This window comes from Papaver somniferum, chromosome 1 (assembly GCF_003573695.1).
Source record: "Papaver somniferum cultivar HN1 chromosome 1, ASM357369v1, whole genome shotgun sequence".
Taxonomy (NCBI): domain Eukaryota; kingdom Viridiplantae; phylum Streptophyta; class Magnoliopsida; order Ranunculales; family Papaveraceae; genus Papaver; species Papaver somniferum.
Window position 1 is genome coordinate 59,211,450 of NC_039358.1, and position 67,452 is coordinate 59,278,901.

General features: G+C 36.6%; 4 protein-coding genes and 2 long non-coding RNA genes across 8 annotated transcripts; 3 read left to right on the top strand and 3 right to left on the bottom strand.

Moving 5' to 3' along the window:
- Positions 1 to 1,321: 1,321 nt before the first annotated feature.
- LOC113329396 lies at positions 1,322 to 3,469 on the bottom strand. 2 transcript variants are annotated; one of them, XR_003349861.1, is made up of 5 exons: positions 3,360 to 3,469; positions 3,221 to 3,244; positions 2,901 to 3,122; positions 1,798 to 2,166; positions 1,322 to 1,689 (listed from the first exon to the last, which is right to left on the bottom strand). It is a non-coding gene; the product is annotated as an uncharacterized LOC113329396 (long non-coding RNA). The 2 variants fall into 2 exon arrangements; XR_003349860.1 differs by having other exon boundaries at positions 1,322 to 2,166.
- A 416-nt stretch (positions 3,470 to 3,885) lies between these two features.
- LOC113329407 lies at positions 3,886 to 6,386 on the bottom strand. 2 transcript variants are annotated; one of them, XR_003349868.1, is made up of 4 exons: positions 6,314 to 6,386; positions 6,081 to 6,191; positions 5,473 to 5,652; positions 3,886 to 4,342 (listed from the first exon to the last, which is right to left on the bottom strand). It is a non-coding gene; the product is annotated as an uncharacterized LOC113329407 (long non-coding RNA). The 2 variants fall into 2 exon arrangements; XR_003349865.1 differs by having other exon boundaries at positions 6,081 to 6,373.
- An 863-nt stretch (positions 6,387 to 7,249) lies between these two features.
- On the top strand, positions 7,250 to 11,330 carry LOC113288271 (gamma carbonic anhydrase 1, mitochondrial-like). Its single transcript, XM_026537258.1, has 5 exons — positions 7,250 to 7,455; positions 8,638 to 8,781; positions 9,642 to 9,767; positions 9,903 to 10,054; positions 10,738 to 11,330. The coding sequence occupies exons 1-5, from the start codon at positions 7,341 to 7,343 to the stop codon at positions 10,990 to 10,992; spliced, it is 792 nt and encodes a 263-aa protein (XP_026393043.1). The 5' UTR covers positions 7,250 to 7,340; the 3' UTR covers positions 10,993 to 11,330.
- A 3,887-nt stretch (positions 11,331 to 15,217) lies between these two features.
- On the top strand, positions 15,218 to 21,965 carry LOC113288277 (auxilin-like protein 1). The gene is made up of 8 exons (XM_026537267.1): positions 15,218 to 15,821; positions 16,546 to 19,987; positions 20,091 to 20,166; positions 20,286 to 20,383; positions 20,467 to 20,532; positions 20,622 to 20,711; positions 20,780 to 20,956; positions 21,667 to 21,965. Exons 1-8 carry the CDS (start codon positions 15,415 to 15,417, stop codon positions 21,700 to 21,702), a joined length of 4,392 nt encoding a protein of 1,463 aa, XP_026393052.1. The 5' UTR covers positions 15,218 to 15,414; the 3' UTR covers positions 21,703 to 21,965.
- Positions 21,966 to 23,420: 1,455 nt separating this feature from the next.
- On the top strand, positions 23,421 to 25,908 carry LOC113288285 (pentatricopeptide repeat-containing protein At5g48910-like). The gene has a single exon (XM_026537280.1). The coding sequence runs from the start codon at positions 23,552 to 23,554 to the stop codon at positions 25,646 to 25,648; it is 2,097 nt and encodes a 698-aa protein (XP_026393065.1). The 5' UTR covers positions 23,421 to 23,551; the 3' UTR covers positions 25,649 to 25,908.
- A 335-nt stretch (positions 25,909 to 26,243) lies between these two features.
- On the bottom strand, positions 26,244 to 27,728 carry LOC113318613 (ATP-dependent DNA helicase PIF1-like). Its single transcript, XM_026566828.1, has one exon. It carries the CDS (start codon positions 27,726 to 27,728, stop codon positions 26,244 to 26,246), a length of 1,485 nt encoding a protein of 494 aa, XP_026422613.1.
- Between the last annotated feature and the right edge of the window lie 39,724 nt (positions 27,729 to 67,452).

A 67,452-nucleotide genomic window follows, 5' to 3' on the forward strand; every position in this document is an offset into this window, starting at 1 on the left:
TAGCTACTAATACGATTGAAGCCGGGAATGATCCAAGAATCCTGAGAAAATCTTTATACATCAAATCACCAACTAACACTCTTTCATTCAATGGCTTATTGTTTTATGAGAGAAGAAAACTAATAAAATCCTTGAAAACGAATATGTACCAGATGAGCAAGTTATGAAGAACATCCAAGGTCCGCAATTGTAGAGTGGTTTTCAAAACTATTATTTCAAGTCCACTTAGATACCAATTTTGAGTCTTTTCCCCCACATGCAGAGGCACTATCCAACTCCAATACATATTACCAATTGCATACTCGGTTTATGTGGATATTTCTCCTGATGCTAAGTAAACCATTGTGGATGAATAACTTGATCAGTTTGTCTGAGAGAGTGCATTACTTGTATCTATGAATCATAATCATATTTGTGCATGGGATGTCGTGAAGGTGAACTAGATTTGCTTCATTTCTGAGTGTATATCAATAAAATCTTTGTGGTACAATATGAACTTCCAATGTGTATCATAGTAATTTTTCTAAGAGAGTGCATTACCTTCATCCATGAATCATGTATGTGCACATGATGACGTCAAGGTGAACTATAGATTTGCTTTGTTTCTGGGTGTACGCCAATAATTTTTTTGTCGTATAGTCTGAATGCATATTGGAAGCTTTTTAGTGCAAGGTTACTGCAAATTGATCACATTTTTATTATTGTTTCTGTAATGAAATGATGTAACATGTACTGTCAAGAACCAAACTAAACAACATATTCAACAAAACTACATCAGATAAAATATTCACCTCTATGATAAGATTTTCTAAGGACAAAACAATATAGAAAAAAGAAATAAAAAAAATCTGATTCACAGAACATACACGCCCTTTTATCATTCTTCATCCACCAATCGACTAGAACCTATCCTTTCACAAAGGCTTTAACGTAAACTCCCATCTTTGAAACAAAATATTCCTTGACTTACAATTTGCTTGCGAGCCATCATGTGGCTCATATTATCAATACTAGGTGGTGCGCCCATGCTTTGCACGGGCTCAAGTTCCCAAATAAAAATTAAATTTCCCTGGTTGAGCTGAGTTTTCAATGCCCCTGTGTCAATTATATATTTCTTTGAGCTTGTAACAATTCTCAGCTTTCAACTGTTTAAGTCATGCCCTTGCAAGGGGTTTGACTTTTAAGAACATAGGTATCCTCCAACTCCCAATGTTCACGTTGCAAACTTATTGGTATGATATGTTGCGATGGCTCAACAATACATAATGTTCATACGTTGACATGAACATGCAAGTAGTAAAACATGGCAAGTAAATTTCAAAAGACAGAAAAATATAAATTAGCCAGTAAGAAAAAGTATACAACAGTTTCCCAATTTGTAAAGTATAAACCAGGGATAGCCTAGTTCTACTCTTAGGTATCAACTTAATGCACCATGGAATCCTAAGGGTCAGCAACTTGAACTACTACATGAGACCACTAATTAAACTCCTCTTTAAACTGGGTCGAAACATTCCCTTGAAGTAATTATATCTTGAAGATCAGTAATGCTCAACATATTTTCTATATTCGCAATCTAAAAGGCGTTAATATTCAAATTTTTATGATCTACAACTAACCTTTTCTTCATTGTCTTCTTTGTCTTCCCCGTCTTCTTAGCAAACATTCTGCTTTTATTTCAAACTATCACTACAAAAATATCAACAGTCTAATGTAAACATAATAATTATAGTCTTCCAAAATATTGAAATTACTTAGGAGTTCCTTACTTAACCTCAGTTTCAGTAACAAATATACCTTCTCTTGAGTAAATTTTTGATGGGGGCAAATACTGATCATGGGGGACGAATAGGAATTCGACACTTGTACACGGTAATTTATATATTAAGTATCAATATCACCATTGCTACTAATTTCACTTCATATACCTGCTGGACCTCTGACTCTTTCCGTTTTCCATGAATATCATCTTAACATGCAGCCACCCTATAGGGCGGTGCCATGATCATTAGCCATAAACCGTTTACCTTGTTTTTCTTTAACCTCCTCATCATCAAAGCTTATATATGTCCATAATAAGTGTCACTCTACCCTTTGCCACCAATTTAACCTTCGTCAGCAATTATTGACACCCTTCTCTGCATACACAACAAACTTGACGCTAGCCTGCACAAACATCACCAATAAATTTTTAGATAATGGTTTATATACTTCTTCATGTTTTAGTCTTCTAGATAGATGCTATATAACAAAAATTTAACTAAAAACTTCGTGCTATGAAAAATAAGAGAATAACATTTGAGAAATATAGTGTTACTAACAAAATCAAAACCACAATACTGAACATCAAAGAAAAGAGGTACAACCATGTACAAAATAAACTGTGTTACGAATAGCGTGAATCCAATGTATGCAAGGTGGTACAACTATGTAAGAAACAAAAATTGTGTCACAAATAGTGTGAACTCAATATATGAAACTGATGAGCATGTCAGTATCCCAGCAAGCATTAATATCTATCTATAACATAAAACAATTATTTAAAAAAACGCAAAATACAGAGATACTAAGTTAGTAATGAAAATACTCCCAAGCGAAAGTGCCTCGCAAACCAGCAAGGATATGAAAATTATGAACATGGGGTAACTAAGTAACAAATCAAGACCAACAGTTGTTTATAGCTAACTAATCATAAATCAAGCATTCAATATGTTTTAGTCTAACTTGTCTAAACAATGGCAAGATTGTTGTGACCGCTAACTCAGTAATATTTAGATTAATTAAGAGTCGCACCCTTATGCTCTTTAGATTAATTAAGAGTCGCACCCTTATGCTCTTCTTGAATAACTGGAGAGATAATGCAAGAGTATGTAAACTTAGAAACCTCAAACCAATTATACCTGGTATTGTTAAAAGACCTCCCCGTTTCAAACTGGTAGACCTTTATCTGGAAAATAAAACAACTAAAGAACATGATCTAAAGACCATGATTATTGCGAACAAAAAGAAACGCCATGGAATCGGTATCTATTTTAGATATTCCCTTCTATTAATTATGTTTTGCTCTCCTGGTGATTTCCTCCATCATTGCTGATACATGTCATCACCTGCAAAATCAAATCCTACTTGGAAAAAAAAAGAAGGAAATAAAGAATAATTAGGGTTTTAGGAAAAAGTTTAATATATCTGTCATGAGTATTACCAAAACACATCCACGTACCTATGTGGACAAAAATCACACAACCTGCAACAACAAAAAAATCAAATCAGTCAAAATACAACATAGAAAAGAAAAAAAGACTTGCATAGGATAAAATACCCGTGATATGTTGTACAACAAAAATCCAAATTGTACTAACCTACCATAAACTAATATCCTCTAAAAACAAATAAGAAAAATAACTTTTGATTGAACGGGGAAGAGAAAGAGAACGGGGAGAAGCGCCGGGTAAAACAAAGAGCGATGAGAGGTAAGTGAAAGAGAAAACGGAAATTAGGGCGTAGAAATAAAATACGATGGAGAAGTGGGGTCGAAATACTCAAAATTGGTGGTGGGAAAAAACGAATGATTTTTATTGGTCTAAATACAGTAGGTGGAGCCAGAAGCTCCAAGAAGAGAGTTTGATTTAGCTTTTAACCACAACGGAGGAAAATCACCCGAAATTATATTATTAAAGTTGTTACACCCGTGTTTTGCACGGGCTTAGATATCTTATATAGAAAAAAAATATGAAATAAGGAAATTAGGTAACTATGATTGATTGAACCATTTAGTATTAAGAATGTATCTTCCAGGTGGTTGTTTTATTTAAATACCCGGTTAAAGTGTAGTACGATAGTTGAACCATTTACAAAGTTCAGTTGAACACTCGAAAAAAAAAGTAATTTACATAGTTCATTGCTATATCAGTATTGCCTCCATTTCAGTGAGTGAAAGTGAGCTTTTCACCAGCTGATACTTGTACGAACAACTTCAAGCTACAAATTCATTATACCCGTTGACTGGGATACTAACATGTAGCGTTTGTTCTCATACGCTGAACAGATTACCAAAGAGAGTCTTAACATTAGTTGAACACCCCAATCTTTTTTATGTATCTTGTATTACAAACTGGCCTTCAACGAATACTATGAATGGTTTTGTACAGATCTTGCTTTGCTTCAGCCACAAACCCTTTATAACCAGATTAATGAGAGCTCCCATGCATCACCTAATCCAGTTCTGTAGGTTATGGAAGCACACGCTTGCTGGAGCACAGTCCTTATAGACTCAATCTATCTGCAGGAGTGGAAGTTGTCTGCATCTGGATCACTCACGCTGACTGCAACTGGAACATTCACACTGAAAACAACAGAGATGGGAAATCAATGATATTAGTTTGGTACATGCCAGACATATCTTGGTCTTTTTGTATCTTGCATCACAACCTGACTACTACCAAAAAAATTGGTGAATGATTTAATACAAATGTAATATTCCTAAGTGAAGTGCAATAACCTTCATACCATTACCTATGAAACTAAGAAGAAGAAAAAAAAATTGTAATCGCACTATCGTGGTTCTAAAATTTATTGGTCTCTTACATATTTGAGAGCAAACCTTTCGGATAGTGCAACTGATTATTAGCTCAGTTCACTACTTAAGTCAGTATTTAGCATCAAAAACTTCTCCATCATGATTCACCGAATCCACTGCGAACATCGTTTTTATTCTGTCTGTTAGACAATTTTCCTAATTCAAAATTAGCCAAGTTCTTTGTCTTAATCATATCCATGGCCCTAACCAATATTCAAATTTGGAAAACGTAGATCTAAACATGGGATATATAAAAGAAAAAAAAAAACTACCTACAAAAGAATAATTTAAAGAAAATAACTATAAAACATAAATTATCTTTTCGATCTTCAAGCCACTGCCTGACATGCATAACTTTATCGCTCTCATCCTTCGACTCATTAGCAACCACAACTATAACATGATTATCCATGACTTCAGCTCTAGTTAGTTCTTCCTATAAATCTCCCCCTCATTCTAAATTGGGTTAGCATTAGTACATCTAACAGGTTTTGCTTCAAACGCAGTGAATATTACATGTACAAATGCTAACCAAGTGCAACTTGGGGCAGCATTCTCTGCCTATGTAGCATCGAGAGTTGAGTTCAGCTAGGACACCAAGCCATTTTAATAATGATAAAGTCATCTCAAGTTAAATCCTTTTACTGGTAACTCAATTATCTTCACTGACATAACTCCTTAGTCTTAAAAGAATTGAACCTCACAATCGTCTATACTCTGAAGATCCTAAAATCTAATTTCTTAAGCTGCTCCTACTTGCAGAAAAATAGTGGTAATGTACGAATCAATTAAAAGAAAACGAAACCAAATGAACAAAAGCTTATAAAGTACAAAGGAAAACTAAAAGTTTTTATAAAACCATCGAACCACTCTTGATCAGGAGGTGAGTTTATTACCATGTTTAATGAAATCACATGTTTCAGGCATTGAAGTTGCACTCATTTGTAGTGGGCCTAGTGGCTGAAGCATCAAAGTTCTTTTCTAGAAAAGCTAAACTTATTAGAAGATAATGGGTGCGGAATCAACTCCACATATCCAAGTACACATATACTTGATATAAAACTGCATCTCGTACCCTGCCAAATATCCCATGCATCAAAATTTAATCTCACAAAAAGAATAAATCAAGACATACGACTTTAGAAGAATAAATCAGAACGAAACTAAAAGAAAAAAAGAAAAACGATATTAAGAACAACATGGGGCAAGATGAAGAGCATCAATTTACAATAAAAATGGATTGCTGGCTCGCTGCTATATATCAAAGAACTAATCAATGACGATACAAAAATTGGCTGATACAGTTCAATCAGCCACACAATCAAATGATGTTGATACCAAATCAGCCTGATATATTATCTTGCTATATAGTATAAAATTGCAAGCTAGCATAAGTAAACAGAACATAAACACTTTCATAGAATACACATAGTTCAATCAGCTTCCTACTAAATCAAAAACCAATATAACAAAACCAAAATTGAGAAGAGCAAAAAACATTCACCTTTTAGGTTAGCAAAACATTCACTTTTTAGGCATAAATCACCTGTTGGTGGAGGTAATTGAGGTGGCTTAGCAACGGTTTAGAACTTGATCCAAGAAGACTAAACCTCGCCTGCAAAATCAAAGCGGAAAGACTGAAATCGAGTGAATAACTATTAGAAACCGGATATTAACCTCACGTGTAAAATCTGCTTGGAAACGATGTAAAAAAAAGGAAGGTTTTTCAAAAATCACCGAAAATATTAGAATAGAGTTGGGGTTTAGTTGCAGAGCGAAACGCTATTTTTATTTTTATTTTTCGATTGAGACGCAAGCTATTTTTTTTTAGGATTGATATTTGTGGTGTTCCCGTAAGAAATATTAGTGGTGTGAAAACCTCTTAGATTTCTATTGGTCAATGTTTTTTTATGCGGCAAAAAGCTCTAAGAAGAGAGCTTGATTCAACTTTTAACCACAGCAGAGGAAAATCACCTGAAATCATATTATTAATGGGGAAGTATACTCTTTACTTTCGTGTTTTAAATTTTGAAGACACCACTAATACGTCTTACGAGCAAGTGATTATAAAGTACGAGGACTTGTTTCAAGCCTGCATGAGCTTCTAGGTTTTAGTCTTTCTTTTTCTTACAATTTTTTTCTTTATTTCATACAATCTTTTCCTTTTGCATATTCCACTTTGGGTTTGAACATTTTCTCGTTTGTGGTGGCAAACATGGACCAAAACTCCACCGGTCATTAGTAACTCTCTAGTCTCTAGTAGTGAAACAATCTAATGTAACGGTATGTGTAATCTGACCACCAAATATTACAGTATCTTGTAACTTTGGCTTTACCGCTACGTCTATTATCGAAGAACGTCCAGTGCCAAAATAACTGAATGGGTAAGTCATCAATCCCTAAAACGGACTATGTAATGTATTTCTGAATTCTTTCATTCAAAATGAATAAAATCTCCCCAAATAGAATTCGAACCTACGACCAATCAGTTAACAGCCGACCGCTCTACCACTGAACTACTGAGCAACAACGGGAAATTCGAGCTCATAGAGTTCAATTCCCAACTACTGTTCGAATGAAATTTTGTTTCGGAAATGCAGAACTAATTTCTTTCGGACACCTAAAAAAAACGTTAACTCGGATATCTGAAGCAGTTTTAGGTCTATATCGGGTTAACTCGGCAAAGTCTTTACTCATAACACTGAAGAAGAAGAATAAGCGAAAGGAACAAATCCGAAATACATTCAGGTGGAAGAAGAAGAAGATGGGAACCTTGGGGAAAGCCGTTTACACCGTTGGATTTTGGATCCGTGAAACTGGTCAAGCCATTGATCGTCTTGGTTCTCGCCTGCAAGGAAAATATCATTTCCATGAACAATGTATGCTTTATTCAATCCTTCACTTCTAACTCTTTCTCCTTTTGTTTATTTTCAATGTCCTAATTAACCCTAGTTTCCCTTCACAGTTCTGATTCTAATTAAAAGATTTAGTTGATGTTAGATGAATTATTATTTGATTGTTTTGAATGTGATTTAAGCAAGCTCATTTTTTTGACATTTCCCCCTTCATTGGATGTCAATTTGGTTGTGAGGGTCGAACTAAAGTTAGGGTTTCAATGATTTTGTTCCTTTTAGATTTTGCCATTTGAATTGAGACTTGGGACTTGCATTTGTGCTTGAGGGATTGTTTGTTGTTCGTTTTCTTCGATAGGAACATGGTAGCGATTTGTTTGTTAAAAGGACCTTTGACCTTGTTTCAATAATTTATCTGAAGACACATAGTTGTTAATATTGAACTAAGTCAAAATATTCAGTATTCAGAACTAGGATCAAAATAGCAGTTTCAGCCATTGCAGTAGTATTTGGTTAGTCAGTTGCAAAATTGGTAGTCTGATAACTGATTGTATCACTAATAAGTCTTCGCGGTTACATTTCAGCTCAGCTGTTTCTTTTTCTTTTTACCTTTTGATATAGAGGTTGTGGTTTAGTTACTTTTCGAGGTGTATGTCAAGCTTTTGTGCATCATAGTTTGAAGAACATTCTTAAACCAATAATCCGAGTGCCTCGTGCTTATCATATTGGGTCAGTAGGTCATTGAGCAGCGAGTGTTATTTTAGGAGCACCTGCACACGGACTTCAGGAGGTTCTACGGAATTTGTCAATGTCCGGAATTGGCAATCAAATGAAAATTCATGTTATTTTTCCCCAACATGATCGAAGAGCAAGGTCCGAAATGGCGTAACCTACTGATTAAGGAAGGACATTTATTTTGAAATTTTGATTCCATGTTTCTGTTGATACCACGGTCATTTACTTTCTTGACTTTCAACTATTTAGCATGTATATTTGCAATTTCATTTTCATTTTTGTTTTTATGTTGTAACTTTTCCCTTTTGAGTTCTCTAATCTTTACTTCATCAGTAGATTGAAAACTGTTGGTTGTTTGTCATGGCATTCTGTGTGTGCAATGTAAACACGCGAGATTCATTTTTCTTTCCATCTAATGCTTTTGATATAATTCATTTTTCTTTCATCTAACTTCTTTATTATCATGTCATCCAGTATCGAGGCATAGAACACTCATGAACATATTTGACAAAGCTCCAAGCGTTCATAGAGATGCATTTGTCGCCCCCAGTGCATCTATCACTGGAGATGTCCATGTGGGCCGAGGATCCTCTATCTGGTATGGATGTGTTCTACGAGGTAAGTTTGTTGTGAGTGGAAGTTGAGGATTTTTTCTTTATATCGTTTATATCCACATTTCCATCTTTAAATTTAACATTTTACTCTTTTTCCAAAGAGACTGTTTTACATTCTTCTCGACCCATAGTCAGGTGTCACATTGCAGTTAACAGTTAAGATGCTTAAAGTTTCTCTGTCTTAATTAAATGAATCACCATTAGGTATTCATAAGAACATAGTTATGGAATAAACATCATCTAGAACATTATCTGGTGTGTCTAATGTGAGGTTATTAGTGGATACTTGGATTTATTGAACTAGTGAAGTGGGGATATCCTCTGAATGCAGATTAGTGGATACCGCGCCATTCCAAACCTATATATAGTTTTGCCTAGATGGTTGACTATCCTCATGTATGGCCTCATCCCACAGACAATGTTGTGTCCTGTAGCTGTCCTAGTCCAACTTCTACAGGGCCATGTTCAGGCTGATATTGGTTAACACGGATAGGCATTCTGGTTATGGCTGCATCTCTGTCAGTACCAAATACTTGGAGCATGAAACTCATTTACGTCAAGCATAAAGAAGACTCTAAACCACTTAAACCACTTGAATATTTCTTTGCTAGCCTTAGCTTTAGCTAATCATGTTTATATTTTTTAGGCGAAACGATCCTCCCTTGTTTCTTATAGAGTTTCAACTTAACTCTAAACCACTTGAACAATTTCTTCGCTAGCCTTAGCTTTAGCTTATCATGCTTATTTTTTTTAGGCAAAACGATCTTCCTTGTTTCTCATAGAGTTTCAGCTCAACTCGACATATTTTTGTATTTGACAATGCTTATAAGGTGTTTATAAAAAAAAATGTTTTACTATGTGCAGGTGACGCGAACAGCATCAGTATCGGTTCAGGAACTAATATACAGGACAACTCCATTGTGCATGTAGCAAAATCTAATCTACAAGGGAAAGTCTTACCAACTACCATTGGAGACAATGTTACTGTAGGTAAGAGTATGCTACCACTTCTGTTCATGTTAGCGTTTCTGTATCCACCTCTCATTTTGAAGAGCTAGTTTGGTTAAGCATGTAGGATAGTTACGAATAAACTCATGTTATAATTTAGAACTTTATACTGAGCAGGTCACAGTGCCATCTTACATGGTTGCACTGTGGAGGATGAGGCTGTTGTTGGTACTGGGGCAACTCTGCTTGACGGGGTAGTTGTCGAGAAACACGCAATGGTTGCTGCTGGATCTCTAGTGAGACAGGATACTAGGATCCCATATGGAGAGGTTTGTCTGCAAACACAACAGCTTTTAATATTTTTTTGTGTTTAAAACAACCAAAATGTCACTGTGTCTATACTTTTTTTTCTTTCAATCCTCATTGACAAAATCTTCCAACTGCCCATCGCATGTATGATAGTTGAACAGCATTCCCCTCAGGTCTCCGAGATTAGTATGTTGCTCACTGAGTCTCTCACCTAATCTGTATTCCCTTTACTGTATACCGTATTCCATCCTATATTCCATCCTATGCCTATCCCAAAACAAAATCTTAATCTCTTATGTCATAAAGCACTCATTGATCGAGCCGTTGTAGTCAAAGTGTCAACCACAGGCATGCTCGAAACTTGGGTAACCTTGTAAGCAATTTTCAGATTATTCTTCTCCGATCAACAGTTTCCAGACATTGTCTTTTGTTTTCCTTAGCAAACCGGGTTTACCAAGTCAACTAATGTATGTGCCTAAAGAGAGAAATAAAGTAGCTGATATACTATCTAAATTGGCTAGAGTGGATAAAGTCAGTGAAACTTGGGTTGATAATGTTCCTCCTGTGATTATACCACGGTTACAGGAAGATGCACGTCATGTAGCAGTTTCTTAACTTAAATAAAAAATCTTCTTCTGCTCCAAAAAAAAAAAAAAAAAGAAAAGAAAAAAGTAATGTATCCCAATGCTCACTTACGTGACAGGTTTGGGGAGGTAATCCAGCGAAGTTCCTGAGGAAACTTACAGAAGAGGAAATATCTTTTAACTCTCAGTCAGCTATCAACTACACCAGCTTAGCACAGGCCCATGCAGCTGAGAATGCAAAATCTTTTGAAGAGACCGAATTTTTAAAGTCTCTGAAACTGAAGTTTGCTCAGCAAGATGAGGAGCATGATTCAACATCGGTTGCTCTTCCTGACAATGCTATACCTGACCAATCACCAAAGGTTGCTGCTTAAGTTAAATGTTCTCTAAGATGAGTAAATTTTAAAGGTTTGTTATCAACACAACTTATATAGTGTGAGGGGGTGTTATGGTGAATTGGGTTCCACTTCAAATAATTTTTGGTACTAAGCCGTGCTGCGGCAATACCAGGCCTTCCCAGGTCTATCAGGAACACTGTTTTCAGGTTTCTTAGACAGAATTTATGCCACAGATTAGCAGATTTCGATGTTTTCCACCACTGTAAGATGTGATCTTGGTTTAAATTTACTAGGAATGTACTTAGAGGTTCCAGATTGGACAGAATAAGTAATCTTTATGAATTTGTTATTATTCCTTCCTGTTTGAACTTTTACAAGTTTTGCTTGCATCCTCACAGTTCCTATTTCTTCTTGGTATCTCATCACTATCAAGCATCATTATTATTATGGTTTTAATGATGTTTTAAGACTGGTGGTGGACGTGGTTCCCCCGATTAGAGTTGTAATTTGTAAAGTCAAGCATGGAAACAAGAGACTTAGAATTGGTTGACTAAGTGTAATACTATAATATGGTTCAGGCTTTTCAGGTCTTTGGAATTTTGCTACAGAAGTTAGTGATAGATATTGCTTGATACTAAAATAGTAATACTTCTACACAGTACTTTTACTTTGCAGTTTTTAACTTTATCTTGACCTAATCCATCTACAATTTCTGTTGGTAACTATTAGACAGTGATGATTTCACTTGCAAACAAAGCTTTCTTCTTACTTTCTCCTTCTTTAATGGCTGCAATGATTTAGGACTTGAGAAGACATTATTATTGTCTGTAACATGCCCATGTGATGGCTTTGTAGTTTTAATCCAAGTGTAGTTTTGTGCACCTATATTGGAGAATGCTGCTTATTTTGAACATTTTGGACCTTCAGCAAGTCAGCAGTGACTAGTATGATCAAAGATTATCGTTTCTCTTTTGGTCAGTCCCCTTTGAAAGAACTAACCAAAGTTAAAGGGAATGTCTTTAGTTTTAGTACATTAATTTATGTTTAGTTCAGAACCTACATCTTCCAAAGAAAGCCGAAGGAAAACATGCGTCTAATGATCAAAGTAAAGAAAAAGAAGTTAAAACTTAGTGTTATCATAAACATCATTATATTTCGTGGGTCCAAAACTAATATTTCCTAGAGCAAAATTCATAAACGAAATGAAAGACACTTGATTTGACTGAAAGTAAACGAAGTGACTTTAATGGCCATTGGTTTTGGAAGATTTTATCTAGAATGCATCTTTTGCTAGATCTTGATGCCCACATGCATAATGTACATTTACTTTCGGCACAACCATGGTAGAGTTGACTACATCATTAAGGAAACTAATTGGGAAGGATTAGGCTTTTAATCAGAGAGGGGCAACAGGGTGAGAATTAAAGAGACATTTCACTTTTGTACTTGTCATTCAAACTTCACAGGCCAAACATATAAAAAACAGCTACTACTACATGATGTACAGTACTACAGTGCATGCAGCAGCAGCAACAAGGAGTACTGTTTTCCCACGATGAGCACATGTTGAGCAAAAACTTCTATTCTCTTGTTGCCCAGGCCGGTAAAATGCTGCATCCATCTAAACCCCATAACCTTTTGAGACCCATAGTAATAAGTTTCGTCGGAACAATTACCGACCAGTATCTTTGCCGCACTTTGGAGGAAAAAAATGGGGATAACCAGATAACCGCGTTTTTGCACGGTGGGATGCAATTGTGGTGCAAAGTTGGCACATAGAGTTACCAAATTTTCCGGGTAATCGGTACCTAATCAAAAACATCCGGTCAACCATACGACGTTTCCGGAAACACTGTAGCAGCCTTGGTGGGGTTGTGGTCTTATGAGAAACAAAAACCAAAGAAAGGGAAAAGGAGTATCAGGCTAGAAACTGGTAGGACCAGCATATGAAAGCGCGCCGGTTTTGATCTTTTAAAACTCGGTGCTAAATTATTGCAGAGGAACCCAAGGAATATAAATTAACTTTTGTCTCTTTTCTCTCCGATTAATCGCCGCGTTTATTATTCTATTATATCCCCAAACTCAACCATAATCTTCGCTGAACTGCGGTTTGACCGTGCCGAATATGACCACGCGTCAAAATTTGTTTGAGATCCGAGATCAGCCATTAGATGGGAATATATTTACAGAAATGCCATTAACGGCTATAAACTCGAGGCGGTACATTGAGTTTTGATGGTAATGATTAGCACTTTATATTAGCACTTTATATTAGTCTCCTTTGATGGGGTTCATACGAAAACCGGTTCTGTCCGAGTATGGTTTTTGGAGTATTAAAAGATATTTTTTTTGCAAAAAAAAAATATTTCAAGAAATGATGTATGCCATTGGCAAAAGTGTGTTAACGACGTTTTCATAATAAACCAAAAAAACATGATGATCATATTTCTATGATTAGCAATGGTGGGATCTTATCCGGATAAATTTTACACATATATAGTATTGGATTCATGCAGAACATTAGTTCAAACTTATCAGTCTAATCCAAAATATATTTATGTAGCACCACAAACTGGTCCAGCCCAGAGACTGCCTTCCATGATCAGCTACACGCTCGCTGTTCATAACTCATGATTATATCTTGGAACTGATTCAAGCAATTTATAAAAGAAAGGTCTCGCTTTTTGGGTATAAAGAATTTCATGGGAGACACTTAGAGGTATGAAAGAGACAACTGAGTAAAACAATAAAAAGATAGGACAATCTGACGTGGACAGGTCTAAAACAAAAACCGAAAGTACTTATCCATCTATCAAATAATTGAGCCATCCTATATGATATATGACTATTGCTAAACCAAGAACAGCCACAATTTGGCATTTCTATGATGGCTACTGCTCATATCAACAATTTCCTGATTGAGAGCACTAATATTCAGGATTAAGGAGGTAACCTCCCTTTTTGTGTTTAGTCAACATAATCACATAGATTTTCATAACCATTTTTGTAATAATATTAGGTACGTAGCTAACACTAACTAGAGTGGTCCTCATATATCATCATCATTAACATCCCTTTTTGTGTTTAATCAACCAAACAGAGATTCAAAAGGTATCATTTGGTGCCCCAAATTAATCTTTATTTAGAAGTGTGCACTTTTTCACTCAAACAAAGCAAAATAGAAAAAATCCACAATTATAGAAACTCAAAAATTTAGGGAATAATTCCCATTTCACCTCTAAATCTAACTTAATACTTTTTCAAGTTCGAGTCCTATTTTTCTTGAGCAAATCCAGCTAGACTTTTTTTTTTTCCTTTTTTTTGTTATTAGAAAAGAAGATACATTACATTAAGTACTTGAACTAAATTTACATAAGAAAGGAGTATTTAATGAAATCGCCAGACTCGTGAGCGGAGATTCAATCCGTTGGCCAACTGGACTAACCCTCCATGGTTAGCTAGCCAGAACAATTCTCATTTCTAGGACTGTCAATGGATAAAAATCCGTCGGATATTGACAATACCGATAAGGTTAAGGTTAAGGGTTATCGGATATCCGGTATCCGATAATATCCGTTGGAATTCAAAAATTCAATATTGATAAGGTTAAGGATAAGCTATCGGAAATTATTCCGTTAATTTCCGTTATCTACTCATGATACAAAAAACTTTCAATAATTTCCGATAATTCCCGGTAATATTCACTAATTTCCGTTAATATTCGATAATTTCTGATATTTACTTAGGAGAGACGTAATCAAATGGCTAAAGAGTAAACCTAAAGGGTATTAGGTATCGAAAATTTCCGAAAATTTTATGATATAGTTATACACTAACGATATCAGATATTAACCTAACGGAAACTCCCTTTACCGATACCGTTATGTTAATAAACAGATATCCGTTACGTTAAGGTTATCGGATAACTGTTATGTCGGATATTAACCTAACGGAATCCGGATGTTCGGAAACGGATACGGATATCGAATACCCACTGACAGCCCTACCCATTTCTCATAAACAAATCCGGCTAGCCAGGTCTCACTTCCCATCCAACATCCATCCCAAATTATGCACAATTTTTTAAAATAGATTTTTACAGGAATTTGAAAAAATGACAGTGAATTCCCACTTTCTACATTATTACCGGAATAACCGGTTAAATTGTATAAATCGGCGATTTAGTTAAATAAAGAAAAGAAAATGGTACAGCACTACAGCCAGTAATGTTCTCTACAGTAAAGTACAGATAGTCAATAGTCATAGAGAGAGTCACCTCCTCCTTCCTCTCTCCTTCTAAACTAAAACCATTTCCGTTTTCACATCGTTTGCCTTTTTCCTCCTTTCCCTTTCATCTTCTTCTTGATTCTGATTCTCCACTCAGATTTTCTCTGAGTTGAGAGAAGAAAGAAATTTCAGAAACCCTAGAAAAAAGTGTGATTGGTCTCTGTCTGTCTCATGGCGGATTTTGCAGTGAAGAAAAGTTCAGCAAAGAAAGTATCTAATAAAGGGAATGGAAATGGATATACTGGCGGCGGTGGTGGTGGTGGTAGTAAGACTGTGTATGATGATGTATTTGGAGGTCCGCCGAAATTTGGAGTTCCGAGTATTGGTTCTTCTGGGATGATTGATGATTATAGTGAGATTTTTGGTGGTTTTAACTCAACTCGTGTTTCTTCTATACCTATTTTGGATCTTCCGGTTGTTGATGAAAAAGATGTTTCGATTGATGTGAGGAGTTCGAAATTTGATTATTCTGAAGTTTTTGGTGGTTTTAATGGGTTGGATTTTGCTGTCTCGTATGAAGAATTGTTAGCTGCGGAATCTAAAGGAGGTGGCGGCGAAAGTTCTTCTGATGATGCCTGGTAAACACTTGTTTGCTTCGATTTCATTTCTCTTATTTTATTGTTTTTTTGTTTGTTGTTTGCTCTTATTTTTTGCTTGTTTTGTTTTTTGGTACTATTTTTTGTTGAACAAAATGTTAGTGTTGAACTGGGGAAATCAGCTAAAACACTAGTTTTTAGTCGTAATGGAGATGATGGGAGGAGGGTTTTGATTGAGATGAGCTGAATTTGGAGAAAGGGAAGTTTCACAATTGATCACAAAGAAAGTGAATAAGATTCCTAGGTTTTCATGGGGTTGCTAGGAAAGATTCATTTTGCAAGGCATTTGAGTCCATAGTTAGCGGAGTATTTCGGTTTCTTGGTTCTTTAATGGGGTTAAGCCCTAGTGGTAAGATGCTTTTAAATGGAGAAATGGAGAGACAAGAATTTTGTGAGATAGGATATTTGGGATTATTTGGCTAGAAAGAGTTTTTCGAAGATTTTGTTCTTGCCCTTTTTGGTTGAGTGCTGGAAGTGTCCCGTTGTTGAATTGGGTAACGAAGCAGGGAAATTAGATACCAATGAAGGATAGAATCATTTGGTTCTTATAGTTGTAAGAACTTATTGTATACAATTTGTTGTAATTTCTTACTTGTCTGATCCCTGATGTTATCCGGAAGAAACAAACATCTCTGAAATTGATAGGCTGAACATAGTTAAGGACCTTACATGTTTGTTCTCTAAACATGTTTTGGTGAATGTGCAGGACCTCGGCAGAAACAGGTTCTCCCTCAGAGGGGTCAAACGAAGATCCTGCTTGTTCAGAAACCAATCAAACTTTCTCAAATGAAGAGTCTTACGAGTCCGATGGTGTAAAGCAGTTCAATGTGTCGTATCAAAAGTCTAATCAGATAAGCAGAGATGGCGAGATTACTGCAACCACACACATAGCTCAACTTAATTCTGTTCCAGCATTTACGTTTTTAGTTGATGAAAGCATTCCTTCTCAAAATGCAGAGGACAACACATTGGACCAGGTAACCAAATTCCATAGTCTTGATTTGGATTTTGGTGATCACGTAAATGAAGAAAATGATCTCGAGGAAACCATATCAGACCAGTCCGTCTATCATGGCATTGCACAAATATCTAAACATCAAACAAACCATCTCAAGGAGACCATTTCCTACGAACCTTTCTTTCCGGCTGTCAGAGAGCTTTCTGAAAGTGATTCGGTACATCAAAGAAACCATCACAAGGAAACTACCTCATTCCAACCTATCTCTCATGCTGTGAGGCAGATTTCTGAAGGTGATTCAATACATCCGAAAAACCATCTCAAGGATACTAGTTTAGGCCAGTCTGTTACTGTAACTCGTATTCCCGAGAGAGCTCTGGAACCTCATGGAAAGCCTGGCGGAAACGGAACTCATCCCAGTAAGGGGTATCTAACAGTTTCAGAAATTAATCTTAAGACAAATCCCTGTCATGTAACTCATATTCCAGAGAGAGCTCTGGAACCTCCAGCAAAGCCTGGTGGAAATGGAACTCATCCTAGTAAGGGGTTTGTAACAGTCTCAGAAATTAATCTCAGGACAAATCCCTGTCATGTACCGCCTCCATCAAGACCACCACCAAAAGTATCTATTTGGCGAGGAGATTCCAAGATATATACAGCTTCACACCCAAGGGCTTCTTACAATTCTGTCCTTCAAAGGGCTGTTAGTGATAGTTCAGCACAATTCTTTGACGTGGAAGTAGATGCAAGTTCATCCGCAGAAGCCTCTGCAGCTGCAATGAAAGAAGCAATGGACTTTGCCCAAGCAAGACTTAAAAGTGCAAAAGAATTAATGGAAAGAAAGAAGGATGGCCTTCAAAATCGTAAGAAGTTGGGTTTCAAGGACGAGTCTAAATCTATGAAAAAAAGGGAGTTGGAAGCTGCACCTCAAGCTCAATTTTCGAATGAGAAGCCTAATGACATACCTGAGCATGCTGACAAGGAAATAAAAGGTATCAATGTGGAGGATAGGGCCTCGAGGGTAGTAGAGGTTGATGAAGATTCGGGGGTGACTGGAAAGAAAATTGTCAATGCATCTGAAGAGATGGCTGAACAAAATTATAGGCAGGACACTGGATCAATGCAAGCATCCCATGGGGAAGAAGAAGATGGAGAATGGAAGGTAGAGGAACAATATTATGAGTTAGTGCAAACAGTTATTCACAGAGCAGTTATGGAGACCTCCAAACATGAAAGTGTAGAAGACATGAAATCCACTCGAAGAGAATCAGAAGTAGCTCATGATGAAAACACAAAAGCAGCTCTCGAGCTTAATATGCGAGGAGAGTACGAAAAGGAATTGGATGTTGCTCAAGAGGTCTGCAATCATGAAAGAAATGACAATCATTGTAATGTGGAACTTGAGAAGGAAGACGATGAAAAGAAGCTAAAGGAACCTAGCAATGAATCTGTGTCTAAACTTGAACAGACCCATGTACAGGAGGAAATTGAGCAATTTCAGGAAGAGGAACGCAAACGTGAGGAATTCGAGGAGAGAGAAAAAATGGCACGTGAAAGGCAGGAACATGAGAAGAGACTTGAAGAGGCTCGCAAACAAGAAGAAAATGAGAGGAGGCAAATAGAAGAAAATGAACGTGAAGAAAGCAAGAAGAGGTTGAAAGAGTCTCGAGAGAGAGAAGAAGAAGATGCAAAGCTTTTAAAGGAAGCCCAGGAGCTAGAAGAGAAGCGACGAGAGGAAGCTCATGAACATGAGAGAAGACTTAAAGAGGAACTTGAAAGGGAAGAAAATGAGAAGAAACTAAAAGAAGCTCATGAAAGGGAGGTAAACGAGAAGAGACTAAAAGAAACTCGTGAAAAGGAAGATAATGAAAGGAGAGTAAGAGAAGCTCTTGAGAAGGAGGAAAATGAAAGGAGACTAAGAGAAGCTCTCGAGAGGGAGGAAAATGAAAGGAGACTAAGAGAGAGTCTCGAGAGGGAGGAAAATGAAAGGAGACTAAGAGAGAGTATCGAGAGGGAGGAAAATGAAAGGAGACTAAGAGAAGCTCTCGAGAGGGAGGAAACTGAAAGGAGACTACGAGAAGAGGAGGAGGAATTTGAAAAGAGGCAAACAGAGACTCGTGAGAGGGAAGAACAAGAGCGAAAAGTAAAAGAGGCTCGTGAGCAGGAAGAAAACTTGAGGAGACAACAAGAGCTCAAGAGGGAGGAGAATGAGAAGAATGCGAAAGCAGCTCAAGAGGCTCTTGTGCATAGTAAGGGTGAGGAGAATCTGAAAGCGTCAGCTGGATGCCTAGAGAATGCTGATAGTGGGAATACAAAGAAGGCAGCCGAAGAAGCATGTAGGCAGGATGAAGATAAAGTTTTAGCTCAAATGTCGAGCGAACCTGATCTCGAGAAAATTAGGGAAGCTGATCGTGGGACTAAGTTACAGGACGGTGAAAAGAATTTTGCAGAAGTTCAAACCGTCGTTTCGCAAGAAAAAATTGGGAGGAGTAAGAAAATGTCCCAAGGTGCTCTTGAACAGGAAGAGAACAATTGTGCAGCCCAGAGAAAGAAGCAGTTGGTTGAAAATGGGAGGAAACTGGAAGCAGCTCATCCCACTAATGTTATGGATGCGAATGGTCTTAATGCAAGTAAAAATATCGAGAAAAAAAATAAGGCTGAATCACTTTCGCTGGAAGAGAGGGAGAAGGAAAAAAGGATGCAAAGAGAAAGGGACCGTGAGGTAGAGCGCTTGAGAAAGGTCGAAGAGGATAGAGAAAGGGAAAGGGAAAGAGAAAAAGATAGGATGGCTGTTGAAAGAGCAACAAGGGAAGCACGTGAAAGGGCACTTGCTGATGCCCGTGAACGAGCGGAAAGGGCAGCAGTTGAGAGAGCAACTGCTGAAGCTAGGCAAAGAGCTGTTGCTGAGGCCCGAGAAAGATTAGATAGGGCTTCTGCCGTGGCACGGGAGAAATCAGTAGCTGAGAAGTCTTTTACTGAAGGCAAGATAAGGGCAGAGCGTGATGCCAGACTTAGGTTAGAGCGTGCTGCTGTGGAGAGAGCAACTGCAGAGGCTAGGGAGCGTGCTGCAGAAAAACTGAAGTCTGATAAGGCTGCTTTTGGTGCAAGAGATCGGACAGAAAGAACTTACTCCGAGAAGTATTCATCTACTTCCAGGGATAGTGGAATAAGGCACAGTTCATCTTTCTCTGTGAGTACAATCATTTTAAACTGTATGGTATTGCATCTACTATTCCTTTATGAATATGCTTTGATGTCATTCATTCTTATGGTAACTAACTAATTAATTACAGGATTTACGGGATACTCAACACCAAAGCTCAGGCGCTTCCAATAGTTTCCAGAGAAACTCTAACTCTTCCAACCATGGTGTGTGGTTATATTAAGCTGCCTCAGAAATGGTTACATGATTCAGCATCTATTTTTACCAGGTTTCATTTATGTTTCCGCTACCGTTCCCAATATTTTTCTTCAATATCATTTTGCAGCGTCCAACGTTAGCGAGCGATATCAAGGAGCCGAAATTGAATCAGCTCAGAGGTGTAAAGCTAGGTTAGAGAGGCATCAACGGACAGTTGAGCGTGCGGTAAGTCTAATCTTTTCCTTTCAAGGTGGATGGATTGGTTTCCCTAAACCAAAATGTTCTCATGCTCTCTGTTCTCTTTCCAGGCAAAGGCTTTAGCAGAAAAGAACATGCGGGATCTTCTTGCTCAGCGAGAGCAAGCAGAGAGAAATGTATATAGTCTTTTCACGCTCTTAAGAATCTCTATAGACCATTGACTTTGAATAAATATTCTAGATCTAATTTTGAATTTTGATTGCAGAGATTCTCAGATACTCTGGATGCAGAGGTCAGAAGGTGGTCGAATGGAAAAGAAGGAAACTTGCGAGCATTGCTGTCGACGTTGCAATATGTATGTGCTGTGGTTTTATAATGGTATTTAGTATCCTTGTTCTGCTTACTTATTGCTCTTTTTGGCAGATCCTTGGTCCGGACAGTGGTTGGCATCCAGTCCCATTGACAGAAGTGATAACAGCTGTTGCCGTAAAGAAAGCCTACAGGAAAGCCACTCTTTGTGTCCATCCCGATAAATTGCAGCAACGAGGTGCTACCATTCAGCAGAAGTACATATGCGAGAAGGTTTTCGATCTTTTAAAGGTGCATTTTTTGGCCCTTTCATAAACATCAACTGGAGAATGCATTTCTCTTCATACAAGTCTCATCTGGTTCCTGTCAATGGTTTGCTCAACTTTAAAGACTTATGCCCCTAGTACTTACCTTACTGCCCTAGTTGGTATTCTTTTCATCCGTCTTGTTGCTTAGGGACCTCAACAGGTACTTCTTGTTATGGCTGCGACAATCCCCTCTTTAAACATGAACAGACAATTATAAGTGTTCAAAACAAATGCCGTGTAAGCCTTACGGTAATATATTAATTCTCGGCATGTCTTCACTACTACTCACCTGTCACACTTAATTAGGTACGCAGACCTCCTTAATTTAGGAAGAAAGTTCTCAAGGCTAGAGGGTCGAGCAGAAATTTTAGGGATCTACTGATGAATTCTGAAGTATGCTACTCAGGCGTGACAGTGTCATTTGCCAGTAAAGTCATCAGAATTTCATAAAAAGAAAAGAAATACCCCACCTTGTTAGCTAAATGGAAATAAAGCGCCAAAAAGAAGAAAGAAGTTCCTCTTATTTGTTTTCTGGCTGTGTTACATCTTATCTTGTGTGGATCTTGTTATCCTGCAGTACAAATCGTTTTTTATCATCTTTACTTGTACTTTTTTCCCCACCTTGTCAAAGTTTGTTTCGAAATTCGAAATGTTCTTCAAATCCTCATTTGTTTTATTTTTTTAATGCCACAGGAGGCTTGGAACAAATTCAACTCAGAGGAGCGCTAATAGTGAAGGCCTCGTAGGAAGCGCAAATAGTGGAGGCTTCTGCATTTCTTTTTTGCTGGTGCATGCCGATAGTTTTGGGTTTGGGGGGGTCACATTCTTGTAATTTTAAAATCTTAATTAGTAGTGAAGTAAATATTTATTTTGTTTAGAGCTTTTTGCAGGCATTCTTTCTTGTATATGGCCACAGCTCTAGTATAGTCAGTCACGTGTAGTTCCAGAAAACTTTGTCAAATCAGTTTGGAAATCTAATTATAATTTATTCACTCGGTGTTCCTTCCAAATGGCAAATCTATGATCTCAAAAATTACTCTTTAAACTGTGCAGTAATTTTTGTTTGAACAGGGTTCCAGTCCATAAATCCGAATCATTGCGTCGGTCCATTAATGAACAATCATGTTATAGGGGCGGCATGTTCCATTAGAGGGACGGCAAGTGAATAGGACAAAAAGGGTCATTACATGGTAATTCCAAGTGCCCCTTATAAAATAAAAACTGAAAAATTGACCCTTACATGGTTTAGTGTTGATAATCTAGTTTAGTTTTGATAATCAAATTTCACTTATATTTACTCCAAAACAAATCAAAATCAGCTTTTTCGGAGAAGAAAAAAAAAGCTTTTGTGATATTTGTGAAACCCTACATTTTGATTCACTCAACCAAAATGAGTGATTCCAGTGACAAATTTGAGATGGGTGAATATCTATATGTCGCTCAAAATTATCTAAAGTACGTAAAAAAATAAAAACTTTTACATTTTCAGAAGAACTTACGGTTGGAATTGTGCTCTTGACCAACCGTAACTCTGTGTTACGGTTCGTAAATTATCGAATACCAACCGTAACTGGTTCAATTTGGGAAAATTCAATCGGAATACCAATTACGGTTGGAAAAAAAAAATTCGGTACGAACCGTAACCTAATTACGGTTTGAAACATGACAGCATATAGAAACCGTAACAAATAACGGTTGGTAACTAATGAATAGAGACCAACCATAACCGACTTACGGTTGGTATTTCAACTAATTTTTGAGCCGGATAAATCGCTAAGACACAGTATGTTTTACGGTTGGTAAGGTTAATTGAGTTACAAGTCGTAACTCAATTACGGTTGATAACAGTGATGCAAATACAAACCGTCAAAAAAAATGAAACATCCAGAAAGAATTACCGTTCGTAACTTAAGTATCGAGACCAACCGTAAATCAATTACGGTTGCAAAAAAGAATTGTAACTGAACATTCTTTCTGAAAATCAAGAACTTAAGGTTGGTATTTGAGTTAAATGAACCGTAACATCAACCAAATCTATAGTTACGGTTCCAATTCGCGTTATTACCAACCGTAACTCACATGCCACACAGAAATTTCAATTTTGTTCCAAAGCCCTGATTTTTGATAAAAAAACTAACTTCAATCTTCGTCAACCTTCTTCTTCGGCGTCTCTATTATAGTTTTCAATCAATGATTATTAATTTTTCAAATTTCCGATTAATCGAGGACGATGAAAATTTCAGTTTTAACGGAGGAGGAGAAGAGAAGATGAAGATGAAAAAAAAAAACAGTTTGATTTTTGTGATTCATTAAGTTTAGAAATAGGGGAGGACAATTGTGTCTTTTCAACCAAAAAAGAATGGGTAAAGTAGTTAATTTACACCCTCTATAAGACATCCCTAACCAATTAAAGGGAGATTGTTATCACACATGCCGCCCCTCTAATTGAACATGCCGATCCTATAACAGGATACTTAATGAAAGAGACATAAAGAACATCCACTGTACAATTCAGTTGTTTGTTCACATCAAAATACATACTGTAATAACTTATCAGAGGTATTTTGCAATTTGAAGAATGGGTATTGCAGAAATTCTTCTGCCTCGCACATTTCTGTATAATTCGTCAGTTTTGAGTAGTTCCGGCACCAGAAAACCATTACCAACAAAAATTCTTCAAAAATGTTCAAAGATTTCTGTTCATAGTATTTCTGTGAAAAATGGAGAAACATCTAAGAACCCACTTACATGGAACTCTAATATCAGAACTCGAATTGAAAATAATCAACATGAAGAAGCTCTGAACCTGTATTTGTCTATGCTGAAAGAAAATATTCCTCCTGATGAATACACATTTCCTTTAGTTGTTAAAGCTTGTTCTCTTCTTAAGGTGATTAAAGAAGGGAAGCAAATTCATAGCCATGTTCTAAAGTATGGATTTCATGATGTATTTGTTCAGAATGCTCTCCTGTCCATGTATGCTAAATGTGGGCGTATAGGGATTGCTCGAAAGGTGTTCAACGAAATGATTGATCGAAATATTGTTTCATGGAATTCAATTATTGCTGGATACGCAAAGTGTGCTCCGGGTTTGGAGTTGGAAGCTGTTGCGCTTTATATTCTTATGCTGAATAGAGGAGTTTGGCCAGATGCGTCTTCTTTTACCGTTCTGTTTAGTGCTTGCGGGTCGGCTTTAGCTGTTAAAGAAGCTGCCCAGATTCATTCTCATGTTATTAAGCTTGAGTTTGAGTGCAATACATTGATTAACAATGGTATGGTTGATGCGTACGTGAAGTGTGGGTTAGTAGATGCTGCATTTTTGTTATACAATAGAACGAATGAACCGGAAGTGGTTTCTGGCAATGCTTTGATGACCGGTTTAATTAGGAATGGTGACCTTGATTCTGCTAAAACATTGTTTAACAAAATGGATGTCAGGAATGTGGTCTCGTGGAATGTGATGATCTCTGGTTATGTGTTGAATGGGTTGTGTAACGAAGCATTGGATGCATTTCGCAGGATGAAGCTTGAGGGGATTAGTCCAAATTCCAGAACTATTGTCAGTTTACTTTCTGCTTGTTCATTAGCTGGATCACTAACTTTGGGACAATGGGTTCATTCGTACGGTGACAGTAGAGGTTTGGTTGGTTCTAATCAACTTGTTAAGTCAGCTTTGGTTAACATGTACTCAAAATGTGGGGATATTGAAAGTGCTCGACAGGTTTTTAAGAGCATGGTGAAGAAAGATGTTGTTTCTTGGGATGTTATGATCGAGGGGCTTGCATTACACGGGCAAGGAGAGGAGGCTTTAGAACTGTTCCATGAAATGCCTAAAGAAGGGGTTAAACCAGATGAGCTCACCTTCATTGGCTTGTTGAATGCTTGCAGACATGGAGGCTTGGTAGAAGAAGGTTTGAAACAATTCCATAGAATGAGTGTTGAGTTCGGGATTGAGCCGCAATTGGAACATTATACATGTGTTGTGGATCTCCTTGGTCGGTCTGGGCAGTTGAATGATGCATTGAATATTATAAAGGAGATGCACATAGCTCCAGACGCCGTTGTGTGGAGTGCATTGCTTGCAGCATGCAGAATGTACAACGACATGCTTCTAGCAGAAACTGTGGTGGACAAAATCACGGCTTTGGATCCAAAATGCTCCTCAAATTACGTTATGATGTCAAACATTTATGCTGGTCGAAACCAATGGGAAGAAGTTACCAGAGTGAGAAGGAAGATGAAGAGTATGGATACTGAGAAAGAACCAGGTTGTAGTTTAATCGAGGTTGGGGGAATAGTGAATGAATTCTTTGCAGGTGTTTCTTCTGATCACCCTCGTTCTAAAGAGGTACTTGAGAAGTTGGAGGAGTTGATGAAACGGATCAAAGATAATGGCTATGTTCCTGATACAGATCTTGTTTTGCGTAATATCCCGCAAGAAGAGAAGGCGAGAGATCTTTATTTCCACAGCGAAAAGTTGGCTGTTGCCTTTGGGATCATGGAAACTCCTCCAAATACCCAGATAAGAATAGTGGAGAACCTGAGGATATGCAAAGATTGTCATTCAGCAATGAAGTTGATTGCCAAGGTTGAAAGAAGAGAGATTATTATAAGAGACCGTAGTCGGTTTCATCATTTCAAGGACGGTCATTGTTCATGTCGTGACTTCTGGTAATTGAATTGATCATCATGAGGTTTAGTTTATCGGCTCATTTTTTTGGTTTTAAGCTGTTGGAACAACTACAGCTCTTCCATGTATAAGTTGTGCAACAGATAAACCCAATGTTAAAATCTTATTTATTCTGTTAATGACACCGGAGACTTGGAATAAATTCAGTCCCAAGAGTTGTTAGTTCAAGAAACCAGTTTGACACTGTTTGATCTGGAAATTATGTTCTCAACTCAGATCACCTTAACACCCTGTCAGACTGCACCTCATCTGCAGATTCTGAAACTTATTCTGTGCTAATCCAGAACAACTCGAAAGCTGCTAAAACATTAATGGAAGGAATAGTTGGAATTGCTCAAGGAGAATTGAATCAGCCTGCATACAAGGTTTCCAGTATTCTTAAAAATTCTATAGCGATTTGAGAACAGTTTTAAAACGAAACACATCAAGGATATATATTTAGTACCGTAGCCAAAGTGCAGATCAGACTATAAGTAAATACAACAAAAACTTGTTATGGATCACCACTTGGAGTAAATGTTAGCAAAAGTTGTTATGAAATTGGTTTATGTCATAGCAAGGCAGCGTCTGTGTTGTTCTTTTAGCTCCCAATTTGACCCTTATAGAACTGCAACACTTTAGGGTGTGCTTTGATTTTTGACGAACTGAAACCAGACATGTAAAGACCATCCAAACTCCTAACCCTGGAAAGTGCAACATAAACCATTCCACAACCAAAAGCTCTTGACAGATCAGTTTGTAAACGGTCGAGAGTCATTCCTTGACACTTATGAATACTAACTGCCCACGCCAAAATCAACGGAATCTGTGCACGTTGCGCTTGAACTTCATTTCCTTCCGTCACTTCCCAAGTATCAGGTTCAATCACCATTTCCAAACCAGAGTCGAATCGCACCTTGGGCCGTATACGTTCTGCACACATTTTTTTAAGCACTTTACTTGCATAGTCCCTATCAAATCCAATTACAGTGCCAACTGCACCATTCACCAGACCAGCCTCAACATCTTTGTTCTTGATCAACATTACCCTTGCACCTAGGCAAATTTCCAAAACATCTGGTGCAATCCCTTGTTGAAGCTGATTCCTCCATGGATTAACCCCTCTATCCACAGCTCTGTAACTAACAATTTCCTTACCCAAATTCTTCAACCTCTCATTATTCAATCTCTTAACATCTTCATTTCTCGGAAACAAACGAGGCACGTCCGAAGGGACATTCACCAATTCATTCAAACAACATTTATCTAAAAGCTTAAGCATGTTAGCATCTCTATAACCTTTCCTAATCCATTGCAACAACTCAATAAACTGAGAATCCGATTGCCGGAATACTCTAGTAAGTTCAATCTGCAAATCAAAACTCTCATTCCAACATTCAGCTTCAAATGCAAACTCTTTAACCTCACCATTACTGTACTTAATAATCGGAGGAAGCTGAAAGAAATCGCCACTTACAATCAATTGAATTCCACCCCAAATTTCCCCCCTTCTTTTAGGTTTACACATCTGAGCAATGTACTCAATCTTATCAAAAAGTTCACCACTTATCATACTAATCTCATCAATAACTAAAGCTTTCACCTGTTTCCATCTTTGAGAAGCTAATTTATTTTTACAAACCCTACCAAGCAACTCATCTTCATCATCTTCTCCTAAACCAATACCAGCAAATGAATGAAGGGTTTGCCCATTTAAAGCACAAGCAGCAACACCAGTTGAAGCTGTAACAAAAACTTCATCAGGTTTATGGACTTCTTGTTTCAAAAGATTAACAATTTGTTTGAGCAAAAATGTCTTCCCTGTACCTCCAGATCCTGTAATGAATACTGATTTTCCTTTAGAAACTTCTTCCAGAACTTGTTTTTGTTGTTTTGTTAGCTTTGCAGTTTCCAATTGTTCTGATGAAGATTTATTACTGAAGTATCTAGGGTGAAAACTGCAATTTCTGTAATTGTGATTTTTCTTGATGATTTGAGAATGAGATGTTGAAAATTTATTGAAACCCAGAAATCTATTGAGACTGAGAAGTCTTGAAGGTAGAACTAGTCTCAGAAATCTCATCATCATTCCTTTGGCTCACTTTTTCCCCAAATCTAAAACCCTAAATACTTCTGCTTCAAAAATGTGGTTTTGGATGGGGGGTTTATGACTTTAGATGGTGCAAACGGTCCTTAAAAGAGAACCAATATGTCAGTCCTCCATCGAGATGCAAAACCAATCGTACTATTGAAAATGTGGTTTTGTCTTTTCATGCGTCAAAGGTTTCAAGACTAAACTCTGAACCCTGAAGCACCGTATTGTGTTCCAAGTTTCCTGAACTCTAAAGGACCGGATTGTGTTCCAAGTTTCCTACTCAGAAAATGCTTATACACAGCGTGTTTGACAACCAGAAGTAGCTTTCAGAATTCGGAAGTGAGAAGCAAGGTGGGGATAAAATTCGGGCAGACACCAATCCCATGTTTGTTTGCATGTGACTCGCGATTTGGATTTGAGTGAATCCCTGACTCGCCACGAGTCAGATGTCAGGCTATTTGTTTTTTATTTTGAGTCAGATATGACTCCATTTGACTCAGACCTAACCCCTGATTCAAACCCATTTGAGTCAGGTATGGAAATACCCCTGACTCATGGACCCAGCCACTCTCACATATTTTTGAGTCATATCCGACTCAAAAAACAAATATATTGAGTCAGATCCAAATGATTCAGGTGATTTTCATCAGATCCAGACGACTCAGATGGATCAGGATTAAACAAACAAGGTGTAAGTGTCGGTCTATTAATACCTAGTTCCACATTTAAAAGCATATCCACTGTCAATATGAGTTTTAGGATTATGTCGGATACCAACACTACTGAGTCGAACATTAAAAATCCGAAATAATCAGGGGATAACCATAGTGGTCGCTTGTTTCTTTCGCATCCCTTTTTTGACGTGATAGGTAGACTTACCAAGCTATCTAGGGTTACACATGGTACGGTTCGACTTGGTTTTTGACTGAACCATACCAGAACCTGATGAACTCGGTTTTATTGGTTTCAAAATCGATTTTATTACTATGAAAATTCGTTTTGGCTTAGAAGCAAGTTGATCCGGATTGGTTCAAAACGTGTCGGTTAGGGTAAACCGACAATGTCACTAAAGATCTTGTTAAAAAAAAGATACTTGGTGTATATATATATTTTAGTCTAGATATTTCTTTTTCCATGTTCTCAATCATTGAAAGTGCTTGAATTAGATCATCTCTTGATTCATTAAGGTTTGTCTTCAAGAGCTTTTCTATTTCATTACATTCCTCAAGTCTTTTCTCAAGTAAACATTGCTTCGCTCTTTTGATCCAAGTAGTTCTTCAAGAAGGTTAACTCTGTCGTGAAGGAAGGATTGAGAGCACGTTTCTTTGTCAGAATCCTTGACCGTAAGAGCACAAACAATTTTCTTTACAGGTTTACCATGACAGTTAATAAACCTGTTGCATAATTGTTTTCTAAGAAAGTTTGGTGAAATATTCGGTTCTACACCCAAGAGAGATGAATTTCCGAATAAAGAAATCTTCTTTACCATGTTGGTTTTTATTCTGGGAAGTACGTACAATGAGTCTTTTCTTAGTAAATTGAAAACCATACTTTGACTTATTGATTACAGGTTTAATCGCTTTCAAACACAAACTTATTAGGTTCTCCGTGTTTGCCTGATATGATACCGATTGAAAATGCGGGGGGTACCAAAATACACCTCTAATTTTTTATTAGGAAACGTGTATGGACCAAACTCAAATACAGTTCCGAGAGTCCCAACTTAATGAATCTGAATCAGGAATTATATATAGAGTTTATATCTATTTCTCTCACAATCAATATGTAAACGGAAACAAGTCTGTGAACATGATTATACCGTGAGAGTTCTTGGACGATTCCAAAGATCAATATCTAATATTAATCAAGTCGTATCCAAAAATTAAGATGGATATCTACTTTGATTGATTTTACGTACAACCTGTGATATTTCAATTATATGAATAAATTCTGTTAACGAGGAAACTGCAAATGCAGAAAAACCACGGGATCTAGTCCATATTTGAACACCAAACTGTATTAAGCCGCTACAAACTTTAGCCTACTATCAATACTTCGAACTGGAATGTAGTTGAGACCGAAGCCACTGTCACAATAATTCAGTACCAGTCGCGCTCCTTACGCCTCTTGAATCTCGCAAGATTCTGCGCAATTGATTCCCTTAGCCGACGTCCTTCACATCCTAAGAGTTGCTTCAACCCAATTGAAGACTTTAAACCAATCTTCCTCCCACAAAAAAGCCTATATGTGATTTCCGTTCTGATAGTTAGATCAAGATGACATAGGAAATTGTTTGCAGTAGACTAGGTCTCACGACTCCCGAAGAGCATCCTATATTATCGCCTCACAAGTAAAACCTACTCTGATTTCAACAAAGAATCGTTATAGAGGAATATACTTGTGGAATCACAAAGTACGAGACGAAGAACTTTGTGATTTATATCTATCTTGCCTGATCGGAGTGAGACCCAACAATTAGTATCAAGATCAGGATATACGAACTATCAAGATAAACATAGTCGGGCCTGGCTTCACGAATTCCTAAGCGAAGTATTTTTAGTCGCTAAACCTAAAAAGGTTTAAAGGAGAGGACGACTCTAGTTTACAACTATGACATACAAGAAAAGTGTCAGGGATTCAAAGATCCCAGTTGCTTGAGGTTCTCCTTTTATACACTTTCAAGATCAAAGGTTGCTTTAGATTTAAGCTAAGGTAGCTTTGGAATCAAGCAATCAATATCCACCGTTAGATGAATCTTTGACTTGAAATAAACACAATAAAATATACACTCTGGTTATGACGAACCATAACCGAATTGTGTATAATGACTTGTTCATGAAAGGTTAGCCGAAACTAGCCAGACGAACCATTTTCATATAACACTTTTAGACTTTAATCTTGAGTTACAACTGATGTAGTTTTCAATGATAAGAAAAGGTTCGTTAAGACTTGTGAAGATTTGGTTTCCAAATTTAATTTTTAATGCTGAAACAAAGAAAACTCAATTAAAAGTTGATTTCAGGACTTGTAGAGAAACTGAGACAAAGGATTCCACCATTAACCAATTTTATTGATTCAATTTAATCAATAATCATGTAACTCAAAACATTCAATTTGATTCTAATATATTGCCTAGACAAGTAGATTTTCAAAAGAGTAGTTGTTAATCGCAAGTATGGAACATCAAAAACCCTAGGCTAAGCATGTACCATCAAGAGAGAACACAACTATTTAATCAAAATCATATAGTCGATTTTTTGTTCAATGCAAAAATCTTAAAAGAATTGCAATAATTAAATTAAATAGAAATTACCACATAATAATTGGAAAAATGGCTTCCTCCATCGCCTTAGCTAAGGGGTTTAGCTCCTCATATTAATCACGTGCTCAAAATACATGTTTATGGCTCAAAAGTTGATTAAAAGAGGTAAAAAGTGCAGAACATGGAATTTCAAACGTTGTTTTGGCGTAGCAAATTTCCTGTTACAAAGGGCGTTTTGTAGCAGTGTTACAAATTCGAGACGTTGTTCTTATTAGCAACAGTTTTTCTTCAGCAGGAGCAGAAATAAATTTCTGCAACTCTAATTCCCCGCTCCATGGCTCCCTAAACTTCTTTCAAACTGTATGTACCTTCCCTGGGACTTGAACACCCTTTATATATACCATAAAAACCTTATAAATCCCGAGTTAATCTCTTCTTTTCTTCGGCAAAAAGTCTCGGACTTTTCCACTGGTTCCACCTATTTGCCACCCCATTTTTCCTATTTGCCACTCTCATTAATTACCACCCCCACTTATCCTATTTGCCACCCATATGTTTTCTCATATTTCTAAATACTACACTTTTGACTTTCTTGTTACACCCAACAATTATACCACCCCAATAGCTAAACTTTAAAAACCCTAAGTTGGTGTGAATTAATTTTTACCGGCCACTTTCTTGTGCTCAATCTCTCCACCGTTCTTTTGTTCCATCTCTCTGGCCGATCACTGTCTTCACTTATATCTTGTTTAATTTTTTTATCATGCCTCAAAAGAAAGTAGGAATGTTCAAAAACAAAAACAAAAAACGCCAAAGGGAAAAAACTAAATCTCATCTTATCAGGCCTCTCTTCCTGACAGTGTTGGTTAAAGTCCAATTTAGAATTGTCAATTAGTATGTTTTAATCCAATCAATTTAGAGTGTTATGGGAGTGACAATGTTATGGTGATATTATTCTTGGTGGCTAAGCCCTGTTTATTCTTTCATGCCTTCATGGTCAGTACCGACATAGTATTGAACTCCCTGAATTAATAATGGTTTTGAGATGAGAAGTGAACGTCAATTTTCGTATAGTTTGTAGCATTACCCAGATGATACGTCATTAATATTATGGTTTCTTATTAAATTCTAAATCAAATCTTCAACATTGTGTTGTGTGCACGTACCTAATCCAGATGCAACCATCTATTTTTTTACAAAGTCAGTTCGTATCTGGACCATAGTTAGTAATTTTTCGAATCATTTCCAAATGATTCACGAACGTATCCGAACTGACCGAATTCGAATGATATTTCTGAACTATTTGAACTCCGAACCTAGTTTCTGGATTATATGGACCTCACTAATGATTCGCAAACGTATACGAACTGATCGAATCCGAATGATACTTCCGAACTAGATTCGAACGTCCAACCTCGCTCTCCTTAGGTAACTCTCTGACCAGAGTTCTTGTGATTGGTTTTTGTTTGATTTTCTATATACTTTATATTTAAATACAATAGTTCAGTTAAAATTTTCTAGTAGTAGTTGTTTAACCAGTGTTTTATTTGTTGATTTTTGTTTAAAAATCTATAAACTCGTTTTGTAATACATTTATGCGATTAAGTTGTTTACTTCTTGTTAAATAATCACGCTAAAATGTTTTTTTTCCATCTTATAAATAAATCATATACAAATAAAATTAGTCTCGTAATAAGGTCATAATACTTATCAATTTATCATATATGTAAGCCAAATTTTAAGTGTCGAACTCACATGTATAAACCGAATATACACGTACGTATGCCGTTCCGAACTACTGTCCGAACAACGAACCGTTGACTGGATTTTTGACCGAATCCCACCTATCTGAATCCGTATAATTCTCGTACGTATGCCGTCCCGAACTATTACCCGTACCCCGAATTGCTAACTAGGATCTGGACGACTAAAATACTTTGTAGTCGTCCGGAAACCGTTGAACGGAAATAAATAAAAAGATCCTAATTAAACAACCTAAGTTGATTACTAACTTATCTCCAAACCTTCTTCGATGAATATCTTTTCAGTTTAATAAATATAATCATGTTGGATGTTCAATTTAACTAATCTAACTATTTGATATCTTGCCCTGGATTCCAATCGTGAAATCTTCCATGATAATGGTTTACGGATTATTTATCGATTAAATCGTTGATTGCTCTACGATTTTAATGATAAAAGATAGGAGATAAGAAATAATAATAAACATAATGGTGTTCTAACTAAACAAAATTCAAATCTAGGATTAATATTTTTAAATGAATTTTTAATGAAAACAGAGATTAAGGGAGAAGAAAACAAATTAGTGATGACAGTTATAGTCAAATTTAATTTGACTTTGTAGGTGGTAAATAGGAAAAGCTAGAATTACTTTAGAAATTTTGATGAAGGTGGCAAATAGGAAAAGTGGAGGTGGAACATTTCCATTCTCCTGTTGATTCTTTACATGTATCTGAGCTATCTAGATCACTCAGAATCCATCTTGTGATAGAAATAAATCTCTCAGGAAATCTTATTTCCTTTTTCTTCCAAGAAACTTCCAAAAACAGGACCACGCAAAACCCGCAGCTCTGTTTTCCTTCAATCCGGGTATCCAACCAATTTTGATCGATCCAATCACTCCTACCACCTCTTTATCCTCTAATATGTCCAGCCCATCAAAATTCAGGGATTTAGTCTCTCACGAAACTGCTTAAGAGTAGCTCAACAAAACCCGAGAATCTGTTTTCTCAAATATCCAACAAATCTGGTCAAATTTAATCGAATCAAACATACATACCATCCCTGTTTAGTCAGATAGAGTCCATCTGTACCAAATCCAGCGGTTGAATCTGTCCAGAAATCAGTCAAAAATCGAACCCTAATTCTGCCCTAACTTTTCCCACCAAAAACCAGATTTGAATTGTTGAAGAAGATGGGTGCCCCTTAGCAGAAATTGGGTCCTTTTAGCACTTTTCTTGGGGGTGCCCAAATCCAATTTTGTGTGCCTTTAGTAATTTTCTGGGGGGAGGGGGTGCAAATAACAGTTTTATTGGGCATTTCCAACATACTTCTGGGGTGCCTTTAGTAATTTTCTCTGGAGGTTCAAATGCATCTATCAAATACACCCAAACTTACTATTTGATAGTCCTCCACCGAGATGCAAGACCAATCGTACTATTGAAATTATGTGGTTTAGTATTTTCATATGTCAGAGGTTTCAAGTCTAAACTCTGAACTTTGAAGCACCAGATTGTGTTAAGTTTCCTGAACTCTGAAAGACAGGAATGTGTTCCAAGTTTTCTACTCAGAAAATGCTTATACTGCACCATGTTTGGCAACCAGAAGTAGAAGTATCTTTCACAAATCCGAAGTGAGAAGCGAGGTGGGGATAAAATTTGGGCAGACACCAACATCATGTTTGTTTGTATCTGACTCGCGATTTGGATCTGAGTGAACCCCTGACTCGCCACAAGTCAGATGTCATACTGTTTGTTTTTTGTTTTGAGTCAGATATCACTTGACATCTGACTCATACCTAATCCCTAACTCAGACCCGTTTGAGCCAGGTATGGAAATATCCTCTCATGACCAACCCACTGAGTCACATATTTTTGAGTAATATCCGACTCAAAAAACAACCATATTGAACCAGATCCAGATGATTCAGGTGATTTTCATCAGATCCAGACGACTCAGATAGGTCAGGAATAAACAAACAAGGTGTGAGTTTCGGTCTATTAAAGCAACTCCAGTCATGCGAGCATAGCTAAAGAGAAAAAATCAAAAAAAAATTAAAAATTTTTGGTTTACCCCCGTGGTGTCACGCTACGGTAGAGGAGCAAAATTTGGTCGAGCGGACGTTTAATCAAAGCCTGAAACCAAGTGCATGTATAATCCGTGTCTCATATTCGGGGGAACGTATAATCCACTTTTGAACTGGGCATACATAATATTAACGCCTGCTGTGGATGTTTAGTGTACGTCTGATATCAGACGGGTGTTCAAATTACGCGCGATTGACGGGTGCACATCATATCACCGCCTGATGGGGCGGATTTAATATCAACGCCTGATGTTAGCAAAGCAATCTTATCAAAACACATAGGATGTTAGCTAAGCAATCATGACCATGATCCCCACATGTCACGACGAAACTCAAAAAAATTAATACTCTTTCCTTTTTCTTAAATGGTTGCACATGTCCTACTAGGTACGTACTTCCGTTTGCCACATTATTTTTGGATTCCAACTTATATGTGAAATGGAGTTTAAATAGTTCGTTTGAGTGAAACGAAGTTAATGTTCGCTCGTGTCAGGCGGACTTTATCTGAACGCCCCATCCGGCGTAGTTTATAATTAGGGAAAATTAGGCTCAGGCCCAACCCATGGATAACTCATAATATGAGGCCCTTAATTAAAAAAAGTTTAAATCTAGGTCCCGAGTTTTTAAAAGACCTTGCTACCCTTATGCATATTGTCAAGCCCATAATTAAATAAAATTTAAATTTAGGCCCAAAATTATTAAATCTAGGCCCGAAATTATTAAAATACAGTGCGAAGGTGTAAATAGAAGTTACACATGCATATGGCATGTGTAACCAGAAGTTACACATCCTTATGATATGTGTAATGCAAAGTTACACTTGTATATATATGCAAAAAACTAGACATCAAAAAAAACACAAAAAAAAATACAATTATTACTTTAATATTCATTTACAATAATTTCTTAGCATGTGTAACAAGAAGTTACACACGCATCTGTTTAGTGTAATTGAGAGTTACATATGTGTCTATCTAGTATAACTGAGAGTTACACATGCATCTGACTTGTGTATTCAGCGTCAACTCCAGTTCCAGCGAGACCATTACCACGTTTAAGCAATTAGCTTTTGTGAAGTTATCTAAAACCTGAAATATAACAACAAGCAATCAGTATTTATACGATTAAAATGAACAGTAGATAAAACAATGTATATTTCAGTTTCACAAGCATCTGACTAGTGTAGCTAGCGGTTACACATGCATCTGAATTTTGTAACTGGGAGTTACACATGCATATAACATGTGTAACTAGGAGATACACATTCATCTGGCTAGTGTAGCTAGCAGTTACACATGCATATGACTAGTGTAACTAGGAGTTACACATGCACATTGGTATGTGTACCCAAAATCAGTATGTGTAAGTAAAAGTTACACATCTAATTAGCATGTGTAACTTGCAGTTACACATGCATCTAAATTATGTAACTAGGAGTTACACATGCATCAGACTTAGATATGTCAACATAAAATCAGCAAATCCATCTCTAAATGAATAACACTAGCAAAAACGAGAGGTGACTATCAAGCAATTACCAGTCATAAAATAATACAGTTAACCTTGCAAGTGAATGAGAAGCTCTTAATTAAGATATCACTGCTTCAGCAGAAAGACGCTGTTAGCACTGTATTAACAGAAAGACGTTTTACAGCGCTAGTCTAGATGTACCTAAACCATTTTCATATTATCGATGACAACGGAAATTTTAAGCAACAAAAAGTAAAGCTTCAGATAGTAATTATACTGGCAGAATAATACAAACACCTGAGAACCTTGTGCTAGCACATTAATATCGCAAAAAATGATCACACAACTGATTCAGCAGGGTATAGATATGAACCCAGGAAAACAAAATGCATGTGTAATCAGTAGTTACACATGCATATGTCATATGTAAACAATAGTTACACATGCATATTAGCATAAGTTACACATACAATCATCATGTGTAACTAGAAGTTACACATCTAATTAGCATGTGTAACTATAAGTATAACCTGCATCTAATTAGTCTAATCTGCATCCACTACTACTCTCTACTACTAGGACTTGATGTTCTTTCCTCAATTTCATAAATATAACCACTATAATAGATAGAAGTTTCATAATTAGGTTACATATGCATATCCCATCAAATTAGCATGTGTAACTAGTAGATACACATTCATTTGGCTTGTGTACCTAGAAGTTACATATTTAATTAGCATGTGTAACTACTAGTTACACATCCATAGTCTGCCAATGCTAGTTAAACGTGCAAACTGTCATGTATATGGCTTGTGTGATGTGCAGTTAAACAGATGTATGAGTTAAGTGAAACCATTCCAGACCTATATCCGTATACTACCTTTCAAGAAAAAGAAGTATCTAGTCGTAAGTAATCAAGAAGGCTTACTTGATAACGGTGTTCACTTTATCTGTCTGGATGTTGTACATCTTCTTGAAAGCATCCTTGTTTTCTTCTTGTTGTTGTCTTCAATCTTCTTCATTGCGGACTCGGTGGTGAGTGGGTATTTCAGGATCTGGTAATGGTCAAGCTTGTTCCTTGGTAATGCACTAATACATGGGTACTTGGGATTCCTTGCCTTCTGCAATGTCTTTGGCCTGTGAAATGTGACTGATGTGCAGATGTTCTTAGCCTTCTTCTTAATGGTTGATGCTCCAGCTTTGACAGCCTTGGAAGCTTTGTTATCCAGCACCTTGGGTCAGCCTTCTTAGTAAATACATGACAAGCAAATGATATCAGTACCATAGCAGCTAGAAAACTTCTCATACAAATGAACAAAACAGGACATCCAAAAATCAAAAACCAATGGACATAGAATAGTCAAATCTATCTCATAACTGAATAAACTAGAGCAAGTATACAAAACTTAATAGTTCGCCCTTACAGAGTTACAGACTCTACAAAAAGAAGGTAAAATTAAAAATGTTACAGTTAGATAGAAGTTTCATATTAGGTTACATATGCATATCCCATCAAATTAACATGTGTAACTATAAGTTACACATCTAATTTGCATGTGTAACTAGTAGATACACATTCATTTAGCTTGTGTACCTAGAAGTTACACATTTGATTAGATGTGTAACTACTAGTTACACATATATAGTCTGCCAATGCTAGTTAATGTGCAAACTGTCATGCATATGGCTTGTCTAATGTGCAGTTAAACAGATGTAATGTGCAGACCTATATCCATATACTACCTTTTGATATACATTCATTCAACGGAAAGCATCGACCCCTTTGATATACATTACAGAATCCATATACTACCTTTATAAGGATGCATAAGTCAACAGTAAAAACCAATCATTGACAGGGATGCTACCGTAGTAAATTTATCAGAAAAAGTTAACCTTGATCACAACAAAAACATAAACATTTAAAAAAGAAGAGAACCTTGTGAAATCAGCTAATTACATGTCACCACTAGCACCAGTAGTAGAAACTTAAAATAGTTCATCCTTTATCTTCTCATCATCTCCTTCAATTCATCAATTCTGAAAAACACCACCACTGACTTCAAAATCCTCTTTCAAACCTGCTCCAATACCACCACCTCTACCACCACATACTCCTCCAGAACCTGCATCTCCACCATCAACACCACCATAGATTCGTTAACCAAACTCAACATGTGTAGTCAAGATAAGCAACATAAAAACACCAACAAGAGTCCACAACTAGCTCCATTATAATTATGAAAGATCAACGTTTTTATTAAATGGAGAATTTAACTAGTATTATCAACAAATCGGCAGAAACAAACAACAAACCTAAACATACTTAGATTCAAAACCTGTTGATTCAATAAAAATAATGTTCTTCTCCCATCTGAATAAAGTCAACGAAACAAAAATCAGAACCTTATCAAACTAAGAAAGTAGAACTACTAAATCAGGAAAACCTATTGAATCAAATAGAAAACCTTACCTGAAGTAGCTTCGAAACAACAAATTAGAGTCAATTTTATTTTCGAATCACATAACTAGGAATTTTAATTGAATTAAACATGATTAGAAGGGAGAAACTTATCTTTCTCAGCTTTTTGTTGTTGAATCTTCAGATCTAATAGTTGATGACGAATTTTATTGTCTCTGCATCTCGATTTCGACTTATTCACAAACAAATGATGATCTGGAAACATCATCAGTAGATACAGATACATAAGTAGAGATCAATGTCATTTTTTCCTCTTCGTCGTACATCGGCAGCCATAGATGACATAGATCGAAAACCACTAAATTCTTTTAGCAGAAGATAGAGTAGAACAAAAATCTCTATACATAATTGATTCTTTCTAAATCACAGATCGATTTGCTTGCAAATTGTTGATGTGAAATCAAATCAGAAGATTAGATCTTGTACAACCGAATAGATAAAATCCTAGAAAATGAATCTATGAGAGCAGCTCTGGTTTAGACGGAGAGAGAAAATGAAATAGAAAATGAAAATATCTTCTGATATTCCTCTAGTATAAATACTAAAGGGTAGTCTTGGTATTATTAAAATTCGTAATAATTAATTATGGGACAGATCTGAAGAAAAATTGATTTTTTGGGCCTAGTAATATCATTTTCTTAAAATATGGAGTTGACAGTGGATGATCCATATAGTGGGGCTTCTATATGTTTGAACCCATATAGTAGGGGGTTATAGTATTTTTCACTTATAATTATGCCTCATTTGCGCGGATTTTGAATCCATGCGTCACCAACGTACGGATATTATACATTCTCCCCACCTCAAACAATTATTATACATACGCTCGGCATTAGACGAACTTTTAATGTCTGTTCGACTAAATATAGTTATACTGTGATTGGTTTTTTTGGACCAAATTTAGAGTTTTGATCGTCGATTGTGGACGCTCTTAACACCCTAGTTCCATATTTAAAAGCATATCCACTGTCAATACGAGTTTTAGGATTATGGCGGATACCAATACTATTGATTCGAACATTAAATATCCGAAATAATCTGGGAATAACCATAGTGGTCTGAAAAGACCAAGGTACCCAAATATACCTCAATCTAAAACTTTTCCACCTATAAGTCCTCTTACCGAAAGTGATTATCTATGAACTGAGTCGAGACAATACAACGAATAGGTATTCATAATTCGTGTGATCGTTTATGGATACGAGATCGAGACAATACAACAATCAAAGTGTGATTACTTGACAATAGGTTCGGACTTAACCAAACTCTATAAGATTGCTATCAAGTAATACAGAATTAACGTTTGTGTAATTTACTTTAATTTATTATAAAAAAAGTTATAATTGCGGAAAACAAAAGTAAATGACACAACAAGATTTTGTTAACGAGGAAACCACAAATGCAGAAAACCCCCGGGACATAGTCCAGAATTGAATGCTCTCAGAATTAAGCCGCTATACAAAATCAAAACAACTTCGTATAGTTGAGACCAAGCAATTAAACCTATATTTCACCTAGTTTCTTCGGTATCCCTGCGCTTCCGACATTCGATAAGTGCACGCACTGGAACAATTCCTTTGGTTCATATTCCAAACAGTAAAGGAACAACAAATCTGTTCGGTAACAACTCTTTTAAACCTCAGTTATGAGTTTGACAAAGGCTCTTCCGTTTAACCAATAAACTCCTTTGTCGGGTCTTAGATCTATCTAATATCCAACTACCAAAGTAGTTGGGTTTAGATTTTGCAATCAATTATATGAATCACAAAGATACTATAAATTGATGTCGATCTACATAACTAATCAATCAAGTCTATCGAGATAAACCGATTATAGTTGAATCCCAGCCGATCAAGTTTTGTGCACACCAAAGATTGTGAACCCAATAAGAAATCTTATTGGTCTTAAAATCTTCTTATATCTTCAATAAACACTTGCACACCACAACTTGAATCTCTTGTGATCAATCACGCACAGAACGGAGTCTGTTAATAATGGATTATCACAAGACGTCTTTAGATCTAAAAACAGTTCTAAATATCCCGTCGAAACTTCGATCTAGTTTGAGTGAATCTTATATCAGAAGAGAAGATTCTCAAGCATAAACAAACTAGGTGCAATCAAAGTTCAACAACCGTTAGTCAATCAAATCAAATCGAAAACTAATAATACTGCAATTATCTAGTTTCCCACCAACGGTACTCGTAGAGCTTCTCAATCCCAAAGAAGTCTTTAAAACGAGCGGTCGTAAGAGATTTCGCCTAATTAGGGTACTTTCCTCTCCGGATAGACGGCTCCACCAGTAAAAACACAACTTGGTAGTTTTGCTGGCTCTGAGGGTTGGTTTGCTCGAAATACAAACTTTAGTAATTATAGACCAAGGAAGTTTGGATACCAAGGAATTTCCAAAATCGAATATTCTCAAGATATGCAATCGGTTTCCATAATTCCTGGAAATGCTATGTCCAAATATCTACCGAAATCTTACTAGAAAATCTCCAATTAGTAAATGCACATTACTAATTTTTATTTTCCTGAGATATGCATTTAATCGCTGGTAATTAAAAGCATATAAAATTAATAACCTTAATAAAAGATTCTTAATTTATTTCGGTCCGGGATTCTCCTTTAGTTATTAAGGAATATCTTTGAACAATAAAATATAAGAATTACTGTACGTGTTCAAAGTATGCCGACATATTTATCTTTGTAAATCCTTTTTCATATTTACAATCTTGGAATCGATTTTCCACACTTTTAGAATTGGTTCATCTGATTTCCAAGAACTATATGTGATTGATCAAATATCAATTTATCAAATCACTAATCATGGGTTTACGGTTCTACCAAACACAAGGATCAATTCTACCTCCACATGGTTATTGGGACCGGTTACATCAGTTACCAGGATCGGTTACATCAATTACCAGGACCGGTTACCATATACTCATGGTATTACTTGTGATCGGTTACACCAATTACCAGGTCCGGTTACACTAATTACAAGGATCGGTCACACACTCTTTTGTGATCAATTAGTAGGATCGGTTACACCAATTACTAGGATCGGTCACACCAATTTCAAATACCGATCATACCATCTTAGGTGATTACTTAGGAACGGTTGCACTAACAAAAGTCGTACAAATACATAAGTCAGCACTGTGAATAATTTTACCAAGATACATAATGGATTATGATCGGTTCTATTAATTCACACATATTGGTAATCCAAAGATATGCAATGAATAACCATTCCAATAAGCCTAGCGATTTCCCTTTCGATTCACAAAACAAGTTTATGTTTTCAATATAACACGACTTGAAAGATACGTTAGGAGTGAAACAATTAAAGTCAAAATATGACTAACCTCAAGAGGAAGAATGATGTCGTCGATGTAGCTCTTTACTTATTCACATTCTTCAAGTCTTCGAGGAATACTTGTATGTCTCATATCCTAATAACTTTCTAGTTAACCTATATGAAGTTGACTCTAGTACATAATCAAGCGACTCTTTAAATGAGTTTTGGTTCACTAAAATATGACAACCAAACTTGACATACCAATGCTTGGTGGGTTCAACCGAGCAATGATCTAACAATCTCCCCCTTTGTCAATTTTAGTGACAAAACTCTTACATCATATGGATAAACAAATTACAAGAATTCATTATACATACGCTTGATTCCAAGTTTCAACAACACAATAACCTGCATAGATTCATTCTATAAATGTCGTTGTTGACATTATAATAACAAAGCTAATACTTCCCCTAAAGGTGAGATAGGTAGATTTTCAATCCACACATCTTTGTTATTTTCTCTTTTAGTCCAAATAACTACAATCATCATATGATATGTTTCTCCCCCTTAGTCAATGTTTTACTCTGTCGTTAGATATAACATTTTGAGCACAATTGTCCTTTCCTTCGTGAATAACTTGTTTACTCCGTATATTTCTCCCCCTTTTGGTCACAAAATGACAAAGGTTCGAGCAAATAAAGGACAAACCGAGAGGATCTTACAAATCTAAAAGACTTGTACAACCTATAAGAGTTAAGCACGAGTGTTTCACATACCATTTTAGATAACCAATATTAAAACCGAAACTACAAGTAATTTGGTTTTAATATGTTATCAAGGAAACAATTTCCCGAAGCAATTTTCCCTAATAGTTTATCAAATTAACTAACCACCTTAGTTCTTTTTGCTAAACCGATTGCACAAGTACAATCGCTCATTTGATAAGACCAAAATAAAGATCAGAATTAACTTTATTTTTCTCATCAGGCTCTAATTATTCAAACAATAACTTAGACCTTTCACTTTTAAGCAAGACAAGTACTAGGTTAGTTAACTAGTATTTCTTGTTAAGGCATTCGATTAGACTTGAATAACCGAAACCTTCGCTTTGATATGTCTAACTAAGATCAGAATTAAATTAGTTTTTCTTATCTGGAATCGAATTGGACTAAATAAATGATCCCGAATTTTTGTTAAGCCATAAATAATTCATACAAACCAAATAAATCAACTTGCATAGTTATTTCTCTTAACCGGGAGCAATTGAAACAAACATAGACATTATAGTACCGCAATTGCACCGAAATTTCATTAAGCCTAAACAATTGATACTAAACAATAAAGAAAGATAACAATAGTTTTTCTCAACCGGAAACAATTGAATCACACACACATCCATACACACATAATAGAATAAACATCAATTGTACCGAAATTTTGTTAAGAAAAAGCAAAATATATGCAATAAAATCAGGCTTTTCTTAAACAGGAAAACGATTAACTAACAAATTCGTTACCTCAGATTCCGCATCCTCTTCTCCCCAGAAAGATATATCATTAAGCGCAAGTTCACGTTAGAACTCTCCCCTGTTGTGTTGTCATCCTCTCGTAAGAACAAAAGAACAACAACAAAAAGCAACCTTTACCAGAGAAAGGTTGAATCGGTTTTAACTAATGCATAACAAAAGTTGAAAACCCGAAAAACATATCCTTTTTGCTAAACCAAAACGATTCAACATATTGTGACATTTTCACATATGAGTTTCAATCGGAACACCTTATGATCCTTTGATAAAGCCTACCAACATGGACTAGAACTCAACCCCGCTAAATCAAAAAGCCACACAAACCATAAGAGTTCACACAATATGAGATCGAATATTAAGGATGAAACCGAATTCAAACATCCCATAAACACATAGCAACAATATAAAGCATTCAAGCACAGGTTATGTAATCGAAAAACTATCACAAGAAAAATTATAAAATAATAATTTTATTCATAATAATAGGTAGTTTTATTCAAAATAGGCCTTATACAATTATTGAAAGGAATCAAAAACCGATGTCTATTTTTTCTTGGATAGATATTTAAACAGTGTCTTAAAGATCGTCCTCAATATCCTCAAATTTCTCAGGATCTTCATCAACAACATCTCGACTGATTTCCCTGATTCTGCACACAGTACCTTAATTATGTTGGCAGGCTAAAACATTAACCTTTCTATTAATATTCCGAGCATACTCCCTGTTACCGATTCCAAGTTTAATCAGTTTTATTTGGTTACGGATAACAATTCTTAGTAGTGCTGCCTGTCTATGATGTGTTTCGATAGTACCGAGGAGAACTTGTCGTAGATTGATAATATCAATCTTAGCATCCAAACTATTTTGGACAAGGATATGAGTCATATCTTCCTTTTTGTTTTCTTTATCTTCACAACCAGATTTCTTGAAAGTACCATCAAGCTGAATAGTATCATTAAAAGTCATTCCACTCAATGTTTTCAGAATCTTAGCTTGAGATCTCGTTTGAGGATACATCCTTTACCATAAGTTCTCGAATAAGATGAGTACATTTATTCGAGAATTATTTAACACATACCAAACATAAGTGCCAGCCTTAAATAAACAATTCTGACAAGATTTGAAAATATTTTCGCATCTAATGTGTTGTTGAATCATAAAGATTCTTTAGAAAGAATCAATCTTCTAGATTAGGTATCTAAAGATATTTTAGACTTATCCTGTTTACACAAGTTGTTGTAAGACAACTTTCCTACACTTAAATACCGATTAAACATCTTCAGGTGGATTGTGTAAACTCTCTATATTGAATGAGAGATATTATCAGGATACACATTGCCCAGGTATGTGTGCTTCCTTACATCAGTTGATTGGGCATTGTAAGGATGCACATTCCAACACAATTAAGCATTGGGGTGAGAATCTTCCTCACTAAGTACCTTTTGAGGAATTTATTCCTTCTTATTTTTAGGGACATTATCATGTTCCCTTGGGTGGGTCTTGAATCCATCCTATTTATTAGGAATATTGCGTGATGCTATATCCTTGATTACATCTTGTGCCCAGGATGGTATGTTCTTTGAACTCGAACCCGTGTGATCTTGATCTGCCATTAGACAGATTGCAGATGCCTTTTGTTCAAGACATTCTATATATCCTCTTAAGGTATCCATTCCTTATTGGAAATGTTTTTCTAAACCCTTGTCTACATATACCTTTCGACATGTCTCTGTAAGAAGTTCTTCTATAAGGATCTTATTCCTTATTTGTGAATGTTCCAGCGATTGAGTAAGTATTTCACACGCTGAAGTCTGCTGATATACTTTGTTGCACAAAGTCAATTTTTGTCCCAAAAAATCAGCTAGATTATTTTGAAGACAGAGTGTTTCTCGCTTTTCTTCACATATTTTTACATTTAATTGAACAATAAGTTCTAGGACATCATCTAGATTATCAATAGTTTTTCCCTTTTCTGAATAGTTTTCAACATGTTTGAAAAATATTTCTAACATTTTACGAAATTCAGAACTTGGGAAGACTAGTGAATCTAATCTCTTTTCACATTTGGAAATAGACGATTTTTCATTAGAGATCGAAGTTGGATCCAAAACATGTTTCTTGAGTTTTGGATTCATTCTTTTCTGATCAGGAACCAGAATCTCAATCAAGTTATTAGTCACAGAATTTCTTCTTGATTTTCGAAAATACTTACGAAACCAATTTCCATTGACCTTTTCTGAGACCTTATTCTCATTATCTTGACATACGTTAAATGAGTTCTTCATAAGTTTAGCTTTGTTTTTCTTATTTTGACTCATATCTTATAGGTTGGATCACACCAAACACAGATTGTTAGATCTTTTCGTGTTTGCATGCTCTGATACCAATTGAAAACACGAGGGTACCCAAATATACCTCAATCTAAAACTTTTCCACCTATAAGTCCTCTTACCGAAAGTGATTGTCTATGGACTGAGTCGAGACAATATAATGAATCGGTATTCACACTTTGTGTGATCGTCTATGTATACGAGATCGGGACAATACAACAATCAAGGAGTGGTTACTTGATAATAGGTTCGGACTTAACCAAACTCTATAGGATTGTTATCAAGTAATATGGAATTAACGTTTGTGTAATTTACTTTAAATTATAATAAAACAATTGTAATTGTGGAAAATAAAAGTAAATGACACAGCAAGATTTTGTTAACGAGGAAACGGCAAATGCAGAAAAACCCCGGGACCTAGTCCAGAATTGAATACTCTCAGAATTAAGCCGCTATCCTAAATCAAACCAACTTCGTATAGTTGAGACCAAGCAACTAAACCTATAGTTCACCTAGTTTCTTCAGCATCCCTGCGCTTCCGACATTCGATAAGTGCACGCACTGGAACAATTCCTTTGGTTCGTATTCCAAATAGTAAAGGAACAACAAATATGTTCGGTAACAACTCTTTTCAACCTCAGTGATATGAGTTTGACAAATGCTCTTCCGTTTAACCAATAAACTCCTTTATCGGGTCTTAGATCTATCTAATATTCAACTAACAAAGTAGTTGGGTTTAGATTTTGCAATCAATTATATGAATCAAAAAGATACTATAAATTGATGCTGATCTACACAACTAATCAATCTAGTATATCGAGATAAACCGATTATAGTTGAATCCCAGCCGATCATGTTTTGTGCACACCAAAGATTGTGAACCAAATAATAAATCTTCTTTGTCTTCAAATCTTCTTAGATCTTCAGTAAACACCTGCACACCACAACTTGAATCTCTTGTGATCAATCACACACAAAATGGAGTCTGTTAACAATGGATTATCACAAGACCTCTTTAGATCTAAAAACTGTTATAAAGATCCCGTGGAAACTTCGATCTAGTTTGAGTGAATCTTATATCAGAAAAAAAGATTCTCAAGCATAAACAAACTAGGTGCAATCAAAATTCAACAACCGTTAGTCAATCAAATCAAATCGAAAACTAATAATACCGCAATTATCTAGTTTCCCACCAACGGTACTCGTACATCTTCTCAATCCCAAAGCAGTCTTTAAAACGAGTGGTCGTAAGAGATTTCACCTAATTAGGGTACTTTTCTCTCCAGATAGACGGCTCCACCAGTAACAACGCAACTTGGTAGTTTTGCTGGCTCTGATGATTAGTTTGCTTGAAATTCAAACTTAAGTATTTAAAGACCAAGGAAGTTTGGACACCAAGGAATTTCCAAAACCGAATATTTTCAAGATATGCAATAAATTCCCAAATCGGTTTTCATAATTCCTGGAAATGCTTTGTCCAAATATCTACCAAAATCTCACTAGAAAATCTCCAATTAGTAAATTCACATTACCAATTTTTATTTTCCTGAGATATGCATTTAATCGCTGGTAATTAAAAGCATATAAAATTAATAACCTTAAATAAAAGATTCTTAATTTATTTCGGTTCGGGATTCTCCTTTAGTTATTAAGGAATATCTTTGAACAATAAAAGATAAGAACTATTGTACGTGTTCAAAGTATGTCGACATCTTTATCTTTGTAAATCCTTTTTCATATTTACAATCTTGGAACCGATTTTCCACACTTCCAAACAAGTTTAGATTTGGTTCATCTGGTTTCGAAGAACTATATGTGATTGATCAAATACCAATTTATCAAATCACTAATCATGGGTTTACGGTTCTACCAAACACAAGGATCAGTTCTACCTCCACATGGTTACTGGGACCGGTTACATCAGTTACCAGGATCAGTTACATTAATTACCAGGACCGGTTACCATATACTCATGGTATTACTTGTGATCGGTTACACCAGTTACCAGGACCGGTTACACCAATTACAAGTATCGGTTACACACTCTTTTGTGATCGATCACACCAATTACTAGGATCGGTTACACCAATTACTAGGATCGGTCACACCAATTACAAATACCGATCATACCATCTTAGGTGATTACTTAGGATCGGTTGCGCTAACAAAAGTCGTACCAATATATAAGGCAGGCACTGTGAATAGTTTTACCAAGATACATAATAAATTATGATCGGTTCCATTAATTCATACATATTGGTAATCCAAAGATATGCAATGAATAACAATACCAATAAGCCTAACGATTTCCCTTTCGAGTCATAAAACAAGTTTATGAATGTACTTCCTTTAAACAAATGTAAACATTGTTTCCTAGGACGAAATATTCACCCATTATAATCACAAATAGCATTCATACGATTATGTCGATGTCTTATATACGAAGTTCAAAAGATAAATGTTATACTTCGTATTATAATTCCTTAATACTACGTCTAACTAGAGTATAATAATTCACAGCTTCGCAGTTATGTTTTCAATATAACACGACTTGAAAGATACGTTATGAATGAAACAGTTCAAGTCAAAATATTACTTACCTCAATAGGAAGGATGATGTCGTCGATGTAGCTCTTTACTTCTTCACATTCTTCAAGTCTTCGAGTAATACTTGTATGTCTCATATCCTAATAACTTTCTAGTTAACCTATACGAAGTTGACTCTAGTACATAATCAAGCGACTCTTTGAATGAGTTTTGGTTCACTAAAAAATGACAACAAACTTGACATACCAACACTTGGTGGGTTCAACCGAGCAATGCTCTAACATGGTCGCTTTTTTCGAAGCTCTTTTTTGACGTAATAGGAAGACGTACCGAGGTATCTAGGGTTACACATGGTACGGTTGGGTTTGGTTTTTGACTGAACCGTACCCGAACCTGGTGAACTCGGTTTTATTGATTTCAAAACCGTTGTTATTAATAAGAAATTTCGGCTTGGTTCAGAAGCAAGCCGATTCGGATCAGTTACGGTAAACCGACAATGTTACTATAGATCTTGTTAAAAAAAAGATACTTAGTGTATATAGTGATTTTCTAACGACCAAAAATCAAGGGTAAATCCATCGGTTTTGGTCTAACCCATTCATCTTGCAGAAGAGCAGTTGAGATGTGTGAGTATGCCTCAATTTTAGTCTCATGAACGCAGTTCATGACAAACTCTAAGACGAAGTTCAGGCTTAAGCCTAAGGAAATATTCAAGCCTAAGGTGAAGACGAAGCTCAATCCTAAGATGAATATGGAGCTCGAGCGTAATATCAAGACGAGGATAAATACTAAAACGAAGACGAGACTCGATCTTAAGTTCAAGACGAATCTCAAGCTTAAACCTAAGCCAAAGATCGACTCTAACCTTAAGGGGAGACTCAAGACTAATCCTAAGCGAGGATTTTAGCCTGAGGTTCGACCTCTTTATCTTACTCAATCGCGACTCAAATTAATTCCAGTCACAATATGAATCTATATAATATACTAGCTTTATAGTTAGTCTCACGACCAAGATCAAGACTCTCCAATGTCTCTGAGTCTTGAGCACATCCTAAGAAGATAGTGAATTAATGACATCTGAGATTCATGAGTTTGTCTTAACTCAGCGACGTCTCGAGTTTAAAAGCATGTTCGTATGCAAGGATATGTGAGTCTCACAAGGGAACTAGTTCTCTAATCTCTCCAGTAACATACACCATATATCTTCTCTCTTCAAAGACAAACACCATAAATCCTATTATGGGCCGACTTTGCATCCTTTCTTCGCACAAACACACGACCATGCTAAGTCGTTACTTAACTTCATGCTTCACTTTGACCATCTAATTGACAAACATCCAAGTCAATACTTAACCTCAGCTAAAACAGGCCTTAGCTTCTCTTCAGGACCGACACTGCCTTTGTTATTCTCGCAGACTAAAGATCGCACTAGGTCGATGCTCGATCTCATCCAAGCTTGTGCTCTACTATGACATACACGGCTACATTAAACTACCTCGAGCTATCCTCATGAATTAGATAGGCTATATACATATCGAAAACGTGGGGGGTACCAAAATACACCTTGAAAAGACGAGGGTACCCAAATACACCACAATCTTTAATTTATCTATCTATAAGTCCTCTTACCGAAAGTGATTTTCTATGGACAAAGTCGAGACAATACTACAATCGGTATTCACACTTTGTTTGATTGTCTATGGATACGAGATTGTAGATGGGGAAAAACAATTTGCTGGTTTTTAAGAAATTGAGGAGACGACTGTACGGAGGAGACTCCTCGAACCGAGCGAAATGTTAAACCTCACATAGATGCACCGCTGCAAAGGGGGTGCTTTAGATTCGAGAGATCAATCTGTAGTACTCCGGCCTAAATCAAGACAATGACCGTTCCAGAGTAAATTCGGTCACAAGAGAGGATGAGTTGATATGTAGGAGGGAAGCTGGGAAATGTGTGGAATCAATGGTAATCAAAGATTGTGGGTGTGTGAATTCCGAATATGATAAGCTCTGAATGATTAAAATTTCTCAATTGAGAGTAGTTGCTCAATTGATAAGTTGATGATCTCGTGTTGTCGATGAGACGTGAGATTGATGATACTGTTGATGTTGATGATTCAGATACTTATTTATATTTTGCTGGAATTGTAGACACCATGATTCCATGAAGTGTGACAGTTGATGGAATCAAGGAGTGGGGAAGTGGATATCGTGTTTGAAACCAGTTGCTCAACGTGTGGAGACTTGGTCGATTTTCCACCCACTACGTCGTGAATTCCTTCAACTGATTGCACGACTTGCTCACATTCCATCGTGTGTTTGAACACACGTGCCGTAGACCGCCAGACCAAAACCCTAAGTGATATCCACCAAGTGAAACGATTGACGTCTCGTGGTTTGTTAGCAATTGATGACTTTGTGGTTTGATGGGACGACGAGTCCATGTATTTGCTGAGTTGAACATGATGATCTGAAACTCATGAATTGAACATGTCATGAGACAGAGGTATAGTTCTTACGATGAAGTGAGCAAGTATTGCTCATTCGATGGATCGTTGAATATTTATTTTTGAACCAATATCCCTTGGTTTGAGCAAATATTTATCATCTGAGCAAGTGTTGCTCATGTGACGAATTGTTGAATATTTGATCGTCTGAGCATGTGTTGCTCATCTGATGGATTATTGGCAGCGTACCAAAAATATTAATTAGAATACTGGTCGTTGAACCGAGCATAATTAATAAACTTAATGACCATGAGGTCGTCGTAAAATTATTAAGATTGGAATCTGGAATGATGATCCTTGGATTCAGAAACCCTAATTTGATCAATTGATGATCAATTCATGGTTCGTCAGAATTTAAACCATGGGACGAAGGAGGGAGCGACTACATGGGACCATGGATCAACCATGTAGTGCCCATATTCTCTCGTGAGCAGATACGAAGAACTCCCGAAGAGTTGACGATTTGTTGGTGGAATAATGATTAAATGCTGGCTTAATCATTTATTCAAAATGCTCGTCTGAGCCTTAGGCGAGAAAACCTAATTAATTATGACGAGGCGAGGGACCGACCATGGAGTCATGAAACCGGCCCTGGGTTGTCACGTGACCTCCTGACGATCACTTCATGAAAATCCAAAGTGTTTGGAAGAGTTTTGGACCTAATACGAGCAATTGTGCAAATTAGGTCAAAACTGTGAAAATTGATGGGACCGGCTTCCGTGAGCCAAAGAGCCAATCTTGGTCGGTCAAGATAGCGTGCTCGTGTCCCCAAAGCGTCCGCGTCTCAGTCCTGAGAATTTTGATATTTTCTGGCGTGCAATTGAGCATCCATTCGAGAAAATATGCCAAAATTAGGATTTCGACGAAACTGAGGAAAACACCATGAGATGATGAAAAATAATTATAAAATAAGGAATGAGGAGGCGTGGAACCGCCGCGGTCAACGCATGGTCGGCCGGTCGTCACCACGGTCCTGTGGTGCCTTTTCCTTAATTTTATAATATTTTGATGATTTTATGAAAAATTCATGAATTTTGAGAAATTTGATAAATTTAGGGAGTTTCCATGAATTGAAGGAGTTTTAATGTGTTCAGGGAAGCAAAAAATATTAAAATAATAAAAACAAGGGCGTACGGGACCGTGGAGGCGCGGCCGGCCGGCTAGGGCCCGGTCCCATGAGTTTCCCTAATTTTTTAATATTTTTAGGTATTTTGATGATTTGAGGGAATTTTTCCTAATTTGAGAGAAATACCATAAAATCAAGGAATTTGATGAATTCAAGGAAAAATAGGATAAATAATAATAAAATAATAAAGCAAAGGGCGTGTGGGACCGGCTAAGGCATGGCCGGCCGGCTAGTGCCCGGTCCCACAAGTTTTTTGTAATTTTATTTATTATTATATGATGATTTGTGCAAAATACCATGAAATCAAGGAGTTTTTTCATGAAATTAGAGAAATAATAATAATAATAAAATAATAAGGAACCGTGGGGTGTGGGGCCAGTTGGGACCAAGGCATGGACGGTTGGCCAATGGTCACACCCCACATTCCTTTCCTTAATTTTATATTATTTTTTATGGATTTATGGAAGTACCATGAAACCGAGGAGTTTCCTCGAGACGAAGGAGATTTGATAAAATGAGAGAATTTTCATCGAATCATGGAAAATAATAAAAATGCATTAAAAATATAAAACTGGCGTGGGATTGACCACGACATATTCGGTCGGTCGTGTGTCCGTGCTCCCAGCACCCTGGTCAATGTTTTTAATTATTTATTATTTTCTTCTCTATTTTGCATAGGTTCATCGTTTCGTTGTATTTTTGAAATACTCGTTCGTGCGGTGACTGTTAGTGTATCGTCGTTGAATACACCTTCACCATTTGAATCGGGGCTTACTTAGAGGTAGCTCAGACGCCCGGTTGTTGATTATTTATTACTAATTCTGGAATTCAGTGGAGAATAATTCACAAAACTGAGTAATAAGATGTTTATTATTAATTCATAGGATCAGCTGAGGATTCGACTACGAATTCAGAATAATAAAGTGAGCATTACCATTCCATGGGATCGTAGATTCGACCATAGAATCAGAGTAATTAAGATTTATCTATTACCATTTATGAGACCAGTTGTGGATTCGATCATGAAATCGGAGTAATGAGATAATATAGTTATTGCTATTCTATGAGATCAAGCCGTGGATTCGATCATAGAATCAGAAAAATTGTTTATTGCCATTCCGTGGGACCAGTTGCAGATTCGACCATGGAATAGGAGCAATCGTTATTTCCATTCCCTGGGACCAGTCGTGGATTCGACCATGGAATAAGAGCAATTGTAATTAGGAATAATTAACTTTGTGGCTCTATACTTGTAGAGCAAGATGTCTAGGAGCATTAATTATCCTGATATGAGCTTGTCGGTAAGTCATATCCTTTATATAGTCAGGGTAAACTCGTTGTTTGTTCCTGAAGACGTTATCGCTCTATACTAGCAGAGCAAGCTGTCTAGGAGCCGTCCATCTCGTGATACTATATAGAAATAATCACTGAAAGTGTTCAGTATTCATGAGCTATGCCATTGTCCAGTCGTGAGACTACATATCTACATGTACTCTGAGAGAAAGTACTCTCCGTTGATAATTCGATGAGAGACCCGTGTCTCAATACTCACGTCTGATTGCTGGATCAAAGCTTCGTATAATTATGAGTTTACGATTTTAGCCCTTGTCGAAAATCCACCATCTACATTAAGTCCCCTGCTTACTGAAGAAAGATGTGTTCCTCAGTCCGCATTAAATGGTGATTTTCCGGCCATAAATAATACCAGTAATTGAACTTAGTCGTAAGTTGAGAAGTTGCCGGATTTAGAGAGCATGAGCAAACCACGACTTGATGAAGGCTTCAACGTCATGATTGGAGCGTCGTTTGATGAGCATAAATTGGTGTTGAACCGCTGGTTTGGACGACGAGTCCTTGGTCGATTAGGATTAGCGGGTCGTGCCCAATAAGGAAATCCTTATTTTAGGAATAGACGCTCGTTTGTTCATTATTTTAAAGAACAAACAAAATAGACTTGAGTCTAATGATATAAAGTTTTTTTTATGAGCTTTCACGAAAACCAAAATTTTATCTTTGTGAGATTTCACAAAATGGAATAAACTCTCGTTCCAAAGGTGAATGCTCGCACGAGAGAAAAGTTTTTTTTTTTTTTTTGAAAAGACGTGCGTCTGTTAATAAATTTTTTGTCTATGAGATTTCATGAAATTTTTTATTTTCGATATGTGAGCATTCACAGATTTTTGAAAATATACTCTCGCTTCAAAGACAGATGCTCGCGCGATATATTTTTCAAATTTACATGGGTTTCACGTTACATATTTACATATTTTGTAAAATCATGTTTTGATTTTGAACAACTGTTGAAAGTAGAGAATTATACATGGTGAAATAATGTCTGTGAGTTTTCACAACTGTAGAATGGACGTCTGTCCAATTTTCGAAAAACTAGTGGATGTTCACTCAGTAAAAACTTTTCGTGGGTTGTCCACGGTTTCATGAAAATCAATTTATGATTTTTGAGAAATTGCTGGAAGCAAGCAATTGTATACATGATGAAATAATGCATGTATGAGTTTGGCGATATTATAGTGTATGCACACATGTAGAAAACCATGAATGTTCATATGAAAGGTTATGTGAATTATTCATAGTTTCATGAAAAGTCAGGTGCTGGTTTTAAATAATGAATTTTGCTCATCTTGGAAAGTTTGAAGAGGCGAGCAAGTTTTTCGAAGGTTTTACGTTATTATCACTAAGTTCGTGAAACGTAAATAGGTAAGAGTGGAGGATTACCATTTTTGTAGACGCTGTTGTGAGCACATTTAATCCATGATTCATTGTTCCGTCGAATCCTGCGCTTTGTATGAACGATGTGCTCTGAGTGGTGAGAGATCCTTCATACTGAGTTGTTTTCCTGGTTATTCCGTTAGCTTTACCATAGGATGATCGTGTAGTGAGATCCCGGATCAATGTAGACTCCATGGAAATGGAGGAAAATATACAGGAGCGAAGAGCCTAGAAGTAAGGACTATATGGTGTTAGAAAATAACGTGCAGTCCCCAGCCGCTCCTTGTGTCATGACTTTACCGGTGTAATTAGGATCATGATATCAAGGTTTGTTACTTCTTTCATACTTTTGCTCCATCGATTGACGGTCTTCAACTTGTTCCCCGGTAAAAATTCATGAATCCAGCACTGATGAAGAAGTCGATATAAGTACCCTTTTTCGTGCACGTGATCGTGGCATCTCCTTGAATGGCATAATAATTGTTGTTGACGAACCCAGGAAGAAATCATGGTATATAAGCATTATGTTGATGAAGCGTGCTCTTCTTTGGGATATGAGAATATGGAGAGTTCCCAAAATCCCGAACCGAATGAAGATAATGGAGTTGCCAATGGAGATTCCAACATTGCCGAAACCTCAAATGGTTTAGAGACTCCCCTAGTAAGTATATCTCCTGTGACCTCTTCATAGAAGTATGAAATTGCTGATTTGTGAGTGAATGAATGAAAACCCATGTGAATACACGAGTAATTTTTCCGAAATACGTCACCAGGAAATTTCAGACTTCATCCTTTAGTAAAAACGCTGTAGAATCTTCATTTGGGGTCATATTTTCGACATCTGCATATGTATCCTCAAGACCAGGAAATTTCCAAGATTTTCCAAAGAAGCTTTTTGAGTTTAGAGCTTGTTTAGGATCCGAAATCGACGAAACAGCTTCCAGGAAACCTTCAAAAAATTTACAGCTGGCATGGGGTCCAATGTTTTGGCCACAACTCTTCGCTCGTTTCTCCAATTGTTGTGAATTTTGGATATGTTGTAGAGGACATCAATACAAAGTAAATGGTATATTAGTCATACCTATATTCTTCACCAATTGCTCCCATCTCTTCGGTTTGTATAGGACATCATAAAATTATTTCAGACGGGCTTGTTGTAAAACACTCATGTTGCGTCTTTAGACCATTCGCTTGTGTCTTGAATGGTTGGTGAAGGATTGATGCCATTGATTCAATTGAGATAAGGACTCCTTGATTAGCACATGAGCATGTTGCTTGATTACCACCTTGTTTCTGTCAGTCGTAGAAACATTACTTCTGAAACCCTGGTCATGGGACCATAACTGAGGTTGCTCTCAAGAGGGGATGATGTAATGACCATGGTTTCATGTACCAGTGGTAGCATTCATTTTATGATGAATGATTAGCACTGGAGTGCCCGGCACCACGAGTGTTGGGCTGTGAAATTGATCGTCATGATTGATGGACCGACAGTCCCCAGTATATTGTTGAATCTCCCTCTTTCGTTTTCCCTTCTTCTGTCAAGACCTAGATAGAGGACCCGGGTAGAAAAATCTATGTAAAGACCTAGGTGGTCGAAGTTGGAGGTACCGTGATGAAGGACTTAGCGAAAAGACCTGGTGGACACCGATCGACTGTGGAAGTTATGAATTCCGTCCACGAATCTCTGGTTGCGCGTTGTATGCTCTGGAAGCTGTAGAAACCTCATAAGACGTCGGAATTAGATGCTTGACCCCAACTTTTGAATATAAGAGATTGAGTTATCACATGAGAAAAGAATCACTCAATTTGGAGTTGTATAAGTCAGCCAACGAGGCGTGCACATTTGTAATTTGTAATCCCGTACAGATTTTTCAGATCTCGTAGACCTGACAGTAAAGGCCATATCTTTTACCTCGTATGTCCGATTGATGCGCTCTTTTGGTATGTTGTAGAAGAGACATAGACGAACATGTTTTGTTGAGGAAGTATTGTCCTATTCCTCATTCATTGGTACGTTTTTGTAAACCCATGGCTGAAGTATGTTGTACTTTATCTGTAGAACATCTTGTAGAAGACTTTGGCTTGTGACCGTCCACCATGCAAGATTTCGGAAGATGCTCATGCTAACGTGTTTTCACGTCTAGATACCTTGATATGAATCATTAGTTCTTGTAGAAGCCCGCTTCATGTGTAACACTTCAGAGAACGGTTAGTTGATGAAGCCATGTCATGAGGATGTTTCTCCCGTTGTTGATGCTGAGATCACGATTGAGATTTCTCCATATATTCTTATTGATGCTGAGACCATGGAAGGATTTCCACCAGATATCCTTGTTGATGTCGATTTTATGGCTAGAGCTGCTCCAGAGATCGAAAAAGGCTGGAACCGTGATTATTCGTTGCTCCTCCATTCAGTGAGCATTTATATTGACGAACTAGTTAGTGAGTTGAGAATCCGGTATAATGGGAGTTCAACCTGAGTGCTCTTGAAAGCATGACTGTATCGTGAAGCGGCTTTGTAAGTGAATCCACATTGTTGTGGAAGATATCAGCATAAATCTCCATTCTGGATCGGTGAAGGGAAGAAGTTCCTCAGTCATGCAGGGTTTTGTGATGTAGAAAAGTCCCCGTTGATGAAGTTTCACGGAATCACCTCAGGTTGTCCAGTGTATGTTGAAGGAGTTAATGTCATCCATGTATGAATGATGTTGCATCTGCTTCAGAAGTATTATCATGGGATAATGAAGACTTATCGATTGTAGTTTAGTAATACTTTGATCGTGCTGGTGTTGAATAAGTGTAGAGATATTTGTGTTGAAGCCAGAGGCGCCAAAGGTGTACTCTTTGATTGGGAGTACAATTTGAATGCATCTTAGATTATTGATTGTTGAAGCATCATATCCCTTAAGCATCAAATGTCGTAGCTTTGATCATCTCGGCCCTGAGTATCTTCTGTTGATGCAGCATTCTTCTCGTTGCGGTAGTAAGATTCAACACTTGTGCAGCCATCAGAGTTTTCTGATTTTGTGGAACACATGGACGCTCCTGCAAAGCTATGGAGAAACGCCCAAAGTATTCTTTACCATGCTTGGACATCATCTCGGTAATGAATGTTCGATGCTCGATTTGGAGAGGCTACCATTCACAACGTCTTGCAGAGTTTCTAGCAGAATTGAGTCCCCATGCTAGGATAACATGTGAAGAAATAAATGACGTAGACACGGGAGGAATGAGACTTTCCTGAGTGTGGAACCTCTTGATGAATTTCTATGCATATTTTGCAGGTTCTTTCTTCAATCTCGTCAAAGTTCGAAATTCCTCCAAGTGCTCTGATGATGGTATGTTCGTAAAATCTTCTGGATCAGAAATTTCTTCGTTGGAGAGATGTGTAACCAGAGGCGCTTTGTAGGTACCCACCTTTTCAGCGTGGATCCACGTTCTTCTGAAGGACATGTCATGTCCTGAATCTTCCTTCATGTTCGAGTGATGCATGTGGATCCGATGGTTTTCAGTGGAATGTTGTTGATGTCGGTGTCAACATCGATCAACGTTCTTCCAAATTCATTTCTTCTGAGATTGATTGTGGTAAGCGGTCCCCATTCGTACACTCTTGGTCTGTGGCTGGAGACTCAAGAAATATTTCCGGAATGGACTTCTTGACACGATGTGGTTCAGTACTGTGAACATGTCTCTCCTTTGTGCCTTCGACAGATAACGCAATTCACGTTCGACCAAGGATTGAACTGCCGCTTTGATAGGTTGTTCATAAAGTGTAAAGATTCTGACTGGGAGAGGATTCTTGTGTACTCCTTCAGTCCCCAGTTGAAGCTATTGTGGATCAAACTTCTATTTGAAAATGTGCTTCAAAACTCGGCAGTCGCTTGTGGGATGATTGACGAACCTGTGGAAGTCACCTCTTTAATGGAAAAAGGAAAGTCAGGTGCTTCTTGATCAGGAATTCTTGTGCGTTGGTCAGAGGCTTGTGCATTTTGCTTATCCTTCCTTTGTTCTTTTGAAGGAGCTGAGGTATGCTTGCGTGACGGTTTGGATTTCCGTTTGCTCCCTTCTGCAACAGTGTTTGTGGAAGGCTGGAGGTTTTACTGCTTCTTGATCAGACGTCCGCTACATCGAGTGTCTCGCGGTTCCTGCATTTGTAGCTTTTGTTCTTTCTAGTAAAGCGGGCGCAGTAGTTGAAGATCTCTTCGACGCTTCGTGAAGCTCTGAGAAAGTATGGATTCGAAGATTTTCCAGTAGAGCTCTGTAAACTGGGAGCATGCCATTGATGCACAAATCTACTATCTGTTGCTCCGTGACATTTGGATCATGACAATCCAAGGCTTGGACTCTGAATCTTTTCACGTAGTCATTGGGATTTTCACTGACCCTCTGAAACATTCTTCCCAGGTCAGAGAGAGTGACTTGCTCTTACACAAATAAGTACTTCATGTAGAAGGCATTAATCATTTCTCCCCAATTGTTGATAGTCCATAGTGTGATGTTGTTATACCAGGTGTATGCTCTACCTTTCAGAGACTTTGAGAATTCCTTGAGACGAACGACATGATTATGTTCATGTTCTCCCAGGGCTTCGAGAAAACGAGAGACATGTTCCTGAGCATTTCCAGTACCATCATATAAGGTGAAGGTTGGAAAAACGTAACCTTTGGGGAGTGGAATCCTCTGCGTAGCGGCAGGATAAGGAGGTTGATGACGATAGACATGCGATGTTTTGTCTTTTCCACGGTTCTCCAAGAGGTGCTCCAGATCCTCGCGAGTGATGAAATTCGATGATCCCTTCACTGATGAGTTGTCTACAACAGTTTTGCGGACTTCGTCGTCTTCTACTGTATGGATTGGAATTACTTCAGGATCGTCGTCTGAGGATTTCTCCTTCTCCTTTCCCTTCTCTTGAGTTTTTTCTGACATCTTGTCAGTAAGAGTTTTGAGATAATTACACAGCTCCTTCTGTGTAACACCATGTCAGTCTGATTCTTTGCATGAGTCTCCTGCGTTTTGATAAGATCAGCAATGGTAGGTGGTGGATCTCCTCTGACTTCTTAAGGGTGTCGTCCGGATAGTGGATGACCTTCGACGTGAGGAGGAGTAATGTAACCACCATCAGTGTTGGAGGTCGAAATTGTCTCCGGAATATTCTGATTGTTGTTGTTGCTAGTTCTAGCACGGTTTGTCTTAGGATTCGTAACTGAACCTGACCTGAGATCAACCATCTTGTGAAATTGTGAGATCGCAACCGAGAGAATGATCTCCCACTGTGGTCGCCAATATGTAGATGGGGAAAAAGATTTGCTGGTTTTTAAGGAATTGAGGAGACGACCGTACGGAGGAGACTCCTCGAACCGAGCGAAATGTTAAACCTCACACAGATGCACCGCTGCAAAGGGGGTGCTTTAGATTCGAGAGATCAATCTGTAGTACTCCGGCCTAAATCAAGACAATGACCGTTCCAGAGTAAATTCGGTCACAAGAGATGATGGGTTGATCTGTAGGAGGGAAGCTGGGAAATGTGTGGAATCAATGGTAATCAAAGATTGTGGGTGTGTGAATTCCGAATATGATAAGCTCTAAATGATTGAAATTGCTCAATTGAGAGTAGTTGCTCAATTGATAAGTTGATGATCTTGTGTTGACGATGAGACGTGAGATTAATGATACCGTTGATGCTGATGATTCAATCATGATTAAGAGACTTATTTATATTGCTGGAATTGTAGACACCATGATTCCATGAAGTGAGACAGTTGATGGAATCAAGGAGTGGGGAAGTGGAGATCGTGTTTGAAACCAGTTTCTCAACGTGTGGAGACTTGGTCGATTTTCCACCCACTACCTCGTGAATTCCTTCAACTGATTGCACGACTTGCTCACATTCCATCGTGTGTTTGAACACACATGCCGTAGACCGCCAGACCAAAACCCTAAGTGATATCCCCCAAGTGACACGATTGACGTCTCGTGGTTTGTTAGTCAATTGATGACTTCGTGGTTTGATGGGACGACGAGTCCATGTAGTTGCGGAGTTGAACATGATGTTCTGAAACTCATGAATTGAACATGTCATGAGACAGAGGTATAGTTCTTACGATGAAGTGAGCAAGTATTTCTCATTCAATGGATCGTTGAATATTGATTTTTGAACCAATATCCCTTGGTTTGAGCAAATATTTATCATCTGAGCAAGTGTTGCTCATGTGATGAATTGTTGAATATTTGATCGTCTGAGCATGTGTTGCGCATCTGATGGATTATTGGCAGTGTACCAAAAATATTAATTAGAATACTGGTCGTTGAACCGAGCATAATTAATAAAATTAATGACATGAGGTCGTTGTAAAATTATTAAGGTTGGAATCTGGAATGATGATCCTTGGATTCAGAAACCCTAATTTGATCAATTGATGATCAATTCATGGTTCGTCAGAATTTCAACCATGGGACGAAGGAGGGAGCGACTACGTGGGACCGTGGATCAACCATGTAGTGTCCATATGCTCACATGAGAAAATACGAAGAACCCCTGAAGAGTTGAAGATTTGTTGGTGGAAGAATGATTAAATGCTGGCTTAATCATTTATTCAAAATGCTCGTCTGAGCCTTAGGCGAGAAAACCTAATTAATTATGACGAGGCGAGGGACCGACCATGGAGTCATGAAACCGGCCCTGGGTTGTTACGTGACCGCCTGACGATCACTTCATGAAAATCCAAAGTGTTTGGAAGAGTTTTGGACCTAATACGAGCAATTGTGCAAATTAGGTCAAAATTGTGAAAATTGATGGGACCGGCTTCCGTGAGCCAAAGATCCAATCTTGGTCGATCAAGATAGCGTGCTCCTGTCCCCAAGGCGTCCGCGTCTCAGTCCTGAGAATTTTGATATTTTCCGGCGTGCAATTGAGCATCCATTCGAGAAAATATGCCAAAATTAGGGTTTCAACGAAACTGAGGAAAACACCATGAGATGATGAAAAATAATTATAAAATAAGGAATGAGGAGGTGTGGGACCGTCGTGGTCAAGGCATGGTCGTACGGTCGTGACCACGGTCCCGTGGTGCCTTTTCCTTAATTTTATAATATTTCTTAAAAAAAGATTTTTTCATTTTTTCATCTTAGCCTTAAAATAGGCCAAATTGAAAAAGTGAAAGTATCACTTTTCTTAGAATCAGAGGTAATATATATTTCCAGAGATGTTTTGATTACTGGTAAAACAATACATATTAATTTCGAAAATCTCAAAAATATTCTCTATTATTTCGGTTTGAGATCTCACCTTGAGTATCAAGGAATATCTTTGAACAATTAAGAAATAAGATTTCAGCACATATTCAAACTACTCACTATGTCGACATCTTGAGTTTTCCTATTTTGCAAACCCAATTTCCAAAACCATACAAATCCTAAAGTGTACGTGATTTAAAGAAATAGGCTTTTCCTATTTAGGCCGATTCTACCATGATACTTAAAGCAAGTTAGGATCGGTTCTACCTTGATTACCAATATTGGTAGGGATCGGTTCTACGTCGACTCCCAACATAAGCTAGCATCGGTTCTACCTTGATTTCCTATATTTGTTAGGGTCGACTCATACTTAATATATTCAATGAAAAACGAGACCATAATCCTTTTGATTTCCCTTGGACTATAAAACAAGTTCATACGTCCACTTCCTTAAACTTATGTATTAAACATAGTTTTCTAGGTATGAAACCAAACCTATGCTCACTACACAATCTAGTAACGAGTCACAAAGATTATGTCGATGTCGTAATTAAGAAGTCAAAAGATAGGAATCATACTTCGTAAATCAATATACCAATATAAAGCACTTATCACTATTGATATATTGTTCCTTGACACTTTGGTCATAATATGATGATCAAGTCTATTATACTATATTTTAACATATATAACTTTGCATGTTATCTTTTCAATCAGAAACGACTTGATAGCTAATGATATAAAATTGGAAACAAGTCAAGTCATGTATTAATAACCTCAAGTGGAAGTATGATGTTATCGTCGTTGTCGATATATTTTCGGAATCTTCAGGTCTCCAGGGTAATAGTTGTATGTCTCAAAATTTGTATACTTCCTAGTCTAACCTAACGAAGTTAACTCTGGTAATCTAATCAAGAGACTTATGAGTTTTGATACTAAAATATGATAACCAACCTTCACATACCAACGCTTGGTGGGTTCAACCGAGCAGTGTTCTAACACTTTCTTAGGAACATAATGTCGATAACGAAATAACCCCTAGGGCCCCTTACTTATGTTTTAGTTAATAGTCAAAATGATGTATTAGGAGATGCTTATTAGAGTGGTTAGATTTTAGTGACTTGATGAAATTTTTAAAAAATTTAGCATAAAGAAACAGGTTTTGGAGGTTCTACATCTAGAAAATGATTCAAAAAGAATATAATAATGAATAAGAAGTACATGGGAATGCTCATCTTCTGATTACATAAATATATAATAAGATTCGCAAATGAGAAGTTGCTTGGATTGTGAAAGTCATATCTCATTCCAAACCCAGAATGAATATTTACGAGAAGGTGTGCCATCAAAATAGGGAAATGAAAAATATAATGTTGCAAATACTCGGGTATACATCTAATTGAGCTCAACGTTATTTTTGTTTCTTGAAATTGTAGAAATTATAGTAAAAATTATAACTATGTATAACACGTACCCAATCCACCCCAAAATCAGTTGGGACAGTGAAGAACACCTAACTGATATGGGTAAACTTCTGGTGCTAGAAAAAATCAGCAGGAATATTTAAAAACACCTTAGCAATTAAGAAAATAAAATTTGGCGCAAAAAAAATAAAATAGCAGAACAGATAAGATCTGATATTTAACATAGCTGATTTTAATGATTTGTCTTGCGTACTTAAACATTCCAAAAATGTTTGTATTTATATAAGATATTTCCTCCATCATTGGATATCCTATGAATTTTTCAACTTTATGGGGTGGTAGCAATAAGTCATCTTTAGGTATACACTTCTATTTGGGTGCAGGTATTGTTGCAACTTTATGCGAAAGCACAACTGAGACATCAATTTTGCATCATTCTACTATATATCAATGTTTTTTTAACTCATACCCCTAGTAGTTGATTCATTGGTAGGCACCCCCTTATACCTGCTCCCAAATGTTCCCTGTCGACTCATGGGGTTAGAGTTTTAGGAGTTTTGATTATTTGCTTGCCTTCCTTTCCGTTCCTAAGGAATAAATAAATACATATATTAAAATCAAAACAAAATAATCAAATAAGAAATAAATTCATCCAATCTTAATATGTTTCATTAATGAACAGTTAGTTTTGGTTATTAACATAGCCAGTTTCATATATTATGAGGAAACATTCAGTTACACTCAGCTAGACTTTGGTTAACAACCTAGACGATTTCGCACATGAAAGGAAATGTACATTCATAATCGACTAGGTTTTAATTAACATCCTAGTAAGTTTAAAAAGTTGTAGGGCACATAGTCACAATCATGTAGGTTTCGATGTAAACCTATCCGATTTTTAGACTTCGACAAATACTTCGAGTAGCTCCAATAAACTTGGTTTTGATTCTAAACGTATCCTCTTTAAAATAATTTTCAATTCTATAATAACATTAAACTTAAAAGGTTACTAAGAACACCATATAATATCTATTAGGAGGACGATTCTTTTCCTGGCATACTGTGGATGGTGTTGTTCGAAAATTTTGAAACTGAACAAACCAATTTAATAAATGAAAAACCCCAAGATAAAATAAAAATGAATATGATTACCAATAGTTACTTTATAATGTATACTACAAGTGGATCTCGGTCTGATTCTCAATGTGGGGCATCACTTTCTTCGAAAAACGCAATCTTGTTCTTCAACAACAAATTATGATTGTGATTTAATTGCAACTCTTATCACTCTCCCTTCTTTGCTTAATAATCACAATTCTTATCAATCTTCTTCCAACTCCATGTTATAAAAGATTTTAATCAACAATAGATTTATTTTTGAATCACTTTTAATTAAAACGCACTAGCTGTTTACAAGGATATTAATGGAAAAAAATGTTGACTTATAGTTTTTCATGGATTGTTCCTAAAGAATAAATATTTTCAATTCATTGTACCTAGATTGACAATTCACCGTTCTTGCAAACTTATAATTTTAATTTTTTGATTTGTATATGAGTCCATGATCAATCATGGGATTCTTGATGTTTTGAACGTGGTTTTGGTGGATATTTTGGTAGCGCCTTGTCATTTTTAGTTTGTATATTTGAGATTATGACATTGTTCTTCTTCGTCTATAGAAAATAAACCTTTTACACATTCGTAGAATATGATATTTTCCATATTTCACTAGATAATTTATCTTATTATCCTGGCTAGATGTGTGGATCATAAAGAATCGTGAAAAGTATTAGTATCAGTGTAATTAATATTAAGATACCTGGATCATGATAGTTTAGATAACGAATAAATTTTACTCCCTTTGTCCATTTTATTAAGTCACAAGAGACTTTTACTCATATATTGTATCATAAAAGTATATAGGTTATTATAAATATTTTTATATTTGTCATGATTTACCCTCCAACAATTCCTTATATAAATGTTCGGTTTTGAAACTACTCTTAGAATGAATTAAAATGTTAATTCAAAAAATAAGGGGTATTTTTTTTCAATTTCGTATTTTTCTAACATCCTCCTATATAAACCCCAAAACCCTAATCGTAAAGACCAAATTTTTTCAGGAAAAAACCCCAAATACTTCCTTATACTTAAGTAAGCATGGTGAACTCATCAGGAAAAAGGTGAGAAATGAATATTTGTTTTCCTGCAAACATTGAATAATTTTTGGATCTTGCATTTAGCTTGTTTGATGTTCATTTTCTGAATTTTGGGTTCTCTTGATTATTTGTAAGCTTATTGGGTTCTCATGATTATTTATAAGCTTCTGTAGGAACGAATATGAATTAATTTTGGTCAAAGGTGGACTTCATAAGTTAATGATTGTATTTTCTCAATTTTGTATTATAACAACTCAATATTGATATCAGCTTGAATGGAATTCTTAGAAAATGTGTTAAAAGTTGCAGGCTACTTGTGTTTGAAATATTTTCAATCCAAGCAATCTAATATAGTTTCGATTGTTTGGTCACGTTAAGTCTACAATCCCAATAACTTCAGTTTTACAACATATCAAAAAAAAAAGAAGGTAAGAACATTGATGATATCATGATAGGTCTTAATTATATTTGTTAACAACAAAGGGTAATAAATTCTTTGATGATACACACGTATTATAAGTAAGGGAAATATTGGAACATTCTATTTTGAGAATGGTGTTTGTCCTAGCTAAATGGACAAGGAGAAGAAAGACATAAATTTATCCTAAATAAAAGAGAGGAGGGAATATCTTAAAAAATTAGGTTTGTGAATCGCATACTCATAATAACATGTGTTGTCACCTTAAATATATTAGAGACGAATATATTTTTACTATTTATTTGTAGTAATAAGCTACAGGGTATCTTTACTATATGGATTCTTCGGAAACCAGTTGTTGCGCAAACAATAAATGTTAATCTTGTTTGGTTAAAACCGGTAGTGTGATTTTCTTTTTAAGCATGAAATGTTTGGTTGTTATATTAATATAAATTTTAGGGGCGAAAATTCTTTAAGTGGGTAAGGTTGTAATACACATCCTTAATTTCAAGGGTAGTTGCGTATTTTAATAAAAAGGATAATTTTGTAATTTTATAAAAAGAGTATTTTGGTAATTTACCATTCTACAAAAATTATTATGGTCATAATATCTCTTTTGATAATTTAACATTCTACAACCAAACCTCTATCTTCTTGTTAATCAAAACAGTTTTCCTCGAATCAAAATAATAATAAAAAATTCACACACAGAAAAAATCATATTAAAAACTAATTTAGTAGGTCTTTTTGTATACTCGGTATTTTGATTGCTCTTCAATAATAGTTTTCTTATTTTTAATTATCAAACAATTAACCAAATTTAGTAAATCTAAAGTTCACATCAAGGATTGGTGATTCATATCTATGAAAGCATACACTCTTGAAATCCTGATACAACAATGAATACACAGGTTAGAGTTGTTGGTAGGACATGTAGGTAGTCGTAGCCACTATTCCTTGAAACTCCTTTTCTTTTCTGATCAATTTGAAAATAACTTCGACAATCATCACTAATCTATGAAAAATACAGAGACGAGATCTTCTCCTCTTTTTTTTTCTTTCTTTTTTATAAGGTGAAAATTATACATCAATAAACTACAAGTTTGATAAGATGAATGAAAATTAAATATTAAGCTTACATATGCTTGTGTTTTATCAATTGATTCATAACAGTATTTAAAGAGGGATAAACATCACTAGGGAAACAAGAAAAAGAAACAAGTTTGGATTTTGGTTAGGAAGTGACTTCATTCTATAAAAAGAAAGTATTCACTATTTACTATTATGTTTCCCACAGGGACGTACCCAAGAAATTTTCTTGGGTAGCACTATTATATTAGGTTCGCGTAAGGCGGCCGAAGGCGGCGATT

Excerpts from the sequence above, each read along its gene's own strand:
- LOC113288285 (XM_026537280.1), top strand. The coding sequence starts at position 23,552 with ATGGGTATTGCAGAAATTCTTCTGCCTCGCACATTTCTGTATAATTCG.
- LOC113288271 (XM_026537258.1), top strand. The coding sequence starts at position 7,341 with ATGGGAACCTTGGGGAAAGCCGTTTACACCGTTGGATTTTGGATCCGT. Across the intron at positions 8,782-9,641 it reads GTATGGATGTGTTCTACGAG|GTGACGCGAACAGCATCAGT; the intron begins GTAAGTTTGTTG and ends TACTATGTGCAG. Across the intron at positions 9,768-9,902 it reads TGGAGACAATGTTACTGTAG|GTCACAGTGCCATCTTACAT; the intron begins GTAAGAGTATGC and ends TATACTGAGCAG.
- LOC113288277 (XM_026537267.1), top strand. The coding sequence starts at position 15,415 with ATGGCGGATTTTGCAGTGAAGAAAAGTTCAGCAAAGAAAGTATCTAAT. Across the intron at positions 20,384-20,466 it reads AACGGACAGTTGAGCGTGCG|GCAAAGGCTTTAGCAGAAAA; the intron begins GTAAGTCTAATC and ends TTCTCTTTCCAG. Across the intron at positions 20,957-21,666 it reads AGGTTTTCGATCTTTTAAAG|GAGGCTTGGAACAAATTCAA; the intron begins GTGCATTTTTTG and ends TTAATGCCACAG.
- LOC113318613 (XM_026566828.1), bottom strand. The coding sequence starts at position 27,728 with ATGATGAGATTTCTGAGACTAGTTCTACCTTCAAGACTTCTCAGTCTC.